The sequence below is a fragment of the Carya illinoinensis genome, chromosome 5, assembly GCF_018687715.1.
Source record: "Carya illinoinensis cultivar Pawnee chromosome 5, C.illinoinensisPawnee_v1, whole genome shotgun sequence".
Taxonomy (NCBI): domain Eukaryota; kingdom Viridiplantae; phylum Streptophyta; class Magnoliopsida; order Fagales; family Juglandaceae; genus Carya; species Carya illinoinensis.
The window spans coordinates 1,456,240-1,528,328 of NC_056756.1; the positions used below are offsets into that span (position 1 = coordinate 1,456,240).

Consider the following 72,089-nt stretch of genomic DNA (forward strand, 5'->3'; position numbering starts at 1 on the left):
GATTGAAAATAGGCAAGTCTTTCTTTTATGTTTTGATCTGTTTTAGTTTTTTGTATAAAAAAATGCTCAACGATCAATAAAACTCTGGCTTCGTTTTGCAAAGGCTGCAGACCTGCAATTCATGATTGTTGCCACAACTGTAGCAGATGAGTCAAACCTAAATGATGATAATTTTCTCATTGGGGAGGGAGAGAGGTTAGTTGGATAGCTTGCATGATGTGCACTACAAAAGAAGTAGATTTTTATAACCAAATTTTTGTGATCAAAATGACTATTTTTTATAAAAACTGTAGAAAATAGTTATTTTGATCATTAAATTTTAGTTACAAAAGTTCGTTTTTCTTGTAGTGACGTTGGTTCATGTTCTAATGCATATGGAGCCCATTTGTAGATTGTAACTGGGTTGGTGTTGTGGGTTTTAGTGGAAGTCCTTGTAACTGAGACAGCATGGAAGAATCTAAGAGATCCAAAAATATCAACAAGGCAAGTGGTGCTCAGCGCGAGGGGAGGGAGTGGGAAGGCAACGGAAGAGTCTGATGAATGCTGATAAATACACAAAATGTATTTTGAAAATATCCTGCAAGATTCGCTTTTCATACTTTTTTTTTTCAAAATAATATTATCTGACATGTCAGGCGGTAAAATGCAGGAGGCACTCACAACAGGCAGCACAACAGCCGCACCCGTTACAATATGGGTGATGCTACAATTACCGCTGTAGCTTCTCATTTTATCTTACCGCTTGAGCTGGCATGCCACGTGTTGTGCCACGTTGATTTTTTTTTTCCTGGTCTTAGAAAGTGTCCAGCCCAACGTCCCCCTCCTTATTTTTTCTTCAGATTTTCAGAAGTAAAAAATCTCTAAACCTCCGAAAAGCCTACCTCCGTTCCTCCAGCTCTTCTGTCAGACGTCCATCGGGATCCAGTCCACGCGGCAAGAGATCCATTTCCGGTGCCAACTTTCATCTCTCCTTTGTCCAAACTCTAATCCGAGAGGTGGGAAAGATTGAGCTCAACATCTCAATACTCATCGAAAAAGCAGTCATTTTTACACAAAATACCTTGACAAATTCCAAGAGAGCAGAACTAAATTAATTAAAAAAAAATACGTTTTTCTTTCCCATGGATTATTCAGAATTGCAGAAAAATAAACCCAACAAAGGAAAGTTTCGGTTCAATCCATGAAGAGGAAAAAAATGGCAAGGCATATAATTTGTTTTATTGTTTACAAGATGGACTAAATAAAAGTAGTTAACTTTACCAAAAGCATCCAGAGCCCTTAAGGGGTTGTGGCCTATACGTTGATTCTCACTTGAAGCTTTGGGTTGTGACCAAATGTTCAAATCCGTCAAGACACTTTTGCCATCGAGGTGGAGTTGGGATGGATGATTCGAAGAAGCCAAGAACAGGGCAGGGGAAGCCTTTTACGATGTGGAGTTGGGATGGGAAGAAGCTAAGAACAGGGCAGGGGAAGATTTTTACGATGTGGAGTTAGGGTTTGTTTTTTGGGAGAGAAGAACAAAAAGAAAGGGAAGCCAACTGATAAAAAAAAGTTTTCGAGTTGGGGTGGAAGATTCGGGGATGGAAGATTCGAAGCTGAGGTTCACCAGGGCAGAGGAATGGGCTACGAAATGAAGAGTGGAGTTAGGAAGGAAGCGGACTGACTCAAAATTTTATTTTTTAATATTTAAAACTGATGCCACGGGGGCATGCCACATCAAGCAGGAGCAGGCAGCGGGAGCACCAAGCGGTGGGCATAGCATTTTCCTTACAATATTAATATCGTTGCCTTTTGTTGTTGCTGACTCGTAGTAGCTGGCGTATTAGATCCTTCTGTCCAGGTTTTAATGTTTTATGCTCTCTATAGCCTTGCATCATTGTACTACCTACGCAGCCTCGTATCTATCTCTGGCCCCCTATTTATTTGTTTATTTTCTTAATTTTTGTTGGCATATTTATTTTCTGGGTCGCCCTGCCCTTCACAACTACCTCTCTATTTTTTTTAAAAAAATTAATCCTTTTGTTTCGATGGGAATATTCAAATGTCCTTGATTAACTTAGTAGTAACAAAAAAGAGAAATTGGTGTACGAGGCAGGCTATCATTCAGTAAGGAAGATAGATTGGGTTCATCACTTCAATTCGGTCCATACTGGCAGGCTTCGGTGCACGCTTGTCCTGGACAAGTTGTCCAGTAAGCTCCATCCACGAAACCAAGCTTCTAGCTGTTTTTTGGGCTTGGGCTTTTTCACTTCTGTTCATCCGCCACCTTAGCAGTAATAAAAATATTTTAAAGAGAGAGACATAAATTATAAATATTTTAGCTTAAAAAATAGGCTATGCAAATTATTAACTAAAATAAGTGTTTGTCATATATTATACTGGAGACGAGTTATAATAATTAGGCCAGGTGAATAATATCTCGCCAAATATGACTAGAGAGGCTGAATTATTGTAGTACAAAAAGTTTACATATCTACTTTTTCACTAATCCAATATGATAGAAAAATAAAGAAATTAAGGTCTCATTTGGTTACTAAATAATAAATTATCTTATCTTATTTTATCTAATTATTAAAATTTTTTAAAAATTTCAAACAAAAAATAATAAATAATTCAATTTTTTAAATTTTAAAATAAAATTAATATTAAAAAATTATATTATAACAATATTTTATTCAAATTTTAACAAAACATCTCATCTAAAATATATAACTAAACGAGAGCTTTAGAATTTGATAAAGCCAACGGCAATGCTTTTTAAGTACTGCCCTCAAATTGTGAAATGACACTTTGGAATCGTAGGTTAAGGGCTCGTTTGGTTGTTAAATTCAACTAAAATCAATCCAGTTCTATTTTATTTTAAGTTGAATCTAATATCTAAACACTCAACTCTCAAATTATTAAATTTATCTCAATTCAAAACTTCTTTACACTAGAACTCATAACCTTTTACAATTTAACACTTTTTTATATATAAGACTTGTAATATTTTTTAACTTTTCATAAATAATTTTAAATTCATCTAAATATTTAAATATATCTAAATCTATCATAGATAAATTTTACATAACTTATTTTACTAATTTAATTTATTATTATTTATAAAAAATTCAATTCAACCCAACTCAACATTTCAAATTGGCTACCGGGGCATCACAACCTCGAGGGTTGCCTTGAACACACGTTCCGGAGAGTCCTATAAACGACCAAGTTCAACGTATCCTTTTCCTTTTTGTTCAATTTTCTCAACAAAGACAAAATTCGTACTCTCCACTCTTATCATCGTGGAAAATCCTACTATTCCCGTCTGGATTTCCTTTTTCATTTTAATCGTTTATATATTTATAAGTTTTTAATTTTTTACTTAATAATTAAAAAGATAATTTTTAATATATTAATATATTTGATCTATAATTTTTTTATATAAATATTTCTAAACTCAATTAATATTTAAATATATTTAAATTTATTTTAAATAAATTTAATATAATTTATTCTATTAACTTAATTTATTACTATTTATAAAAATTTTAACTCATTACTATTTATAAAAATTTTAACATAGCTCAACTCAAGTTATAAAAACAACCTAAAGAAAATTGAAATGGAGAACAGTCAACAGAGTTCTTCCCATCACAACCTTGAGAACCTTGAGGGTTGCCTTGAACACCATTCCGAAGAGTCCTATAAACGACCAAGTTCAATGTATCCTTTTTCTCTTTGTTCTTTTTTCTCAACAAAGGCAAAACTCGTACCATCCACGCTTACGACTGTGGAAAGAAAAATTCTAAGCAACTTCTTATCATTCATACAATCTTCGTGTACCATATTTTTTTTTAATTTTTATTATTTTTTTCTTTTATCAAATATATAATATATGAATAATAAATTAAAAAAATTAATTTAATTTAAAAAGAAAAAACTCAATTTTTTTTTTTTTAAAAAAGTAATGTATTGAGATTGAAAGGTTATATAGTATTGCTCTAGAAAATGCTACTATGATGTTTGAATTTTTCTTTTCATTTTGATAGTTCATATAACTATTTTTTTTTTAATTTTTAATTTAATTTAATGTTTTAATAAATAATTCTAAATATATTAGTATATATATATTTTTTATTTTTTAAAAAATATAAAAATATTAAAAAAAAAAAAAAAAGTTTGTGGTCAGCGGCAGCCTAGCAGGACTGTTAAGTCTGTTATCATTATTTCCTTGCACCGATCCAATTAGCCAGGAATCACACCTCTTCCAAAAACCTCACCCCCTTGCCATTCTTAAACCCCACAGATCCCAGGGTTTCGCCCACCACCTCTCCCAATGCCTTTCTCGAAGTTCAAGCCGCTGGACGAGAAGTCCTTGATAGAATACATAAAATCCGTACCCTCCCTCTCCTCTAAGCTCGGAAGTAACCTCGACGACGTCACTATTAAAGAGGTCGGAGATGGTAACCTCAATTTTGTCTACATCGTCCTCGGCCCCGCCGGTTCTCTAGTCATCAAACAGGTTTTCATTTTTCCGGAATTTGATTTTTTTTGTGATGAAATATTTTGAAATAAAATCATATCTGTCCATTATCATAGCATGCTTAAACTAAACAGAAGAAAAAAAAAAAAAAAAAAAAACATACCTCCTCCATGGTTAGAACATGAGCCGGCCATCACCTTTTCCTTTCCCTTTTGTGTGTGTTGAGGAGACTTTTATCCTCTTCCCTTTGTAACACAAAATAGCACTCAACAATGGCGTCTAATGTGCCAACTCCATATTTATATCTATCTATTATAATAAATGTCTATGACATTGCTACAGTAATGAACAGTGGATTTTAATTCTGTTTTTTCTTTCCGTGTACATAAATCTTTACACTTCTTTACATTCCGTGTTTACACTGCACTTTACATTCCGTGTTTACACTACTTTACATTCCGTACAAGCGATCGCAGCCGTCGACCACACGGCGTACAACCACGCTGTGCACAATCGCAGCCATCGACCACACGGCGTACAACCGCGCCGTGCAGACCAGAGAGAGAGATCTGAGGCGATGGATTTGGCCATCGATTGCGCGAGGCTGAGGATGAACGAGGCGCTGATGGCTCTGTTACTGAGGCTCGACTCGGTGCCCGGTGTTGATCCATCGTTGAGAGGCGCGAGGAGGAAGGTGAGCCGTCGAATCGTGGCACCGGAGGTGGCGTCCGATGGATCGCACCGAAACGCCGTTGATTGGTGGACAAAGATCCGGTTCAACGCCTAGGATCGAACCGCAGAACACGATTCACGGCGAGGAGCGATGAGCGATGCAACACAATCCACGGTGAGGCTGTGCAGGCTTTACACCACAATAAAAAGGAGATAAACAAGAAACAAAGAAGAGAAAATGAGCACACAAGGAACTCGGCCAAACCTGCAACAATGAAGAAGAAAGCATGAAAGAAAAACAGCAGAAAAAGAGCGAGAGAGATCGGTTTGCAGTGGAAAAAAAAAAAAAGAAACAAAATGCAAGAGAATAAATATAACTAACCAACTGAAGGAAAATGGAGGAATGCAGTACACGAAATGGAGATGAACCGGCCAGCAGTAGAAGAAAGCAACGGGAATGAAGAAGAGAAGGGAAACGGCGCAGGAGAGAAGAAGAAAGGGGAAGAAAAAGGAGCCCTAATGCCTTCTAAACGACGCCGTTTTGGAGGGATTCACTGGGCCGGGTTTAAGTGCTACGGGCTGGCCTAGGTTTGAAGGGAATTCGGCCCAAATCACAATAAAAACCCACTGAAATAAAGCCCACTCAGAAAATAAGTTTCTAAGAAAATAAAAAAACACAATAAAAATAATTAAAAACTAAGTAAAAATCGTTTATAGAGACTATTACAGTACAAATTAAAAAAAAAAATAGATGATTCAACTTGCTGCAGATTCAAAAATATTCAATCAACAACAATACAAAAATTTCAATGTTCTCTCTATTGGCTCTGTGTAATATGGATGAGAACTACAATGATCATGAAAAAAAAAACAAAATTTTGTTTGTATTTTTATTTTTTTGTTCAAATTTATTCTGAATAAATTTTTATATAAAACAATCAGAAAAACACAATTAAACAAACGTGCGGAGCACGTTTGGCCTCCACTAGTATATATATATATATATGTGGGGTGAGAATAATGGCTTCCTCAAGTGATCACTAAATAGCCCAACCAATTATGGGCTCATATTATGACTATGCTAGTCCACACATAAAAATACAAAAGTGTAGGAGAACATTTCATTTGTCATGCTGTGTATTTATAATCGGTATAAATTTCGGTAGATTGTTTGGGCCCTTGGGATTCAATAACAAGTACTAGTTTGCTAATACATGTGCGCGTTTTGACAAATGATTTTAGTTTTCGACAAACTGTGGTGTTGGTATATCGGATTTCATTTACTGTAGATACTGAGCAGAAACTTGTATAAAAAAAGAATATTGGAAACGGATTTATTCCTATTTTTAAATTGAGAAGCAGAATAATGAATAAAGCACCCTACTGTTTCTTCTAAGGTAATTTCACTTCCCACTTAATCAAAAACTCTTCCGTCATAATACAGTCCACTTGTTCCCTTCCAGTTTTGTAGACACAGAAACCTTGAATTTGTATGTCCACATTAAGACGTAGAATTATTTTACTCCTATGAAACACATTGAATTACATAATAAAGGTTATAGCATATTGTTCTACTATCAGTTGGTCTGGTTCAACCCTAATGAATTGTAGCAAACTGAAAAATATCTCATACAATCTCAATTCTCTCACATTTTGGCACCTTAGTGTTACAGAATTCATAATTATTAAAAGACTTACCTGCTATGTTTTTGTTGTTTTTTTTAGTCAAAGTGTATAATTAGATCCCTCCATGTGCGATGATCAAATTCTTGGTTGCATGATTGTGCAGGCTCTTCCATATATACGTTGTATAGGGGAATCTTGGCCTATGACGAGGGAACGGGCATACTTTGAGGCACTAGCTCTGAGAGAGCATGGTCAATTTAGTCCAGAGCATGTGCCTGAAGTTTATCATTTTGATCGTACTATGTCACTGATTGGCATGCGCTACTTGGAGCCTCCACATATAATCCTGAGAAAAGGATTGATTGCTGGGATTGAGTACCCCTTTCTGGCAGAACACATGTCAGAATACATGGCAAAGACTCTTTATTTCACATCCCTTCTTTATCGTACCACCATGGATCACAAACATGCTGGTATGTGCTGATTTGAATTGTCTGTTGCCTTTGAGGTTTCACATACGTTTTCTACTACGGGTTCATATTTTCATTTGAGGTGTTATCCTGACAATGCATAGTTAAGAACTTAAATAGGATTTGGAAGGTTTTCTATTAGTCTGTCTTCAAATTTTATGTATTTGTTTACCAATACGACGATATCTTTCAAGGATATATTTAATTGTGTGACTAATTGTGGTTTACACATTGCAAATTAACTTTCATGTGAAGGTTTACTTGATGTTTTCCAAGGTGTTGATGAATTTTTTTTAACATGAGAGCTTTGAACTGTACCGAACTGTACCAATAGGTTGATTTAAGATTGATAAGGTTGAGAATAGTCTTGCTACCTCTGACCCATTTTTTGTCGCATGCCAGGTGTGCAACATTAGGTTGTCTAGAGGTTCGTTTGAACTTTAGTCTGTAAAAGTTGATTAAAGTGGATAGCTTTGTTTTATTTTACCTACGTGCCCCTTCTCTGAATTCTTTTCCCACACCATCTTTAGAGCATGATTTATGTTATGATTAGGTGAGTTTTATTGGTGCTGTGCTCATAATGTTGATTAGTATGTATATGATCCGTCTCATAGTCTTACTCATGCTTTTGCTTGCTTATATGCAGTTGCTAAATTTTGCGGGAATGTGGAGTTATGCAGGCACACTGCGCAGGTGGTTTTTTCTGACCCTTACAAGGTTTCTGAATATAACCATTGGACTTCCCCTTATCTTGATGGTGATGCTGAGGCTGTTCGGGAGGATAATATTTTGAAAATTGAAGTTGCTGAGTTGAAATCCAAGTATTGTACCTCCTTTCATTTACTCTCTTTTCAGAACATGTGGCAGCTCTGTTGTTTCTAGTATTTTATGATATCAAAGAGTTGCTTTCCCTGTAGGTTCTGTGAAAGAGCCCAGGCACTTGTACACGGAGATCTTCACACTGGTTCTATCATGGTTACTCATGAGTCGACTCAAGTTATAGATCCCGAATTTGCATTTTATGGGCCTATGGGTTTTGACATTGGAGCACTTCTGGGAAACTTGATTTTGGCTTTCTTTGCACAAGATGGACATGCTGATCAAGTGAATGACAGAAAAGTACGTCTCCATTTAGTAATTTCCTCTGTCTTTTCTTTATGATGCTTGTTTTATTTCTTAATGCATTTAGTTTCAATATATTTGATGGTTTAGAGGCTAATTTTTAGTAAAGTAATTTACAGGTTTTAGTGAAGTAATTTACATGTCATAGTCTTTGTGTCCTGATTGTTTACATCACTACAGTGTTTGTCTTGATATATTTTCAGGCCATTCTAGATTTATGTATTTTTTTTTTCTCTTTCCTTTTTCTTCAGAAAATAATCATGTACTTGTTTTATATAATTATATTTACGCACACTGTACCTGGGCTTTGCCTCTTTTTGTGAATAAAATTCTTGATTACCTATTAAAACAATATTTGCACACGCGCGCACATTAATAGATGCCTTTTTCTTGTTTTCATTGTATTTTGATTCATTTGAGTTGTAGAGTTCAGATGTTTCTGTTTTTGGATCCACTTGTTCTTTCAAGTACATATATTGCTCCTGGACCTTAGAAAAGTGTTTTTTTTCTTGGTTGCATTAAATGTGAAAACCTTTTAGTTATGTTACTGATGTGTATTATTGTTGTTGGTTCTGCTGTCATTGTAATTGTTTTTTTTATCAAGGAAACTATTGGTTGCAGTTTCCTTACATGAAACTATTCTTCATTTGTTTTTAAATGCTCATATCTTAATTACCTTGTTCTGCAGACATATAAGGAGTGGATTTTGAGGACAATTGAAGAGGTTTGGAATCTCTTCCACAAGAAATTCATTGCACTTTGGGATGAGCACAAGGATGGTTCTGGTGAGGCATATCTTCCTGCAATATATAACAATCCAGAGGTTCAGCAGCTTGTACAAAAGAAATTTATGGAGGATTTGTTCCATGACACCCTTGGATTTGGTGCTGCCAAAATGATAAGGTAACAAAACCGATTACAGATTCTAGATAATGATGCTCGATCAACAAGGAAAAGAAGGCAATTATACTGCACATTTGGGGGTCATATGTTGCTCTTGTGGGATAATTCCCCGAATGTTGACCCTTTTATGATCTCTAATGAGATTCTTATTCTAATATCTGTTGGGATTTTGTTAACTGAAATAATTAATGTTTCATTTGTGGGGCATCTTTCTGATTGACAGGAGAATTGTTGGTGTGGTACATGTTGAGGATTTTGAATCAATCACGGATGCCAGGAAACGAGCGGATTGTGAACACCGGGCTCTTGAAGTAGCAAAGATGCTTCTCAAGGAACGGAGGAACTTCAAGGCCATTACTGGAGTTGTTTCGGCCATTAAGAAACTCTAGTCTGACAAAGCTTTGGGTGAACGATGGTTTGCTCGAGTATGCGGCACGAGACTTTCCAGAAGTTTGTATTGAATGAACTGTTACCATGTCTATTGTAATGTCAACGTCAACGAAGATAAATATAATGTGTTGTTGCCCAAGAAAACTTCTGAGTCTGCCACTGGTCGATTAAAGATATTTATAGATTTTGATTTTCTTTAATTAACAAGTGAAACAAAAACCGAGCTGTATATGTACTAGCAAATCTGTTTACAGAGTGCTGCTGTATGGTGCAATAGAAAACATTCAAAAAAGAAAAAAAGAAAAACTATACTAATCCTTTATCTGGAAAATTGATTTATTATATGAATCGAGATAGTGGATGATAAAGCTTATTAATTTGTTGATCTGGGTGATCAACAAGCCCTTAATCGGCCCCCTTATTTGAAGTCATTTTCCGTAGTTGATGAAAGGTTTGCTCAGCAGGACCACGAAGTAATTAGCACTATATGTGTATATATATATATGATATATCTTATTAGGATCATCCATTATATAATATAGCTATTCTTAATCCACAAACCATTCCTACCCAGAGTCAAAATTCATACGAATATTTCGAAACGTGAGCAACACTTAGAAAAAAATAAATAAATAACAAGACAATACGATATAAACAAGTGGTGAAACAACGTTGAGAAGCATAATCGATCATTTATGACATATATCATACTCTCATTTGATTGAGAAATCATTTTGGGGCTTGTCTTTAATCTTTCTTCTTTTTATCTTAATTAGGGTCAGTCTCTTCATCCTTCATGGATTTAGAGCTTTTTTTGTGTCCGTGAAGTTGGGTCTCTACTGACAAACAGTAATTGATCAGCTCAGGAGCAGAACAAACCTAGCTAGGACGATGAGTTCGGCAAGTTTAGGACGAAAAATAATTTATATATATATATATATTAATTTGACGTAAAAAAACCACATGCAACACATTAAATAAGAAGCTTTTGGGCTACTTTGGCTGTCGTGATTTTTTGACCACGCCGGTGATGGACCGCATGCTCTTCGATTTGGTAAGAGGGTTTGCTTGCTGCCTTGCAGGTCTTGGTCAAAAGAGTTATTAATTAAAGACGTGTCTTTTGACCGATCAAGTCAAGATAATGGATGAGCATTTGAACATTAATAATACTAATAAAAGTAGTTTTTAAATAAAAATTGTTTTATTTCATTTAAAATTCTCATCTTAATTACTCGATCGCTTGAGCCACAAGCATCATGCATGCATGCCTCCATCAGTAAAATTAAGCCAACACCCAAGCACATTTATTAATTTAAACTGTTTATTATATATCTCAAACAGTACGTAAAATAAATCAGGATACAACAATTTTTATTTAAATTATATAAACTCTTAACCATAAATCTTTAATTTCCGTACTTGGCTTTGTAGTCACTCCAGAGCTGATCAACAGACTTGCCGAGTAGATCAACAAAATAATTAACATTATACCCACTAATCATTTTCTTATTCAACTCAGCCACGAATCCATTTTTAAGATCATTGCAATAGTCCAAAAACCGAGCTGTAACATCATAGCCTTGGTCCCACCTATCGCCTTGTCCAGGTTGAACCCAGTGGCCTGGTACGTACCCAGACCTCAACCTCACAAAATCAGCAATTCCTTCAATCAATCCTCCTGGAGTTTCTCCATTACCGTTCCACTGCCATACGTGTGTCATTTCATGGTAAAGCACTCCGGTGATTTCTCCTTTAAGATCTCCTGTGTAATCATTGATGTATCTGGCACTAACGTGTATCTCGTTGTTGCTAGTATATGCAACACCATCCATGTCGTCGATGAACAAACTCACTTTCTGCACGTTCTTTTTATCCGCATCGTTGGTTTGCTGGAAGAGCCTCCATATGAAATCCGTAGCAGATGCCAATGTTTGTAAGCTGTATTCAGATCCAATATCGTTGTCGAAGCGAACCCCACCAGGAGTGTTGCTGGCAGTGTTAGTGACGGTGTAGTCGACCGCACCGATGCCTTGAATGGCTGCTAAAATCAGAAGGAAGCCGGAGAGGAGTGGAATGTGGTGAGAGGCCATGGTTAGCTTTTGCTTTTCTTTTTCTTTTCCTTGTTCTAGTTGGTTTTGCACAACAAATGCATTGGTGCTCTGTGATTTATATAGGGAATGCATGGACCCTTCAACCAGCTTTACAATGTGGTCCTGATCGGATGACCTGTCGATCTTGCGAATTATGATCAGCATGAAAATATTGACACCGACCAGTTAATTCCACAAAGAAAAAAAAAAAGGAACATTGACTTTGATGATCTAGTCAAGTACGCGGATAATTTCTTTTGTTGGCAATATAATTTAAAGTTTTGAGTTAGGCGTTTTGCTTTTGGCTCATTAATTTGTACGCATTAATCGAACAATATTAATGTTAAGAATATAATCGAACCATATAAAATTATTAGTTGTATTAAAATTTGATAGATAAAAATAAATAAATTTAATTATTTATATTATATTTTTAAAAATTACATCCTCTCAAAGAAACGACGAGGCTGAGTCATTTTTAATACCTGCACCATCTTGTTGTCTAAAGAATGCGTGGCCGTGTTTGGTAGGTCTAGGTTTTCGTCTTACCCAAGAATAATAGAAGGAAAAGCCAAGCGAAACAGTCCTAAAACCATGGGTTTTTTAAATATTGTAGTGTAGTAGTAGTTCGGAATAGCATTGAATTATTGAATCAGTACAAGATCACGGCGACAGCTGTCAAACCCATTATTTACACAATACCCATCAATTTAATAGCAAACGTAAACGCGGTTAGCCCAATTCAATGCAGCTTATTAGAATAAAGCAAGAAAAGAGGAGGAATTCTGGAATTCATTTGCATTTCCTCTATATTCATTTACATTGTCATTGTGTAGGTATCCTTTTATAAACAGAAGCTCAGGACCCAGGTACATATACACTCGGGAAGGGAATAAAAAACACACGGAATAAAAGCCATTACACTTGCTGTCAATAACGGAATACCACTTTAGGAAAATATTCTTGAAGCTTCCGTTGCTGAGGTGGAATTTTCCAGGTCAGCAGCTGAGTCTCTGTTCTTGTGGGATGTATTTGTGTAGCTTAGGTTGATACAGCTTCATCCAATTATTATACCTGTAATCCTCTAAATACAAGTACCCCACAGGGTGTGAGATCAATAAGCAGCCACTTGGAGACTTGGAGTGCTTTAATTAGTTTTATTCAAACATTAATTAATTTGATCGTGTAAAAGGAATATAATTAAATACAAACACTTGATTTGGTACGTTTAAGAGAAGAATTATGAGATCCCATTTAAATCTTTTCTGTTCTTAATTCAAAACTCCAAAAAGAAAAATTGAGTTGTCATAATTCTTTATTATTTCATTATTGTGAAAATCATCCATCCAAATTACGAGCTCTTATACCAGTCAGACGCGCATCCAGTGAATTGGGTATTGAAGTTGAAGTAGTCTAGACTCTAGAAAGCCGGCCGTCCACAAACCATAAAATTCAATGTGAAAAATTATTGATCGATTCAAAGATCAGGACAAAGACTCATGTATAGTCTGGTCCATATTATTGAATTACTATAATCTAGATTCTAGAGCGTAATTAGCGGTCGAGAAGCCATTAATGCTGAAATTTTCTTATCGGCGGAAGGACTTCTTGATCTGCAGAAAAAAGAAATTAAGAGTGAACTTGTAACTTACGTGAACTCTTCGTACTAGAATTGCTCACCTCCTGGTCTTCCTTTTGCTGACCATCCGTGCGTGACATGCTAGACTCGGAAGTTGGTGTCCATTTTTCCCTATACGTATAAACCAAGTGAGATCAATGAAGACTACAAACAAAATACTTTGCCGGCCTGCTCTTGTGTATGTTTATAATCTATAGATGCATCGCTAGCTTTGAATGTTTAATTTTATCGTACCTCAATAGCCAGTTGAAATGAACTCCTTACGAGTCATGGGGATCAGTAGTTATCCATAGGATCAAAACTCCACCATCAATAGATCTTTCGCAATAACTATTTATATATATATTTATATTGTAACACCATGCTTCTCACAGTTAATAATAAATTCATTATTAAAAATTATCGGGAGCTGGAATGTTACTACTGAATATTGACTTAAAAATATTTTCTTTTATTTTAAAAGAAGCACTAGGTATAAAGATTCTATAAATGAAATAATTCTTAATTAAAATACTGAGATAATTAAATAGAGTGCGTATAAACATTATTAAAATTTTTCAAAATTTGTCATAAAAATCATAATTTAAAATCTCTATACATGATCTAGGCCACTGTCATGTCTCCCTAGACTAAATCTCATTGTACAGCTTTATCGTCATAATCATTCTGACATGGAGTGATTTAAAATAAATAAATAAATAAAATAAGTTGATGACTCAATAAGCATACTAATAATACTAATGTTGTAGTAACAGAAGCCCGTCATAATGTAAACATAGTTAACATAAGATTTTTCATAAAATATTTCATGTTGAAAACTTAAAATCATGACTGATCATACTAATGTTTATACTATGCATAATTGATTTGTCTGAATTAATTGACTGATCTAATTTATCTGTTATATGACTGGCCAACACACTTAACTCTATGTGCGAGGCTGTGCATTAACTTCCCTTGCTGCAACAACGAAAGTCGACTATACTCTAGCGTATTACGATGAATTAAGCTTGAGTTCATGGCTTATCTGCTCATCCTAAAATTGCATTGGTATTATGCATCTGAATGATCATCTGATTAACTGTTCTAAACTTATCTTACACTTGATCTTATGAAAGCTTACGTGTTTTATGCAACTTGAGATGCATAAGATATATAATGCATATATAACTATAATATACAGAATGAAATATGATGAATGACGTGTTTGCAAATATCATGACATGTGTGGTACATAAACACTGACTTCCAAAAAATTGACTTTAATAATAATGTATATAACTAACTAATGTATGCTAATAATAATTTATAATTTATGATCAAGTTACTTATCTTGTAGTGTTGCTTTCTAAAATTTTTGACACAAAATCAATCATGGTATTGGATTGAGAGGTTTATGGTTTTTTTTTTTTTCAAATAACACATAGATGGAAGATATTTATACAGAGATTTGGGACAAGGTGGTGACCAATTTGAGTTGGACTCAGTTAATATATGTAATGACACTAATCTGCTGAACACACTCAATTGTGATCATCTAAGGAGAGAGTTTGGATCATAATCTAGTAATTCATTTAATATAGGATTGGCACTGACTGAGATTGCACAAGGGACTTCAATCAATGATGATTTTAATTGAAATAAATTTTTAACGGTTGATCTTTAAATTCTAAAATGAGTCTAACTCATTCAATAAATAATAAATAGGATTTAACTTAGTTCTTGAGCTTAATTAAAACTCCTCAACATTCTCAATAATTTATTACTTGTAAGCTTATTCAATATAATCCATTAAATATAATTTAGACTCAGTAAAAATTATTAATATTTCAACATTAAAATTTTTGGGTCAGGTCAGTACAAACTTCTCTCCTTACAAGAATTCCATACTTGAAATTTGCTAGGCCTCCAACGTCCTACATTCTTTCTATGTCTCTTTGACTCAATAGTTTAGTCAAACTTAATACTCCAACAATTATAATCGTCCTTTATTTTGGTCAGATACTTTACTAAACCTTTAAGCCTATACGTTGGCATGCTACGTGTCAACTATTATACACTTTAAATTTAACTCAAACCTAAACAAGTATCTGCCTTAACAATAAGATCAGTGAAAAGTCTAATAATAAATTCACCCAACAATTATCTTAACTCCACATACAATACTAACTAACGATCTCCACATAAATAAAACTCTCCATATGAAATAATATTAAAATCCTCCACCTAAAAAAATAATCTCAATAAATTGTAATCTAAACTCTCAAAAGTCAGTTTCCTAAAATCTTACACCTCGTTTTTTGTGATATAATTGTGTTACCTATAGAACATAAGATATTTTCTACTAATCATCACGAAATACTATACACCATACAGAATCTATCTTATAACTCTAAAATCCACTAAATTCATTCCTAATTTCCTCGGATCAAACTCTACAAAATATAAGAATATTTTCTCATGAGCAAGATACTTCATCAATCTTAAAGCCAAAGGTTTCTAACCTCATATTTAGAAATTTTCTCACCTTATGCGCTAAAACCTTTTCACATAGTAGGTGCACTTTGACATGCATGTATCTAAAAAATTTCGTTCATAATTTTCATTAAAACAATAAAATACTAAAAGTTAAAAATACCTACCACATAGCAGAACATGCCTATAGGAGACCTCAGCCTAGATTTTATTTTATTTTATTTTTTATTATTTTTTTTCAATTTCAACTTTCAAAATTCGTTTTTCCTTGTAAAGTGTATTTTTTAGAAAAGTCTATAGGATCTTCGACCTAGTCTCTGATACCAGCTGTAACACCTCACTTCTTACGGTTAATAATAAAGTCACTTTTAAAAATTCTTAAGAGCCAGAGTATTATTACTAAACATTGACTTCAAAATATTTTCTTTTATTCTAAAAGAAGCATCAAGTACAAAGATTTTATAAATAAAATAATTCTTTATTAAAATACTAAGATCATAAAAGAGAGTGCGGAGAAGTATTCATTAAAATTTTTCAAAATTTGTCATAAAATCATAACTTAAAATCTCTGTATATGATCTAGGCCATTGTCACGACTTCTTGAACTAAGTCTTGTCTTGTAGCTCTATCGTCATAATTATCTTGAGCTGGGGTGGTTTGAAAACATAAAAAAAAAAAAAAAAAAAAAAAAAAAAAAAAAAAAAAAAAAAAAAAACTAAAATAAGTCAATGATACAATAAGAAACCCATCATAACATAAACATACTTAACATAAAATTTTTCATAAAATATTTCATACTGAGAACTTAAAATTATGACTGATCATACTGATGCTTATGCAATGCATGACTGGTTTGTCTAAATTAATTGACTGACCTGATTTATCTGTCATATGACTAGCCAACACACTTAACCCTATGTGTGATGTTGTGCACTAACTTCCCTTGCTGCAGCAAAGGAAGCCGATTGTGCAGTACTCTAGTGTATTACGATGAATTACGCTTGAGTCTGTGGCTTGCACGCCCACCTTGAGATTGTATCGGTACCATGCATCTGAATGATCATCTGATTAACTGTTCTGAACTTATCTTACACTTAATTTTATAAAAACTTATGTGTCTTATGCAATGTAAGATGCATAAGATGCATAATATATACATAATTATAATATGCATAAAGAAATATGATGAATGACATATTTGCAAATATAATGACATGCGCGATACAAAAATAATGGCTTACAAAGAGTTGGCTTTAATAATAATATATATAACTAGCTAACGTATGGTAATCTTAATTTATGATTAAACTACTTACCTTGTAGTATTTCTTTCTAAAATTTTTTACACAAAATCGATCATGGTGCCGAACTGGGAGGTTTATGGTCTTTTCCAAATAACATGCGAAATGAAGATATTTATAGAGAGATTTGGAAGAGGGTGATGACCAATTTGAGTTGAATTCGGTTAATACATGTAGTGACACTAATCTACTAAGCACTCAATTGTGATCATCTAAGAAGAGAGTTTGAATTAAGAAATATGAATTAATAGTTCATTCAATATAAGATTAACAGTGATTGAGACTGCGTGAGGAATTTCAATCAATGATAATTTTAAAATGAAATAAATTTCTAATGGTCGATCTTTAAATTCTAAAAGGAATATAACTCATTCAATAAATAATAAACGAGATTTAACCTAATTATTGAGTCTAATTAAAATTCCTAATCAATCTCAATAATTTATTGATCGTGGGCTTATCAAATATGACCTATTAAATATAATTTAGACCCAATAAAAATTATTAATATTTCAACTTTAGAATTATTCCATCAGGTCGTTACATACACACACACATATATTTTTTTTTGTTTGGCCAAATTATATATGTTATAGTTTCCATTTGAAGATACATATATAGGCGGCCTAACAAGCAAACCTTGTTAGGGTTTGCTAATATATATATAGTTTCCATTTTCAAGATAAGATTCTGTGTTTGGGGTTTTCCTTAGTGGGGATTGAGCGAGCGTGCTAATACGAAATGATGACTTGAATTTGGTGAATGCAATTATATATCTAATGTATACTTTGTTTTAAGTTCATGATCAATTAGTCTGTTAATTTAGTCATGTTATGCCACTTTTGAGTGGATCGAGCAACGTACGTGACAGCTTCTTAATAATGGGGTTTTTTTTGTGCTTCTTGAGTTATCACTGCCATGATTGCAAATTTGCATGGAACTGATCAGTGATTGATGGACTCCAATTGTCGAATGGACAAAGGCACTATTGCTTGCATTTCTGGGTCAAAGAAATGCGCGAAGTTGAACATTGCAGGGCAATAAATCTCGGTGTTTGTGAATATTATAGTACTCTCATATAGACTTGCAGCAGAGGAAAAGAACAATCACTAACATAATGGGTAAGAAAATTGCCACACTCTCAGACTTTGTCCAACGCGCATGACTCATTTTCGAATCAGTCTTGACGGTATTCGCGTGCGACTCCATCCATTATTGTCATCGATAAACAATTAAGCTCAGTTTTTGTACTGTCCGCGCTGATGTTTTGCCAGAAGATGTCCTTACAACCGGATGAGGCCGGACCCGATTAAGCGACCCTTGCCAGTAGTGCTTGCAGCTCGACTACGCATTGAACTGGCCTGATAAGGCCCTTGAATGGAATGGCTAGCTGCTATATATGGTGCTAAAAAAAAGGAGCCAGGCCGAGAAACTCGTCTTTAACCATGGCTATGTCGCCCCATTTCGCTGTTTTGATAGCGAAATGAACGGTTTTGCATAAAGAGATTAATGTGACGGTGCTTTTACAAGCTGCATGCAATTAGCATATTTCAAGTTCAACTTGGATGAGCTGAAAAAAACCAGAAAAAAATGCAAAGAAGTTCTGCAATCCAATAAAGACATGATAATTAATTAAGCAGTAAGCTGCTAAAACACTTTTATTTATCTTATATCGTGCTATAAATTGATGAGCTATGCAGTACACAACATCTTATTCATGTTAAGAAGCTCTAGAAACATTGCCTTATTTTCCATACTTGGCCTTGTAATCACTCCAGAGTATTTCAACAGACTTGCCGAGCAGATCAACAAAATAATTAGCATTATAACCGGTCCTCATTTTCTTATTCAAGTCAGACACAAACCCATTTCTTAGACTGTTGCAATAGTCTAAAAACCTAGCCGTAACATCGTAGCCTTGGTCCCATCTATCACCTCGTCCAGGCTGTACCCAATGGCTTGGCACGTACCCTGCCTTCAACCTCACAAAATCAGCAATTCCTTCAATCAATCCTCCCGGAGCCTGCCCGTTACCATTCCATTGCCATATATGAGTCATTTCGTGATAAAGCACTCCAGTGATTTCATTTTTCACATTGCCCGAATAGCCGTTGATGTACCTCGCACTAACGTGGATCTCGTTGTTGCTAGCATATGCGACTCCACCCATGTCATCAATAAATAAGCTCACTTTTTGCACGTTCTTTCTGTCTGCTGCATTGTTCTGCTGAAAAATTCTTAATATGAAATTTGTAGCAGAAACCAACGTTTGCCTACTGTACGCAGATCCAATATCCTTATTGAAGCGAGACCCGCTAGGAGTGTTCCCGACAGTATTTGTGACAGTGTAGTCAACTGCATAGATGCCTTGAATGGCTGCTAGGATCACTAAGAAAGAGACCATGAAAATGTGCTGAGCCATGGCTATCTTGTGCTTTCCTTTACTTTAATTTGTTTCGGTTGTTTTGTGCCTGATAAACGTAGTGGTGCTCTGATTTATATAGGCCATTAGATTTTTCAGCAGATTGCAAGGTGGTCCTCGAACTACTTGCAAATTAGTAGGGGCATTTAGCAAGCCATGGTGAATATAGACAATAATGTTATTTTTTAGCGAATACAATATGCTGAACTATTATGTGGTAAATTGTTACTGTAAAAAATTGATAGTATTATCCTTATCAGTACTACCAATTTTTTAACTATAGTATTACCAAAAAAGAAATTTTATCTATAGTATTATGTATATATATTAAATTTATTAAATCAGAAATATATATATATATATATATTACACCACTATGATCTGTCATTTTTATCACACTTTTTATATCCTTAAATCGTTTCTTATTTTTAAAAAAACAAGTCATGCAAAAGATAATTCATACACAATATTTAACTTATCAGAGAATTCAAAAAATTAGGAAGTACGTAACTACGTACATACATTTTTATTTTCTTTTAGGATCAGGTTCTTCATTACCCTAAAAAAGTAATCTTTAATCGCTTATTTGGCTTTTTGCCTCTTCTTTTTTTCCCTTAATTTTTATGTGTTATTACGAAAACTTTTCTACCTACCAAAGAAGAGACCAGAAAAACCAAAAACCAACCCAGCATATCCCCTCCCCTGCCAAATTAAAACCATCGACGCCATAGATTGTCCATTACATTTGCAAATCGATGCACAGATCGCGCAATTCACACCGTGATATATCATCATATTTATCAGTATTCTAATTCATTCAAAATTATTTATAAGCTTATAGTTTATAACATCACCACTTATCTTAAAAGTTTAAATTGATATGAAAATTAGAGGTGAGCATCGGCCGGTCCGGACCGGCAAAACCGACCGGACCGGCACTGTTTGGACCGGACCGGACCGGACCGAATTGGGTCCGGTCCGGTCCGGTCCCATTTTTAAGGGACCGAAAAGATTCGGTCCGGTCCCGATCCGGGAGTTTTTCACCCCGGACCGGACTGGACCGGACCGAATAGAAATAAAAATAAATAAATATTATTTATATATATTATTTATATAATAGTATTAGCATATTACTAATATATATAATAGTATACTATATGTATATATATTAAATATATTACAATATAATTATATAAATATTAAAAAAAATGTCATTAAATATTAGCATATTATATAAATATATAGTTATCACTATTACTATTATTACATATAGTTATTAGTTATAGTATAGTTATTATTACATATATTTATTAGTTATAGTATTATTACTAATAGACTAATAGTATTAGCATATTACTAATATATATATAATACTATATGTATATATATTAAATATATTACAATATAATTACATAAATATTAAAAAAAATGTCATTAGATTAAAAAAAAAAAAAAAGTCAACCTTAGACCGAATGGACCGACCGGACCGGACCGAATAGGACCGGACCGGACCGGTCCTGATGGAGTTCGGTCCGGTCCAGGGTGGGAAAACCCTGGACCGAATAGGTCCGGTCCGGTCCACAAAACCTCCCCGGACCGGACCGGACTGGACCGAACTCACCCCTAATGAAGATATAGATTTTAGTATTTATTTTATATTTTAACACTCTCTCTCAAATATGGACCAAACTCTTCCTCAATAGGTAGCCCAACAAGTAAAATATTTAATTAAATATGATAGAGTGTAGAGTAAGTATTTCAACTTAAAATCTCTATTATGATATCATGTGAAATTAATACTTATCCTAAAACTTAAGCTGATAAAAAAAAAAAAAATTTATTATTTATTTTATATTTTAACACATTTTTACAGTGATCAAAAAAATTCATGACAACAAATTTTAACATCGAGTTTAATTTCACTGCAAATGATATTTTTTAGTGTCAATTATTAAGACGGAAAGATTTTGGATGCAAAGAGTCATGTATCTTGTAGTGTGCTCAGGTACTATGTAGGGCGGCTGCTAGGACTAGAAGAGAAGAAAGAATGATGAAGAGTTGACCAGCTATGGTTTCAGTTATTAGAACATTGGAAATGGTTTAATTATTGTCAAGTCTGAAATTTGGTTAAAAGTTTAAATTTTGATTAAAATCAAAGTTATTGAAGATATTAATTTATATTAAATTATTTATTTTAAAGTTAAAATAATAATTTAATATTATTTATTTTAATAATTTTTTTTTATATTTTGCACATACACTCTATATATTTATTAATGATTTAATTTTTACTTAAAACTATTATTTCTTAACTATTTTTTATATCAATCTAATCATCCAACATAATATAGCCTTGTTCACAAAAAATATTTATTAAAAAATTTGGATATAATATAGTCTTATTCAATAATGAAAGTTTTAAAAAGAATTTAATAAATTATTCTTGATTATTTATGAATAAAATATAGATTTGATGGATAAATAATGACTTTCCAACTTAAAAAATTCCTTTAGAATTACCGTAGTTTAAAGTCTAAGTTAAAGATTTTTAATTAGCGTAATGCAAAATTTAATATATTTTAAATTTCACTGATATTTAATTTGCTCCCATGTAAACCGGGCATACGATTGAGGTCATTAATTAATGCTCTAGATCGATATGTCTCTTAATTCACAGTTTGAAACCGGCTGGCTCTGTACGTAGTTTTAGATCGATTGAAGAAATTGTGCATAACTTTAGGTAGATTTGAATATTGAGGTGAAAATTTTTAATTTGAGATAAAAGTTAAAAAATGAATAAAATATTATTTTTTAATATTAATATTATTTTACGATTTAAAAAATATTAAATTATTTATTATATTTTATATAAAAATTTAAAAAATTTTTAATAATGAGATGGGATGATATGATAATTTTTAAATGGTGATACTCTATTGCTCTTTTTTACTGCTAGGTCAAAATCGATTTTTTATTTTTTTAATTTATATCTATATTTTTTAAATATTTAAAAAAATACATCAATTTATTAAAAATTATTTCTTTAGTTATTAAGTAAAAAAAATAAAAAATAAAAAATAAATTTGATAAGTGGTCAACTTGAAGCGGCAAAGTAGTGATTTCCTTAATTTTTTTTCCCGCAAAAAGTTTGTGGATTACAATCCTTGCTGGGAAATTGGTGATATGCCGTACGTCAACTTGATCATAACTATTCTTCTACCTACAAAATCCAAAAGATGAAATAGCAATTGGGTTGTTGCTTGTGGACATTTTGTCCGTGACTAGACCATACGATTCAGTTGTTTGAAATCGTCACACCTCGATGGAGACTTTAGTGGCTAATGTTTTATATTCAATATCAACACGTAGAATATTATAAGAATTAGGCTTCGTTTGAATGCTAAGATGTTCTTATCTAATTTTATTTTATTTTATTTAAATATTTAAACACTATAAATAGACATATTTTTAATTTTAAATTTTAAAATTTTTAATCTAATAATTATTTAATCATTATAATTTTTTTAAACTTTCTAATAAAATATAAAATAATTAAATTTTTTAAAATCTCAAAATAAAAATAATATTAAAATTTTATATTCTAATAATATTTTAAATCTATACTATTTTTATTTAACTTTTTTTCCTTATTTTTTAAAATTTTATAAAACAGATTAATTCAAATAATTTTATTGTTATTTATAGAATAATATTACGTACAATCGTGAAATGTATAAATATCGTACTGTTGTTTTGAAAATAAGTAAGATATATTATTAAAAAATAAATATTTATTTTTTTAAATAATTAAGTAAAAATTATACAATTATTTTTTTAAATATTAAGTAAAAAGATTAAAAATAAATAAAAAAATTGTAAAAGAATGATAAGATTATCGTTACCCTCGTGAAGATGTTGCTACGTTCATATAGAATTTTTATAGAAAATTTTTATCGATTATTTTAAAATTATTCTTTTTTTTAGTTTTTATTTTCTTTCACCATTTTTTAAAATTATTTAGATATTTTTTTAAAAATAAAAAATTATATATTCATTTAAAAATGTTTACTTAACTTCTAAGTAAAAATAAAAAATAAAATAAAATTCGATAGAAATCATCTGTATATACAGTGTTTTCCATTATTATTCTTTAGCAGTCAAATGCGGTGGCATACCAGTCTTTCTCTAATTATTGTATCTGATCTTATCTAATTTTATCGGAAGGAAGGGCTGCTATTAAATAGTCACGTCTTCGGTGTTAGTCAAGCCACCATTAAAGTTGGCCGGCTCGGTCTTTTAGCTGACCCTGACTTGTCATGTCGAATTGTTGCAGCTCGAAGCTTCTAGAATTGCAAGTAATATTGTCTGGTAATAAATTTTAGCCAAGACGGGCGACAAGATTTGATTATGTTTGGTAATATATGGTAATTTGGGGTAAAAAAAAAAAATCATCAAAATTAAACCAGACTGCGCGCCTCTTTGAAGTACTGCAAAGGTTACAGCTTGCGCACCTCTTTAAGGGAAGAACATGATTTTTAAGTGGGGGTGGTGAGGAGTAGACTTTCGCATAATGACGTTAGTTTTTTTTTGAAAAAATTTAGTTGCAAGCACAATTATTTATTAATATATATATTAATTAAATGTAATTGATCAAAAAATTAATTTGATTGAAAATACTATTAATTTAAATTTAATATTTAAATGAATCAGTATTGATACGTAAATTAGTACACGACTTTATTTTTATATAGGAAAACTTTTTTTTTTAATCTTTTTCTTAAGAGTAGCACTAGAGCCACCAAAATACTACGAATGCAGCTTCTTCTTTTTTTTCAATCATTTTTTTTATATTCTTAAATAAAAATTTCACCACATTTCTCTTTTCTTAATTTATTAGTTATTTTATTATTATTATTATATATATATATATATATATATATATAAAAAGGCAATAGTTCCTCAACTATATAACTGGTCATTTAGATACCATTTGTATATTGAGTTAAAATGAAAAGAGTTGAAATAAAAATTGAAAATTAAATAAAATATTATTTTTTAATATTATTATTATTTTAAGATTTAAAAAAATTAAATTATTTAATATATTTTATGTAAAAATTTGAAAAAATTATAATTTTAAGATGAGAAATAAAATTATTTCTAGTATCTGGAGTCTTAATATATGTAACTAAGCACAAAGTGATAATTAGGCTGAAACTTTAAAGAAATGTAGTGTACGCATCATATATGCAGTACGTCATTAATTAATTATTACAATAGCTAACCCATAATTCTTCTTGGCACGGAACATTAATATCTGCGGGCAATGGGCATGGACATTTTGACCATTTTTTTGGGAGTTCAGAATAAAAAACCCATTAATACTTAGAAGGAAGTTGTTGGTCCGAGATTATTAATTTTCGTACAGCTTAAACTAATGGTAAGAAAACTGGCATACATTCACAGACTTTGCCGAACTTGGCTCATTTTCGAGTCTTGAAAGTATACGCGTGCGACTCCATCCATTAAGCTCAGTTTTTATATTGTCCGCGCTGATGTTTTGCTAGAAGATGCTTACAACCGGACTCTATTAAGCGAGCCTTGCCAATAGTGCTTGCAGCTGATCATCGACTACGCATTCAACTGGCTTGATGGGGTCCTTGAATGGGAATGACTAGCTGCTCATGTAGTGATAAGATTAAAAAAACGTTGTCCCATTCCGCTGCTTTGATAGCGAAATGATTGGTTTTGTATTAGAAATTTTTAATGTGACGGTGCTTTTACAAGCTGCATGCAAGCATACAGGTTCAACTTGGATGAGCTGAAAAAAAAAAACCAAAAAGAAATGCAAAGAAGAAGGCAGGATAGTTAAGCAATAAGCTGCTAAAACAGTTTTTTTTATCTTATATCGTACTATATATATGTTGATGAGGCAGTACACAACATTTTATTCATGTTAAGAAACTGATCTTGAAACATTGCCTTCTTTTAATTTCCATACTTGGCTTTGTAGTCACTCCAAAGCATATCAACAGATTTGCCAAGTAGATCGACAAAATAATTAGCACTATAACCGGTCCTCATTTTCTTATTCAATTCAGCCACAAACCCATTTTTAAGGCTGTTGCAATAGTCCAAAAACCTAGCCGTAACATCGTAACCTTGGTCCCATTTATCACCTTGTCCAGGCTGCACCCAATGGCCTGGCACGTACCCTGCCTTCAACCTCACAAAATCAGCAATTCCTTCGATCAATCCTCCCGGAGCCTGCCTGTTACCATTCCATTGCCATACATGAGTCATTTCGTGGTAAAGTACTCCAGTGATTTCATTTTTCACATTGCCTGAATAGCCATTGATGTATCTCGCACTAACGTGGATCTCGTTGTTGCTAGTATATGCGACTCCATCCCTGTCGTCGATAAACAAACTCACTTTTTGGACGTTCTTTCTGTCTGCTATATTGTTCTGCTGGAATATCCCAAATATAAAATTTGTAGCAGAAACCAATGTTTGTCTACTGTATTCAGATCCAATTTCCTTATCGAAACGAATCCCACCAGGAGTATTTCCAGCAGTATTTGTGACGGTATAGTCAACCGCACAAATGGCTTGAATGGATGCTAGAATCACTAGGAAAGAGAGGATGGAAATGTAGGGAGCCATGGCTATCCTATTCTTCGGTTGTTTTGTGAATGAACAACGTAGCGGTGCTCTGATTTATATAGGGAATGAGATTTTTCAGCAGCTTGCAAGGTGGTCCTCGAACTACTTGCAAATTAGTAGGGGCATGTATTGGTGAATACAGATACAATAACTCTTTCTTTAATCACCTCTTATTTCTTTTAAAAACAAATAAATTAAAAAGGTGATTCATATACAATACTTAACTTATCATAATTGTTTTGCCATTACATAGAAAGAGTACCCCTTCCATTTTAAATGAATGATAGGTATTTATTTAATTTCTTTATTTTTGACGTTTTTTCTTTGCCTTAAATATCCAAAAAATTAGGAATTAAGTAACTTCGTACATCCGTTTTTTCCAATAACTTCATTATCCGAAAAAAGAAATTTGTAATCAGTTAAGTTATCCGGGTATATGATTCTTTCAAAAGTACTATTCTTAATTTGCGTGAAGACTGTTTAGGCAATTAATTCGTTTTCTGTTTTCAAATCATGTGTTGTTCGCCTCATTTAGTTATACTATAAGATGTGATATTGTATTCACTACAACAAAACTGCCCTTTATCAGCTACCATAAAATCGATACAAAAGAAATTGACGCAATATGGCATTTATTACATCAGTTTAGAACTCGTTGCAGCCCTCTAAATCCCATACCAACCAACTTGTTAAGGAAATGTGTTGCGTCGCAATATTGTCATTTTTATGACGACTTTGTAAGATGCAAGATAACAAAAATATTTTATATACGCACGTGATTTCCGTTGGGATCTAGCTTAAGGGGGCAAACAAGTACACTGACTGTTATTTTCCCCAATGTTGGACGCGCGAGGACCCATCTGCAGGTAAACCCATTTCACCAACAAACTCCGGCCACTTTCACACGGCCTTCTCTCCGCTTGAAATCTCCACAATTGGGACCCTCCATTTCCAGCTTCTCTTACAAATTGAAGCTCTATCCCTCCATTTCGAAAAATTACAAAGATTTTCCCCATAATAGTATGGCAAACCAAGGCTCTGTTGAGGTAAATCTTGTTAGTGGATTCTTTTATCTTCCCCCACTTCATGAGTTCGTTGCATTACACAATATTTTTGGTGCCTTTTTGTAGGCCGGCAGGTTGTGTCCTCTTCTGTGGAGCTGTAGATTTTGCTCCCTTTGGAACCCTTTGTTGCATACCTCACATATGAACCTGTTTGTTGCCATTAGGGTCTTGGGAGATAGTGCGATTACCTCCACATCTGGATTTGTCATGGAAAAATATATATATCTATATATATACCAAACAATTATAAACTATTAGAAAATTCAAATATTAATGACAAGAATAGTCCCTAAAGACAACGATTATATAGCAAATTCTTGTATACCAGTAGGCTAGTACTTTGTTGATTTCCAGAAATTAAAACTTACAGTTTAGTAATCTGTTTTGCAGTTTAATGTTGTTGTTCTGTCTCTTGTGTTTGAGTTGCTCAATCAGAGTGTATTACATCTATTTTGCTTCTTTTTTTTTTTTTTCTCCCCACAATGTATTAGATAATTTTAATATATATATATATATATATATATTTATATGTTGAATTGAGAAGCCCTTAATTCTAGTACTTACGGCCTTGTTTCTTTACCAGAAGTAAATTGTCATATTTTGTTAATTCACTTGAATTTAGTTATGCTATTTTGAGATGAGTATATGAATTTGTGAAGTCCTTGCACAATTATCTGGAATAATTGTTTTTATGGGGCCCTCCAATATTTGATTTTTAATACCCACCTTGCTGATGTTTTCTAGGTTCTGTGATGCTACTCAAAATAAATCTTCCTAAACACTATGTGTTGAGTTGTGGATTTTCCACAAAGTTCAGTGATGGAAGCCGTTTCTAGTATTAATGAAAACTTTGCCCTGTACGAATGTCTACTGGGTGTCCTCATGAATTACAAAGTGCCTTATACAGATCTACTTATATAAGTTTCTAATGAAAAGGAAAAAAAAAACCCATGTTATTGAGGCTAGAGTCTAAAGGTCCATAGCTCACCTTATATAATGATAGAGGGATTGAGTATCACACCTCAAGTATTAGCAAAACTGGAGCCACTTTTCTGTACCTCCAGATATGGGATAGAAAGTGTTATAAATAAGACTTTTCCATATGTAAAACTCCATTTAATTGAACATTTAAACATGTATATATGTTTACTCGGAAAGCCCATATGGCCATAATGAGAACCAAAAATGGTGACCAATCTGCTGTGTACCGTAATAGTTGATAATTGACATTTTTTGCATCTTTTTTGTGAAATTCTTAATCCATCGTGCGTATGCTACAAAATACCAGAAAACTATTGTCTACCATTTTCAGGTTAAATAGTACGATGGAAAGTAAATTTCCATCGTACACATGTAAGATAAGAATAAATTGTCACATGAGTATATTGTAGCTATAATTATCCAAATATTTGGTTTTTATGTCCTAGGATATTCCCAAAGTGAGATGTTGATACAAAAATAATGACTGTTCAAACCAATTGTCATAAATAATCCAATTTTATTATTTTTGTTGCTTAGTATATATTCCTAGCCACATCCTCATTAGTGCATGCCCATTTGACCAAGCTTCTCATAACTAGTGATTATACAGTCATATAAATATTCGGTTAGTATGATAATGCATCTATATATGCATGTGTCAAATTAAATCTCTTTAATCCACATATTCTTATTGTTAAAGTATTCTATCTCCTTGCCGAAATCATTTAAAAATATTTACTCATATGATTCTTGCTTTGCTTTTGTTAAGATTCTAAAGACCAAAGATTTATTGGCATATTCCTTGTCTCAAATACATGCTAAAAGAAGTGTATCATGTCTTCATGATATAAGTTCACAGGATTGGCCTAAAAAATCTACCAATGTATTGAGGCTTGACCAATAGGTGTGCTATATATTCCACTGTATATATATAGCATGTACTTAAGTATATAAAAAATCTGTTTTTTGAAACACTAGCAATGCCATACTGTCATTTTTGGCATACACTCTGTTTCAGTGGACCCAGCATTAATGACAGTAGGCAACTTACATCTGTAAGTCACCTAGTGGTGCAGAACACAGATTTTATTGACAAAATTTGTGGCAAATAATAAGATACATTGAAACATATGCTTCAAGGCATCCTACCTGGGAGAATTATTTGATCAATGAACATTAATTCTCTCCTCAAAAGTTAAAGTGCCAATTATATGTAGAACTTTCCCAAACCATGAGCTTCACATGCTATATTTTCACCCTGGGATGGAAAACATTTGTATATAATATGCAACTGGTTTATTCATTAAATCCAAGTCCAAACCCACTTTATTGCAGCTTGTGGGCTTCCATATTACCCCTTATAATTATTTGAAGTTAATTAGGTTGGGAATGCAAATTAATGAATGGCATGATCCATACCTTAAAGTTGAGTGCAAAGTTACTTTTTATACCTTTTGCTTTAGAAGCTTATAGCAAAATCCGTATGAAAATGCCCTATCAATTGGAACCCTACTTTGTTCATTCCTTTTTAGCACACTTAATTTTTTAATGACCAATATTCGTGTTCATTTCATGTCCCCAACATTCTCTTCCTTGGCTTACCATTGTAAAACTTCAGTTTGAGGGCACATCCCTATATCTTTATGTGCTTAAAGTTAACTGTGTCATAAAAAACTGAATACCCGTTTGCAGAATATCAGTTTCTGAGCATCTATTCATTTGTAATATAATTTTGAATTACAATAGACAAGACTCACATATTGTCTTGGGGTTTTTAATGTATAGCATTGTCATACATTACTATTTAGCTTTGCGATTCTTCATCCATCATCCTGAGAAAACATGTATTTCTAGTTCTACGTGTATCACATCTTAATGTCAATGAATTGTTCAATACATGAAATGATGGTTCTATGCAATTTTAGTATTATCATTTTCGGGAACTTTAATTATATTTCATAATATGAAAGTTGTTTGATGTGTAATCCAGTTACCTTATTGAAACTTTATCACTTACTCCAGTTTAAAATGAAATGGGAGACTCATCGTGAATATATACTACATCCTGGAAGATAGATTCTTTGTGAAAATATTTCTAATAATTGGAATGAGGTCACTCCTTATTGTCGATATTTCAGTTCAACCGTTATTATTTTCTGTTTTGTTATTTTATTCTTTTCCCATTTCTTCTAGTGGATAATACGTGCATGATCCCGATATGATCGTCACATATGGCAATTATGATCTAATCGTTTATTTTTACAATTTCAGGTTCATCAATCATGATCAATCCTTACCTTATTTTATGACGTCCCTAGCACGATCAAGCTGTCAGTATTGTGGTAAGTCTGTTGTGAATTGTTCACTTAATGTTTACATCTTACCATAATTTGTGATAGTTATTTATAAATATGGCATGTTTCCAACAGTACTACTTGTTTTTGCCACGATGTTTAAATTATATAAGCCATATGTGTTTATTGATAAATGCTTCTAAACACAGTTCATGTTACTGCATGCATGCTTCGTTATGAGATGATTTGTAACTACCTAGCACACTTGTACAGAATATTATTCGCCTTTCATTTTTCAGTCATTTGGTACTCAATGCATGGTCTGATTCCTCTTTCTATTTAGTACGTTCAAATCTTTTGATAAACTAATTGGAGATAAACCCCTTTTAGATGGATAAGAGTTGGATGAACTTGCATGATAGACTTCGAGCACCTGCATATGCCGAAGGGGTTAACCACTTCCTCACACTTGCACGAAGCCATGCTAGGGGAAGTGACCGAATCCGGTGTCCTTGTCGACTATGTTGTAATAATTTATTCTTGCCTTTCAGAGAGGTGGAGACTCACCTGTTCATCAAAGGTTTCAATCCTACTTACACTCAATGGATATTTCATGGGGAGGAGGAAACTCGCCCTTTGATTGACGTCGATTCCGATTTCGATCTCAATGATGAGGATGAATATATCGATGACATGGACCATATGTTAGATGACATATGGGCAGGGACATTCCATAATGTCCCTCAGGGTAGCCAAGGCGACACTATTCCGATGCCTTCATGCCCCTCCGTACCAGAGTCAACTTCATGTAAACCTTCTTTTGATCAGTTACTAGAGGATGCCTGACGTCCACTTTTTACAGGGTGTACAAAATTTAGCAAACTCTCATTCGTTGTCAAGCTGCTACACATTAAAACTCTTGGTGGTTGGTCAATTAAGTCATTTGATATGTTGCTTAAGTTGTTGCGGGCTGCCTTTCCTGATGTTGCATGGCCATCGTCATATGAAGAGGCACGGTCATTGGAGAGAGGGTTGGGGTTCAAGTACCACAAAATTCATGCATGTCCAAACGACTGTATATTATTCTGGAAGGAAAATTCTGATAAGAATGAATGTCTTGTTTGTAAGGCTTCAAGGTGGATGTCAAGTACACATGGGACACGAGTTATACCTTAAAAGGTGTTGCGTCATTTCCCGTTGGTGCCAAGACTGCAACGGTTATATATGTCTACAAAGATATCCACTGATATGCGATGACATAAAGACCATCGAGCCACAACTGATACCATTATGAGGCATCCTGCTGACTCTGAGTCTTGGAAGACATTTGATAAAGACCATAGTTGGTTTGCTAGTGACGCTCGCAATATCAGGCTTGGTTTGGCCAGTGATGGTTTCAATCCCTTCAACAATTTGGCTAAACCTTATAGCATTTGGCCAGTTATTCTCGTGCCGTATAACTTGCCTCCTTGGTCATGCATGAAAGACCAATTCTTCATGACATCCCTAATTATTCCTGGTCCTAAATCACCAGGTAATGACATTGACGTTTACTTGCAGCCATTGGTTGATGAATTGGTTGAACTTTGGGAGAATGGGGTGCGTACATATGATGCCTCCACTAAGGAAACATTTACGTTGCATGCTGCCTTGATGTGGACAATAAATGATTTCCCTGTCTACGGTAATCTCTCTGGCTGGTCAACTAAAGGAAAAATGGCATGTCCTTCTTGTAATGCCAATACAGAGTCAAATTGGTTGAAGTTTGGGAGGAAACAATATTATATGGGACACCGTCGATTCTTACCGCCAGACCACATATGGAAATCGAGGAAAGGGTTGTTCAATGGTAAAGAAGATCACCGTATTCCACCAAGGGTGTTATCTTGATCAGACATTGTCAGTCAACTACATATGCTTGGGGATGTGCAATTTGGTAAATCCCGTAGGAAGAGAAAATGCACTTCGGAAGAGTTGAATTGGACAAAAATTAGCATATTCTTCAAGTTTCCTTATTGGTCAACCCTTTCGATTCGGCATAATTTGGATGTTATGCATATTGAAAAGAACATTTGTGATAACATCTTTGGTACTTTCATGAACATTCCGGGCAAAACCAAAGATAACATCAATGCACGACGTGACTTGGAGATTTTGGGTATGCGAAAGGAATTACATTTGAGGCGTGCAGGTGAATGGTTTACGCTGCCACCTGCAATGTACACATTACACGGACAAGAAAGGAATAAATTTTGTGAATGGTTGGTGGATGTTAAGTTCCCTGATGGGTTTGCTTCCAATATTGCCCGTTGTGTCTCCGTACGTGATTGCAAAATATCAGGGTTTAAAAGCCATGATTGTCATGTTTTCTTGCAACGCCTACTTCCTATCGCAGTTGGGGGGTTTTTACAATCTGACATTGCCTTGGCATTGACAGAACTCAGCAGTTTCTTCAAAAAGTTGTGTTCACGAACAGTCGATATAACTCACCTATCCCAGCTTCAAAGTGATATTGTCATCATCCTATGTAAATTGGAGATGATATTCCCTCCATCATTTTTTGATGTCATGGTCCACCTAGCTATTCATTTACCCCGTGAGGCGATACTTGGGGGTCCAGTACAATATAGATGGATGTATCCATTTGAGAGATATCTCGGCAAATTCAAGCGGTATGTCAAAAATAAAGCACGACCATAAGTTTCAATAGCAGAAGCATATATTCATTACGAATGCTTGACATTTTGCTCAATGTACCTCCAAGATGTTGAGACGAAGTTCAATCGAGTTGATCGCAACATTGATGGCGGAGGAGAGGACACCATAGATGGTTTCTCAATTTTCAATCAACATGTTTGTCCCTTGGGTATACCATCTAATGTGAAATTAGATGATAAACTCCTTATCTCAGCTCGATGGTACATTCTTAACAACTGCGTAGAGATTCAACCCTATATAGAGTATGCATCCACAAATATATTATAACTATTTACTTATTTTTTAGCAATCGAACTGTACCTATTATGTGTTATGTTCCCATGGTTTTTACATACATGGCCTTGGCTTTTGTGTGCAGTGAGCACTACAAGAAGTGTAAGTTGCATACGCCAAATTCAATTGATCGCATGCACAAAAATGAGTTCTCAACTTGGTTCAAGAAATGTGTAAGTCCAAAATTCTTAGTCTAATTAGATAGTTCCCCCACTAATACTGAACTCTTAACACGCTGAGGCGGTTCACCGTATTCTGCCAGGTTCAAGACCAACGTATAGTCAACCCGCAAGATGTTTCCGCAGATCTATATGCATTAGCTTGCGGTCCCGACCATTGGGTTGCAACATATTCTGCTTGCATTATAAATGGGAAAATGTTCCATTCAAAACAACGTGAACCATGGCGATGGACACAAAATTCTGGTGTTGTTGTAACGGGTGAAAATTTGCCTAATAATCTGGACTTCTATGGTGTTATAAATGAAATCCTAGAGTTACGCTACATGGGAGGGCGTCACGTTTACTTGTTCAGTTGTGATTGGTTTGACGTCGGTGATCAAAGACGAGGGGTCCGAGTGGATGTCCATATGACTAGTGTCAACATGTCACGCACTTGGTATAAGGATGAGCCATTTGTATTGGCATGCCAAGCTTCCCAATGTTATTATGTAAAAGATTTACGGTTGAAAGGGAATTGGTATGTTGTTCAGAAGTTCACAAATAGGAATGTTTACGACATTCCACCAAGACCGAGCCCTTCAGATGATATTGATGTCGAATCAAGTGATGATGATGCCAATCAAGAAGAGGTTCCATCATATGAGTATGCTCCTATACATTGTGATGATGATCCAGTCTCAACTCCACTAAGTAGGACTGATATAGAACCTATAAGTATTGATGCAGCAGAAGTTATGCATCTGGGGCAGCACGATGAGAATACCATAGACAACATCAACAATGAGGTGGTTGCTAACGGTTCAGAAGATGGTTATGGCGATGGGGAATATTCAGATGAAGAATATTTCTCCACAGATGAAGATTCAATGTCGAATTAGACCACCTAATGTTAACTTTGGATAAAAGGTAAACACCCATATTATTTTACTACTGGACTTGAATGGCCATAACCTTCATCTATATTTCCTAGCAATTAAGATGTAAATGCTCTACTAATTAGTGATAGGTATTCAATAATGTTAGCAATATCTTGTATCTGTGCGATTTGGCGATGGCTAGAGTGTAATGTAAATATTCTTGTGCAGGGCGTAGTAAGTGGAACTTGGGGTCCCTTGGGTTATAAGTGAAATCTTTGCCTTAAAGTTAATGCTTGCTTGTTGTTAGTGGATTCTTTGTGTTCATTCTAGCCAAACATCCTAATGCATGTACTAACCATGGTTATGGATGTGTGTGTTGTTACTGCAGGTGATATACTATGACTGTCAACTGTAACACGACAGCGTGCTGTTGTAGCTAAATGTTAGTTGAAGAAGTTGATTTATAATATTTATGCTATAGTGCATGTGATGTACTATATTAAACCAACCATGTGCAACTTGAATGAGCTGCGTCTGCAGAGTAACAATACGACTTATTGATGTTACCATAATGTTAACAAAATTTGGGCATGCATGAAGTTATAAGTAGAGAGAAAATGTGGACAGTGTGTAGAGACCGTTAGTAATGTACATGAAATCCTATTTGAGCATGGACAAAATTCAATCATCAACCCCCCTTATATCAGGATATTTGGTGTATTAATATTCTACAAATGCAGTCCATATAGACAACTTGAACAATCTGAATAGAACATATTAATGATACTGCACGTGCCGTACACATAACTGAACTTCATTAACAATTTTGCAGTCCATTTGTGCATTCCAATTGAGTTATCCCAACAAAGCTGGCCTAGGTAATCAACTTATATTGGAAGAATCACTAGATAAAATAACCATAAATGAAATCCATTTTTAATGCATGGTATGGCTATTGTGGAAGTACTTAAGAGTTTTAGCTCCATATAAGGACCAGATTCGAGTTGACAGAGTCCAAGGGTGAACACCTGGGCAATAAAGCTTAGGGACAAAATGCATGTTATAATTATCCAGTTGATTATGCATTGCACTTTCCAATTGGCAGTGACACTAGACAATTGACAAATATATAAATTATTTGTCATAATTACTAAATTCACTGCAAGGGGAGAAAAACATAGTGTTTAAATATTGGAGTCATTTATGCCAATATAAGTGAGTTTTTAAATAATTACAACATGTGCTTCCACTGACGAAAGGCTGTTTTAAGTAAATAGCCGTTTCTCAAAGATAACTGTCAACGTGGCCCCCAGATGGACAACACTACACTTAAGGTTATGTTTCTGTAATATTTCCAAATTACAAGCTTGTGGACCCAGTACTATTAGATTTGCATAATATATCATGGTGTCAGTTGTGGGCAGTATTATAAAACTATAAATAGGTATTCTGATGGGACAAAGATTTTAATGCTACTGCAAATTATAGAATTATTTAATGCTGACTGCAAATAATACATGATGTATTATACCACTATAGAGCAGGATCAGTCGTCGTTTTTATGTGAAAGGTAGATTTAATTAAAATCTTATTTTAAGTTAACTGGTAACTTAAAAAGTAGTGAAACTGGATTATGTGCCTGATGTGCAAACGTACAGTTCAATATCAGTGGGATGGGGGGAAACTTTTGGCGCTGGATTTTAGTGGGCGGGAGTTTAGCTACTGAAAGTTGGAATAATAGGGGTAAATTTGGAAGTTACCACATTTAAACTGTTGTATCTTAGCTGATCAAGCACACGGATTGTGCTCAGTACGTATTCCCAAAGCTGAAGAACTTGCCACTCTGGTTTTGCACTTCAATTCAGCACCTGCTCTTGCCTTCCCTGTTTCTGAGGAAAGTTTCCAACTTTTTGCAGCAAACCTCCCAACAGCCACTTGGTAAGAGGTAACCAGATTTCTACTTTGAAGTTAAAAGGTTCCAGGTAAGTGAGGAAAATCTTTCTTCTTCTGTTTATTCATGAACGCTATAAATGACAATGCTAAGGTTGGTTGGTGCTCCTAGAGCCGTTTTTATCCAATTATTTTCTGAGAGAGTTTTTATACTGTTGTTGAGAATGAGACTTACTAGTTTCCCGTTGGCAATCTTATTTTTCTTGTTTTTTGAGATGCATGCTGAGATTTTCTAATGGGTGGGAAGTAGGAGATTGCAACGTTAGTAATGATTTTGTGTTAGCTGGGAAGTATTCGGGAAGAATATATAATGTGGAAATAATATACGCTACAGAAATCTGTGGGATAAGGAAATAGAGAGTTCTCCATTACATGGAGAATGAAATGCTTGAGTATAGAGTCCAAAAAAAGAAAAAAAGAATGACATAAAGGCATGACTTAACCAAACCTGTTACATTCTAGGTTAGGCTTTGTTTTCAAGACTGTAATGCACTCCAAGACACAACACTTTTGTTCCTCTTCTTACAAACATGTGCTTAGATAAAAAATAGCCTTTGCACTCCATGCTAGAGACCAGGGTTGTGCAATATTACAGAATAAAGTATGCTGACTATTGAGTTGAAATTATGGTAATTAAGGTATTATAATATCTATGCATTATCCCGTTGGTTAATTGATGACTGACTCATATTTGGCAGGTCAAACTATTCCCAGTAACTGGAGATTCAGTCATAGAAGACGCATAATATTCTCTATCCCTTGGATTACCAACATTCGTAAGGTGGGGTGTTACCAACAGCAACATTAGTGCAGGTAAAAAAGAAAGTAGGAGGTAAACTACTTTCCATATGTTAGGTTTGACACACCAACTGCTATGGTAAGTGAGGAAGTGCAGATGTAGGTCCATATATTGCATGCCTAACTTCAAACTTTGAAATAACATGCTGTAAATTAATATAGAGGGAAGCTGTTAAGACATTACGTTTTTTGAAGATAGTCACTTATTCTGCTGCATCGGTTAAGGAAAATTACGGAATACAAAAGATGTAACATTAGAAGCTGTTGGTACAAAACTTGAGTCTTGAGTTGTCAAAAACTAATTATGTTAATGATAGGGTTGTGAATGGTTAGGACTTGTTTCCAATTTTATTCGAAGCTAAAGGGAATTGATATTGTAAGTCACCTATTATTTGCGTAGGTTGATATTAAGCTGCATGGTGATGGTTTGGCAGTGTTCTACTTCGTTAAAAATTTTCATGCCATAAAGATTTGGGACATTTGCTGTACAAATATAGGTGGAAGGATATTCAAGGGGTGACATCTATATGGACTAGTGGTACATGTTCTATGTACAACAATTTAAATGAAATGAGTAGCAAAGTTAGACAGATCTTGAATTATTTTGGTGTTGGGTTTTGCTTTTCTTCCCACATAATATAAATATAGAATAGAAAGCATCAATTTTATGTACGATTGTATAATACAGAAAAGTAAACTTTCTGTATGAGGGAGAAAGTTGACAGGATTTGCACAGTATGAATTTGCAGTAAAAGTTTTATATTTTGATACATGAATTGACTCAGTCATCACAAGGGAGGTAATGTTTCCCAAACCCTTTAGACTGTAATTAATTTACTGATTTGATTGTCACCTAATATGAAGATACACTTGGATAACTAGATGGAATAAAGTGGGAGAGTCAAGAGTAGAGGAGGTCGACAATTTAAAAGACGACATGGACCTTAGTCAAGAGGCAGACCACGACCTCCACTTATTTGCCGATGGAGTCAACAAGAGGGTCAAGGCGAGAGCTCTGATGAGTCAACTAGACCACCCGCCATAGAAAGAATTCATGTCAACGCCAATCCAATTCCAATTGCAAACACTAATAGAGTCGGTATTTCGAGATGGAGTCAGCAAGAGGCTCAACACGAGAGCTCTGATGAGTCAACACAGCCACCCGCCATAGAAAGAATTCACGTCAACGCCAATCCAATACCAATTGCGGACACTAATAGAGACAATATTTTGAGATGGAGTCAGCGAGAGGATCAACACGAGAGATCTCATGATTCAACACAACCACCCTCCATAGAAAGAAATGCTGTCAATGCTGATCCAAACCCAACAACAGACACTAATAGGGACAATATTTGGCGATGGAGTCAGCGAGAGCTATGATGAGTCAACACAGCCACCCATATATTTCAGAAATAATGTCAACACCAATCCAATACCAATAGTGGACACAAATAGAGATCCTATTTGGCAATGGATAATGCGAGAGGTTAATGGGCAAATGCACGATACGACAACACAGCCACCATCGACAGAAAGATATTCTGTCAACGCCAATCCGATACCAACAGCAGACACTAATAGAGCCAATATTTGGCGATGGAGTCAGCGAGAGGGTCAAGGTGAGGGCTTTGATGAATCAACACAGCCACCAATAGTTGAAATAAATACTCCCATTCCCAATCCGATACAACAAGCCATTTCTACTAGAGACAATATTGGTAAGTAGGCACTTTGTGTTATTCATGACATTGAATTTTCCTCTGACTTGCAGTTTCAGTTATTGATATGTTTGTAGTAAATTTAGTTTGTTCTCACTAAATAATTGCTGCATACTTTTCACATCTTAATGCCATAGAGGACGAAGCGTTGGTTCCCATAACAAACGTTGCACAGCAGAAACGTGGACGTGGGCCCGCTAAGTCTACCGAGTTTGATAAATTGAGGAGGCACGGGAAAGTACCTTTGAAAATAAATGATGGGGAAACAGCACCTTGCTGTGAGAATGCCACATTATTTACAACACGAGTAACGTGGATTTTAAAACATCATGCGGACATGAGCTTCGCAAGATGGACGGATGTACCCAAGTTTGTTAAAGATGAGTTGATTGACAGGGTCAGGGTAAGTTCCTATACATAACTGTAATGCAATTGTAAGGAAGGCCACTTAACAATGGGTTTGATGACCATATTTTTTTTTTAAATGTGTAAGGTGATTTTGAATTAGATTGGGAACTTAAGAACCATCGGTGGCAGTTTGGAAGCAGTTGCGTAAGAGATTTAACGCCTTCCACCATGAGCTTCACAAGAAGTATTTGGCATATGCAAGCCATGAGGAGGCATTGGCTGGTGGGACAAGCTTGGTCGAGCCCTTGGTATGGGTTAAGCTATGTGGCCGATGGGGAAGTGACCACTTCAAGGTATGTTAAAGCTTTCATATTTTGGGCTACCATATGGTATATACAAAATAGACAAGTCTTGACAAAGGTCCATAAAGTTGGCAGTTGGAATAACCTGTTTATTTGCATGATGGCAGAAAATCTCAAACATAAATAAGGAGAATCGTAAGAAGCTGAAGATTAATCACACTGCAGGGCGGAAATCGTTTGTGAGGATCCTAGAGGAAAAGGTATAGGGCTTGGGCAAATTTCCTTCAATTCATTTCAAGCCGATTATGGTATTATCTTAAGCTCTATTTAGCAATTTCTCCAGGAATTATTTTTAAAGACACAGCCTTGTGTTAAGAAACATATGATTGGAGGTAGTAATTGTATGATTATGCATTAACTCTCTACTACCATATTTAGCTTCAATATTATGTTTTAAAATATAATTGGACTTATGTGGTTGCTAAACCAGAATTTTTTATCAAGCAGAGACAGAGGCATAAGTGAGATTAGCATATTTGTGTGTTGGGGTTTTGTGAAAAAACAAGTTAGGTTAGGGGTTAAGCCACAGAAAGTTGGAAGAGAGGGGGGGGGGGAGGGAGAGAGAGAGAGAGAGAGAGAGAGAGAGAGAGAGAGAGAGAGAGAGAGAGAGAGAGAGAGAGAGAGAGAGAGAGAGAGAGAGAGAGAGAGAGAGAGAGAGAGAGAAAACATGTATTTAAGTAACTTGCATGTTATGTCTTGAAGACAACCCCTCTCCACAAAATGTGTTGTTGGATGTCTCTATTAGTTGTGCAACCACTTATGGTAAGATAGAATTATTAACTTAAATGGTTGCAGTAGATGGATAAAAACATGAAACTGTTAGACTTGCTGTTAGAATATTAAATTGCCTAAGATTTTGCATATATGATGTATCATTAGAGAAAGCACCCCATTGGGTTATTTAAATAAATCAAAAGGGACATCCTACCTAGGGAAAGGGATTCATTAACTGTGGCTATACACTTTAGACTTCATTGCAGATTTTGTTGTCTCAAATACATCGTCAGTACGAGAGATTTATGGTTGTTGAACCATATAACTAAATTGTCATATTTAATAATTTGTAGCGATCCGAAGGAGCAAACTTAGTGGACTTCTACAAAGCAGTCCGTTGGTCAAAGAAGAATGATAGATTTGTCACAAATGCCACTGAAGATATTTATGTAAGTTTTCTCCAATCTTTCAGCCCTGATAGACAAAAAGGCACACATGAAAAAAAGAGTAACATTAGCAGAAACCAGCAATATCTGTTGTGGGAAGATAAAATAACTGATATTACACTATGTGCAGAAGGAGATGACTGGAAAGATGGATGAATTAGTCCCTGAGAATCGCACTGATGAGGCAGCTAAGGCTGTCTTTAGGGAGGTACTTGGGACGAGGCCAGGATATGCACGAGGCCTCGGAGAGATGGTGATACCAGAGTCTACAAGAGAAAAGGACGTATTACAAGCTAAAGAGTATGCAATGTTAGTGGAAAGACATAAGAAAGATGCGGAGGACTACAAGAGTCAACTAGACCGTGTGAGGGAAGAAATGCGGGTGGTTGTGGAGCGTCAAATTGAAACTGACGCTCTGTTGAGGAGTTTCATGGCTTCATTTCAGTCACGCGAGGCAGATATTTGTCAGGGGAGGCAGTGACCCCCTCGCTGCATGCACATATATTACTGCAATATTTTGATATATTTTGGGGGCAGATTTTGTGGGTTATTGAAGTGAATGCTTACTGCATGATTTTTGGGAAAGGAGGAGAGGGTGTTTGGGGGAAAACATATAGTAATATAAGTATATATATATGTAGCAATTTGCTGACTAAATATGCCTTCTGTACGGGGTACTTCCTGGTCATTTTTTGTGGAAGCCAAAAGGGCAGGTGTGGGATGGTTGGGGGAGGAAGCCTTTTCTACCTTTTTGATATATTTCTTGGTCACTCCAACAAAGTAGCTTCATTTAAGCTAGTAAGTTAGCATATTAGGGGATAAGTTCAGTGGGTTACATATTTGAAGCAGAATTTCCTAAAATTACATATGTAAGTCTGAGATTTTAATATGTTGTATGAGGTCAATACTAGCTCACACGAGTCAATTATTACCCTCAAATTTTTTAACTTGTTGATATGCAGGTACAACCAAGACTGCAGTAATGGGTTGCCTTTGGTGAATCGCAACTGGACAACAGAAACATGGAGGATATGTCCAGCAATATCCCAAAACAAAATGTGATAGTGTAATGAAAATTCAATGGAGATGTCTGGTAAGCAGTTACATTTACTTGACAAGGTAGGACAAAATTACAAAAGTACATGTGTTGTGGGATTTTTCTGTGTTGTAGCGATGCTTTAGAAGCCATATTTGTGGTTTGTTGATTCACGTTTAATGAATGGTTGCTTTCTAAGATTATGATAATTATTTCTAGGTGCTTTTAGATGTGCAAAACTATAAATGTGTACAGAATATTTGTTTAATTTGAAAAAACTGGTGCTGACTAATTATATGCATTGTAGTTTAAAAAAAAGTTATAAATGCCAAAGATAACTAAGTTACAAAACTTAGTCATAACCATGCATTTCCCGTTTATCAATCCCCCGTAGGAATATATGCAATTAAGTCAAGAGTGCCAAGGCTAATGCATGTTGGCTTCTATATATATGGGGCAGCACTTGAATTTAGGACAAATTGTAAAAACTTATGAATATACGAGGTGCGCTGCACAGATTAGAGATAGAGGTTGGAGGTAGTAAACAGAATAGTTAAAAATAAGTGAAGAGAAAATGGTTGAACTCTTGTGTGAGGGCATGATTGATGTCCTGTAGCATTAAACTGACTGGTTGGCATGTATATGATAAAACATTAAAGTTGGATTATTTTAAGGGTACTAAAGATAATAAAGACGCCAGATTTCTCGCAACTGTTCAAGTATACATAATCCATGTGTGAGTATTTTCTATTCAGAAAGGTGTTAAAGTTAAGATAGCACAGAAAATATTGGCAAGATGCCAATAGAGGCACATTTGTATCATACCTTAGCTTAGTGATATATTGGAATGACTGCCAAAATATTGGGGTTTATTTTTTATATTAACTAGTTCAGTGATCGAATTGCTGGGAATATATTCAGAAAATCACCAGAATATTTATATAGAAACTAGGACCAACCAAAGTAACATGTAAACTATACAATTAACTATGTTAAACAGATTTGATGATGACCTCTATATTTGATATAGAGGGAACTTACATAGCTATTAATTGACTGTGCTAGAGTATGAAATCTAGCACACTTTGAACTGAGGAATTTATTTAATACGTAAGTTGTTCGTAATGGGAGACGAATAAGGGCAATAGTTTGCTCCTTGGATAGTGAGTGACAATTGCAATTGCAACTAGGCACGTACATGAATATGTAAGAATTCATGTTAAAGTCCAAAGTCAAAGTGATAGAAGATTTTTGCATACCATTAATAATTTACCTTAACGATATATTGCAATAATCATGTATACCTCAATTGATGTTCAAAAGGGTTATTGGAATACAGGTGGTTGGAGTTGAGTTCTTCATGTTGGGCATATATTGTTGGGCGGCATGCTAGCAACTACTTTGTTGGAGGGCTATATATGTTTAAAGTTAAGAAGTTCCACCCACTCCATCCAGAAATGTGTAGGGCTATGCTACAATGTAAGATGACAGTTCAGAGGGCATCTCACAGAAGGTTCATTGAGTACCATGCAATTACATATATATATATATATATATATATATCAGTTAGGGGATATATAACGTGTAAGAAATCAGTCTCTCCTCTCTTTCTATGTGTGAATTACATGAATGCACCAGTGTATATATATGGAATTGTTAAAGCTGTAATACATGTGGCATGCTGTGGGGATTGGACTAGTTAGTAGGGGCTGGGCAGTTGTAAGGAAGATTGAAAAATGTACTGGAAACATATATATTTTTGTTTGTACTGCTGGAACTGGTTTTAGCACACTTGATGATCAATGAAGTTGTGATTTTGTATTTTTATGATGTTTGGGTTGCAAGAGTTATGAATTGAGATGGTTGATATGACAATGCAATTGCTCATTCTATCAATTCCAGTTTTTAGTCTATTAATTTGATGAGGATGAGACCCACATAGCAGTTTCATAGTTAATGCATTAACAGGGGTGTTTAGGTGGTCTATATATGCAATTACCTAGGAATCTATATATGTGCTTGTTTATTAATGAAAAAAACTGTTTAGAAATTATATATATATATTTATAAAATAGGGAACATTGTTGTGTTCATTTTCCATGTAATTTTTCCACAAACAGTTATTGACATATTATCTTGTAATATGATCTACTGGTAATATTATGATCTACTTATTAATTAAAGTAGCAGCACAAAAAAGTGTAGCCAAATTATGTTCCAGTAATATTGTATAGTTTGTGGGGAGAAAGGTATAGCAATCAAACTTCCAATAGTGATGAGATCGATGGCAGAAAATGCCCAACTATATATTGACGATGATTGTAAAATAAATCGATGCAACAAAAAGAATTAATGCTGGAAAAGCATTAATATCTTCTAATATTTATCGATGCAGCATCTGGGGCTTAAAAAGGTCTTTAAGTAGGATGCTATTTCACTTTGTAAACTATTCGCTGGGACAGTATCGCTACATGCAGCGGCAATAAATGGACGGTAGCAGGTTAAATGCTAGATAATCTAGAAATGGACCTTGATGCGTCCAACAGTATCTCCGTTGAGAAGGAAAGCATGGCAGCGATTTTCCAAAGCTGCAAACCAAACATTCTGCCGAAATTACACAATAAACCCGTTAGTTTTAGTTGTCGTTGAGAATCGATAGCATCAGCGAAGTGCAAACGTATTTGTGGTGGATGGGCTGCCGACGTAAAGGTAGAAGTTCCAGCGATTTAAATATCAGTCGAGGATGCACCAGAAAAATTGCAACGGCCTATTTGCAGTTTCAGCAACGATATAAATCGACCCGATAAAGTTGCTGCAGCGATTACAAGTTCTATACCTTACGGCAATTGCAGCAGACATGCTCTGGACATGCTCTGTTTTTCACATCAGTAGAAAACGATGGAAAACAAGGTGTTTTCCCAACGAAGAACGTCCATAGCTGAGTTCCCTTAGTTGCAACGAAACTAAGGCGTCCAACGTGCGACCAACCCAGAATAGTTGGTACAGTCCAACTGCTGCGTTTTATAGGATTTATTCCGAAGGAAGCTATTGCTGAAACAGGGCAGTTTTGTTGTAGTGATTAAAAGTTGAATAAAATTTTATTATAATATAATTTTTTAATATTAATTTTATTTTAAAATTAAAAAAAATAAATTATTTATTATATATTTTATGTGATAATTTTAAAAAATTATAATAATTATACAAAATAAAATGAGATGAGAAAGTTTAATTATATGTATGCATTGTGCATTTCTTTAATTTTTCTGTATAAAAGTTTTATATGAGATTTTAATTTCTCGTATTAATGAAATATCCAGGTTATTTTATCGCAAAAAATTTGTGAATTACAATTGTATATTGATGCTGGTGAATTATTGGTGATATGCCGTATATACTACGTCAAGTTCATGACCATAAATTCTTCTATGGCCTACATATATAGATCCAAAAGATGAAATAGCAATTAGGTTGTAGACAATTAATATTCATGACTTTATATTTTTCTACCTATAAATCCAAAAGATGGAACGGCAATTGGGTTGTCCATATCATGACTAGACGCCGGTCCAGTTGTAATCTTATCTCAATGGAGACTTTAGTGGCTCTATCGATTGAATATATTCAATATGAGCATGTAGATTAATATTATAAGAATTAAGTTATTATATATATATATATATATATAATTTTATATACAGTTAATTCTATATATTCATTTTACACTTCATTAAAATAATTGATTACGTTTTATTTTTTTTTAATATAAAATAAATACTGAGTTATATATATATTTGAAACTCTTCGATCTTAGTCTAGCCATGATCGTTCAAGTTGACTGGCTCCGGCTTTTAGCTGATCACTAAGAACTTGCAGTTGCAGTGTCGAATTGTTGTTTGCAACTTCTAGAATTAATGCAAGTAATGTTGTCCGGTAAATTTTAACCAGGCCGACACGATTTGCTGGTATATATAAATATATATATGATAATTTACCGGACAATATAAATATTACTTATACTACTTCAAATCTATTCTAATATATTTTTGTTGGAACCTAAGATATATATTTTTGTTAAAATTGGATCTAAAATAACATTGTAAAATTGTATGACCACCTTGAGCTAGCCGTCAAATGCACAGTGTATAGTGCCAGCATAGTACTGTATAGTAACTGGCATAGTAAATGGCCGACATCGCACAGTGTGCATAGTGCCAGCATAGTACTGCATAGTAACTGGCATAGTAAATGGCCGACATCGCACAGTGTGCATAGTGCCAGCATAGTACTGCATAGTAACTGGTATAGTAAATGGCCGACATCGCACAGTGCATAGTACCAGCATAGTACTGCATAGTAACTGGCATAGTACATATGCACAGTAACAGCATAGTACTGCATAGTAACTGGCATAGTTCCCTTTGTACGCCTATATATATCGTTGAATTCTTTAAGAAATTCATAAGTTTCATAACTTCTCTGAGTTCTATCTCTCTCTCTCTCTCTCTCTCTCTCTCTCTCTCTCTCTCTCTCTCTCTCTCTCTCTCTCTCTCCTTTCGATAGTTTTATAACACGTTATCAGCACGAGAGTTCTGATGATCTTGAAGCTAATAGTCCTCTACTTCAAGTAAGTCTTTCAATATATTTTTTTGTAGTTTTCAAAATGAATATGAAATATTAAACATACTTATGTTCCTGATTTATATATGTAGAAAATGTCAAATCTTACAAAATTGGAATTCGTTGCTCTTGACATTTCTGGAAAAAATTATTTATCTTGGATCCTTGATGCTGAGATCCATCTGGATGCAATGAACCTGGGAGATACAATTAAAGAAGGAAATCAAGGGTCCCTGCAGGACCGTGCTAAGGCAATGATTTTCCTTCGGCACCATCTTCATGAAGAATTAAAAACTGAGTATCTAACGGTGAAAGATCCACTTATTTTGTGGAATGATTTAAGGGAGAGATATGAACACCAGAAAACTGTAATCCTCCCAAAAGCTCGTCATGATTGGATGCACCTGAGGTTGCAAGACTTCAAGAGTGTTAGTGAGTATAACTCTGCACTCTTTAAAATTAGCTCGCTATTGAAATTATGTGGTGAAAAAGTCACTGATGATGACTTGTTAGAGAAGACATATACTACTTTTCATGCCTCGAATGTGCTCCTGCAACAGCAGTATCGAGAGCGAAAGTTCAAGAAATATTCTGAACTTATATCTTGTCTTCTATTAGCTGAGCAAAATAATGAGCTTTTATTAAGAAATCACCAGTCACGTCCTACTGGTTCTATATCATTCCCTGAAGTGAATGGTACTAGATTTACATCATTCCCAGAAGCGAATAGTGCATCTTTTCAAAGAAAAAGAGGGCGTGGACGTGGTAAGAAAAACTATAGAAGTGGAGGTCCTAGAAGTGACCACACTAAAAGGAAAAATAATAGATATACACCGTACCACCAGAAGTGGTTCAACTCAGAAAAGGGCAAAGGTCCTCAAAATAAATTTGTAAAGAAATATGAAGATGAATGCCATAGATGTGGTATGACTGGACATTGGTCTCGTACCTGTCGTACAGCTAAACACTTGGTTGACTTATACCAATCTTCCATAAAAGAAAAAACAAAGAAATTTGAAACAAATTTTGCTGAACCATCATATGCTTTAAATTCTATAGATGGAGAAGATATTACAAGTCTTGATGTTTCTGATTTCTTTGAGGATTCTAGTGGTAGAGTTGATCATGGAAGTATTCCTTTTTAATTAATGTATTTCCTTTATATTATTGTAAAATATTTTTATTCTGTAATGTTTTTTTTTAGTAATGAAAGTTTTATATATTTTGTAGAATCATGAGTCTTATTGATGAACTTTCTATCTCCGAGATGAATAATAAAGATGTATGTCTGGCTGACAGTGCTACAACTCACACAATTCTTAAGGATAAAAAATATTTTCAAAATCTAACATTGAGTAAAGCCTATGTTCATACCATCTCCGGTTCATCGAATCTAATTGAAGGCTCCGGAAGAGCTTATATTGTGTTGCCTAATGGCACCAAATTTTGCATTAATGATGCTCTATTTTCTTCACAATCCAGAAGAAATTTATTAAGTTTTAAAGATATACGTCGTAATGGTTGTCATATTGAAACCATTAACGAAGACGATAAAGAGCATCTTCTCATTACTAAAATAATTTCGAGCCAGAAGCTCGTATTAGAAAAAATGTCTGCCCTCTCATCTAGATTGTATTATACAAAAATGAGAACAATTGAATCACATGTTGTAATGCACCAGAAGTGCATTGATCCCAAAATATTTATGACTTGGCATGATCGCCTTGGACATCCTGGATCAATAATGATGAGACGAATAATTGATAATTCGTATGGGCATCCCCTAAAGAATCAGAAGATTATCTTACCCAATGAATATCCATGCTCTGCATGTTCTCAAGGTAAATTGATTATCAAACCATCTATCTCAAAGGTTGGTTTTGAATCTCCATCTTTTTTACAAAGGATTCATGGAGATATATGTGGGCCTATTCAACCATCAAGTGGACCGTTCAGATATTTTATGGTTTTAATTGATGCATCAAGTCGATGGTCACATGTTTATTTACTTTCCACTAGAAATGCTGCATTTGCTAAACTTCTTGCACAAATAATTAAGCTACGAGCACAATTCCCTGACTATCCAATTAAAACTATTCGATTGGATAATGCAGGAGAATTTACATCTCAAGCTTTTGATAATTATTGCATGTCAATAGGAATAGATGTTGAACATCCAGTTGCCCACACACATACTCAAAATGGTTTAGCTGAATCATTGATTAAAAGGCTTCAGCTAATCGCTAGACCTTTACTCATGAAATCAAATCTTCCTATTTCTGCTTGGGGACATGTTATAATTCATGCAGCATCATTAATTCGAGTTAGACCATCAGCATATCACAAATATTCACCATTACAGTTTGCATTTGGTCAACAACCAAATATTTCTCATTTTCGTACTTTTGGATGTACTGTATATGTTCCAATTGCACCTCCACAACGTACAAAGATGGGCCCTCAACGTAGACTTGGAATATATGTTGGGTTTGATTCTCCATCTATTATCAGATACCTTGAGCCTCTTACAGGGGATATGTTTAAGGCACGTTTTGAGGATTGTCATTTTGACGAATCCATTTTTCCAACAATGGGTAATAAGAAGTCGGTGCCTGAAGCACGACAAACATTGTGTAATGAGAAGTCGGTGCCTGAAGCACGACAAGAAATTACTTGGGAAAATAAAGCTCTTTCCCAATTTGATCCTCGTACAAAAGAATGTAATCTAGAGGTTCAAAAGATTATTCATTTGCAAAGTGTTGCAAACCAATTACCGAATGCATTTACTGACACTAAAGGTGTGGTAAAATCATATATTCCTGCTGTTAATGTTCCAGCAAGGATTGCAGTCCCTGAAGGACAAATTGCTAAAATAGCAATAGGCGAGTCTAAGATACGCATGAAGCGTGGACGGCCTATTGGTGCTAAGGACAAAATTCCTCGGAAGAGGAAAATACAAAATGAATTTGGTACTCCTGAAGAGTCCATACCAACACAGGCCATAAGAGTAATTGATGCTCATGAAGAGAGTAAATCTCCTGAGAAAGAACCTCCTGAAGAGGTATTTCATGAAATGTCTTCCCTTGAAGAGGGACAGGTACCTGAAAATAACGAGATCTCGATACATTTCATGAATACAGGAGAAATTTTGAATAGAAATAAAACTGTTGTCGACAACATATTTTCATATAAAATGGCTCTTGACATTACCAGAAGTAATGAAGAAATTGAGCCAAGAACTGTCGAAGAATGTCGACGTAGAGATGACTGGCCAAAATGGAAATCAGCTATTGAAGCTGAATTAAACTCGCTAGCAAAGCGAGAGGTCTTTGGACCAATTATACAAACACCAAAGGGTGTAATGCCCGTTGGATATAAATGGGTATTTATACGGAAACGTAATGAAAGTAATGAAATTGTGCGATATAAAGCACGACTTGTTGCACAAGGTTTCCTGCAGAAACCGGGGATTGATTATGAGGAAACATACTCTCCTGTTATGGATGCAATCACATTCAGATATTTGATTAGTTTGGCAGTTATAAAAAGATTGGATATGCAGTTGATGGATGTGGTCACCGCATATTTATATGGATCATTAGATCATGACATATATATGAAAATTCCTGAAGGATATAAAATGCCTGAAGCTTCTAATCTGAGTACATCCAGAAGTATGTATTCTATTAAGCTTCAAAGATCTTTATATGGGTTAAAACAATCCGGACGCATGTGGTATAAACGCCTTAGCGAATATCTATTGAAAGAAGGATTTGAGAATAATCCAATATGCCCATGTGTTTTTATTAAGAAATCAGACTCCGGATTTGTTATTATTGCGGTTTATGTTGATGATCTAAATCTTGTTGGAACTCCTGAAGAGATCAGAAGAACCGCTACATATTTAAAGAATGAATTTGAAATGAAAGATCTTGGCAAAACGAAATTTTGTCTCGGCCTGCAGCTCGAACATTTGCCAAATGGAATTCTCATTCATCAGTCAAATTATACAGAGAAAGTCTTGAAACACTTTTAGATGGACAAAGCTCATCCCCTGAGTACTCCAATGGTTGTTCGATCACTTGATGTGCAGAAGGATCCATTTCGTCCTTGTGAAGACAATGAAGAAATTCTTGGTTCTAAAATACCTTATCTCAGTGCAATTGGAGCCCTGATGTATCTTGCAAATTGCACTCGGCCTGATATTGCATTTTCAGTTAATTTACTTGCAAGATATAGTTATGCACCAACTCGAAGACATTGGAATGGCATTAAACATATCCTTCGATACCTTCGAGGTACGGTTGATATGTGATTATTTTATCAATATGGTTCAAGTCCACAATTAGTTGGATATGCAGATGCAGGTTATCTTTCAGATCCACACAGAGGTAGATCTCAGACTGGATATGTATTTACTTATGGAAATTCTGCTATATCATGGAGATCTGTCAAACAAACACTATCTGCTACATCTTCAAATCACTCAGAGATCATTGCAATTCATGAAACAAGTCGAGAATGCATTTGGCTAAGATCAATGATCCAACATATTCAAGAAAAGTGTGGTCTTCCAGTGATTAATGATAGTCCAACAACTTTATACGAAGATAATGCTGCTTGTATTGCTCAAATTAGAGGAGGATATATCAAAGGTGATAGAACCAAACATATTTCACCTAAATTCTTTTATACTCATGAACTTCAAGAAAAATGTGAAATTAAAGTCAAGCAGATACGATCAAGTGATAATCTGGCAGATTTATTCACAAAAGCATTACCAACTGCAACATTTAAGAAGATTGTGCAGAACATTGGAATGCGGAGACTTGAAGACCTTTTATCATGCACTTTTCAGGGGGAGTAACGTCTTGAAAACTTATGCTGATTGTACTCTTTTTCCTTCGCTAAGGTTTTATCCCACTGGGTTTTCCTTCGCAAGGTTTTAATAAGGCAATCTTAAAGCATTTTACGGTACACATGAATATTGTACTCTTTTTCCTTCGCCATTGGTTTTTTTCCCACAGGGTTTTTCCTTGGCAAGGTTTTAACGAGGCATATTCATTATATGTGGTCATCCAAAGGGGGAGTGTTGTAAAATAACATTGTAAAATTGTATGACCACCTTGAGCTAGCCGTCAAATGCACAGTGCATAGTGCCAGCATAGTACTGCATAGTAACTGGCATAGTAAATGACCGACATCGCACAGTGTGCATAGTGCCAGCATAGTACTGCATAGTAACTGGCATAGTAAATGGCCGACATCGCACAGTGCATAGTACCAGCATAGTACTGCATAGTAACTGGCATAGTACATATGCACAGTAACAGCATAGTACTGCATAGTAACTGGCATAGTTCCCTTTGTACGCCTATATATATCGTTGAATTCTTTAAGAAATTCATAAGTTTCATAACTTCTCTGAGTTCTATCTCTCTCTCTCTCTCTCTCTCCTTTCGATAGTTTTATAACAATCCTAAGATATTTTTGTTGTTGTTGCTGACTGCTATTGTTTTTTTGCAGAGGGACCAAAAATTAATTAGAAAATGTCATCCACGTTTCGGTTTCAGTTTTTATGTTTTGGATTAACGAGACAAGTCTTCAAGACTTCAACAGTCTACTGCGTACGTATAATTTAATGGTAGTCATGTGGAGATAATTGGAAATAGTCCATAGTCAATAATGATGTCTGTGTTATAAACTATCTTGAATTGTATTATCACATTTATCTAGTCGTTAGTGCATAGTGTCAGCATAGTATTGCATAGTAACTGACATAGTGAATGGTCGACATATGCACAGTGCATAGTACTAGCATAGTACTGCATAGTAATTGGCATAGTGAATGGTCGACATATGCACAGTGCATAGTACCAGTATAGTACTGCATAGTAAGCTAGCATAGTCCCCTTTGTACGCCTATATATATCGTTGAATTCTTTAAGAAATTCATAAGTTTCATAACCTTTCTAAACTCTATCTCTTTCTCTCTCATTTTAAAAGTTTTATAATATGTTATGGCTCTCTCTTTTTTATAATTTCATAACACGTTATCAGGACGAAAGTTATGACGATTTTGAAGCTAGTAGTCCTCAACTTCAAGTAAGTTTTTCAATATATTTTTATATTCCTGATTTATATATGTAAAAAATGTCAAATCTTACAAAATTAGAATTCGTTGCTCTTGATATTTCTGGAAAAAATTATTTATCTTGGATCCTTGATGCTGAGATCCATCTGGATGCGATGAACCTGGGAGATACAATTAAAGAAGGAAATCAAGGGTCCCTGCAGGACCGTGCTAAGGCAATGATTTTCCTTCGGCACCATCTTCATGAAGAATTAAAAACTGAGTATCTAACGGTGAAAGATCCACTTATTTTGTGGAATGATTTAAGGGAGAGATATGAACACCAGAAAACTGTAATCCTCCCAAAAGCTCGTCATGATTGGATGCACCTGAGGTTGCAAGACTTCAAGAGTGTTAGTGAGTATAATTCTGCACTCTTTAAAATTAGCTCGATATTGAAATTATGTGGTGAAAAAGTCACTGATGATGACTTGTTAGAGAAGACATATACTACTTTTCATGCCTCGAATGTGCTCCTGCAGCAGCAGTATCGAGAGCGAAAGTTCAAAAAATATTCTGAACTTATATCTTGTCTTATATTAGCTGAGCAAAATAATGAGCTTTTGTTAAGAAATCACCAGTCACGTCCTACTGGTTCTATATCATTCCCTGAAGTGAATGGTACTAGATTTACATCATTCCCAAAAGCGAATGGTGCATATTTTCAAAGAAAACGAGGGCGTGGACGTGGTAGGAAAAACTATGGAAGTAGAGGTCCTAGAAGTGACCACACTAAAAGGGACAATAATAGATATACACCGTACCACCAGAAGTGGTTCAACTCAGAGAAGGGCAAAGGTCCCCAAAACAAATTTTTAAAGAAAGATGAAGATGGATGCCATAGATATGGTATAACTGGACATTGGGCTCGTATCTGTCGTACAGATAAGCACTTGGTTGACTTATATCAATCTTCTATAAAAGAAAAAATAAAGAAATTTGAAACAAATTTTACTGAACCATCATATGCTTTAGATTCTATAGATGGAGAAGATATTACAAGTCTTGATGTTTCTGATTTCTTTGAGGATTCTAGTGGTAGAGTTGATCATGAAAGTGTTCCTTTTTAATTAATGTATTTCCTTTATCTTATTATAAAATATTTTTATATTCTGCAATATTTTGTAGTAATGAAAGTTTTATTTATTCTTTTATACTTGTTATAAATTATTGATGATATGATTTATCTGAGAATGGAAATGGAGCATCCCTGAAGGATCGCCCTAAATCAATAATTTTATTGAGTATCTCATATGAGTGATACTTGTACCAAAAACTCATTATGATTTATGCACCTGAAGTTGCATAATTGAAATTGTGGAAAGAATATATATTTGAATGAACGTCTCGAATGTGCTCCTGAAGTAGCAATATGAAATGCAAACGTTCACAATATATTCTAAATCTGTATCAGTGACTGAGCAAAATAATGAGTTTTTAATAAGAATCATTACTCACATCTTACTAGATCTACATCATTCCCTGAATTGAATGATAATGAATTTATATCATTCTATTCTCTGAAGTGAAAAGAATGATGCGTTTCATTCAAAGAAACTAAGAGATTGGACGTGATAATGAATATCTTTTTGGGCCAGAAGCTCGTATTGGAAAAGCTGTAAGCTTTCTCTTTGAGATGATATTATACAAATTATTGAATCAAATATTATGATGCATCAAAAGGTGATACGATTCAAAATATTTGTATCTTTTCATGGTTATCTTGATCATCCAAAATCAATTACGATAAGTCGAATGATTTTCATATGGACGTCCATAAAAGAACCAGAAGATTCTTCTACTATAAAGTTTTACCACCAGAAATGAAAAGAAAAATTTGCTTGAAGCAAATAAGATGAAATTATTCGGCGTTATCTTGATTATCATATGTGAACCAGAAGTTCAGATGATAATTAAATTTTGGATACAATAAGATAAAAATGTCTCATATTTTAGCTGCTAAAATCCCAGCGAGGATTGAAGCCCCTGTAGGACAATTACGAAATTCAGCAGTCTAAAGACATGTATAAAGGTATGTGAAACTTATCGATACAAAAGATAGAGTATCTCAAAAGAGAAAGGCACAAATAATTTGGTGGTCCTGAAGAGGCCATACCCACAAAACAAGCAATAAAGTCCATTCAAATTCTCTGTATAAAATTCTCCTATATAAACTCTTGAAGAGTACCTCCTGAAGAGGTTTTTCATGAAAATGTCTTCCCTTGAAGAGGGACAGGTACCTGAAAATAACGAGATCTCGTTACATTTCATGAATAATGGAGAAATTATGGATAGAAATAAAATTATTGTCGACAATGTATTTTCATATGAGATGGCAATTGACATTACCAGAAGTAATGATGAAAGTGAATCAAGAATCGTCGAAGAATACGACGTAAAATATTGGCCAAATTTGAAAGAAACAGTTCCTGCAGAATTGATTCACTAGTAAAATATGATATATCGGGACTTATAGTCCAAACACCTAAAGAGGTGATGCTTGTTGAATGTCAGTGGGTATTTATGGAAAGGAAATAAAAATGTGATATATAAATCACGAGTCAGTTTCTCAATTCCTGCAAAATTGATATCACTAAGTAAAATGTAATAAATATGGACTTGAAGTCCAAACACCTAAAGAGGTAATTTTTGTTAAATATCAGTGGATATTTATATATATGATATAAAAAGCCTGAAACTTTTAATATGAAAATTAAATATAGAAATCACAAGTTAGTTTCTCGAAGAAATAATATTGATATGATTTTAAAGTGGTTGAAATCATATTGCGATTTTTATTAGCTTGAAAGTTACCGAGAGTTTGGATATGCATAATTAACTGCATATTTATATGGATCATTGGATCATGATATATATATGAAAATCCCTGAAAGATAGAAAATGTCTGAAGCTTCTAATATGAATACATCTGGAAATATGTATTCTATCAAGTTTCAAAGATCCTTATATGATCTAAAGCAATCCAAACGTAAATGAAAACAAGCTATTATTGCAGTTTATATATATGATTTAAATATCATTGAGGCTCCATAAGAGCTCATAAAAACTGCACATATTTGAAATATAAATCTGAAACCCTTGCGACTTCAAGGGGAAGATAGATGATGTTATTAGTCATGAAATACCATCTTTTAATACAATTAGCATTTCAGATTCATATTATGGGTTTGATATGAAGTGTGCATTATTAAAGAAGAAATAAAATGGAGCACACAGAACATCTACCAAAAGATAGAAACACAAACATGAATATTTGTGAAATATTATTTTATTATCTTGAAGCAAGAATTACAAAAATTTGAGACACTTTGCCTCATTCTTCAAACGCTCTTGTTCTTTAAGAATCTGCATAGCATCCCTATCTAAAGGGGTGGGCAATCGAAAAGAAGATTTAAGTAAGGATTTTAAATTCCTATTCTCTTTCTTTATTGATTCTATCTTCATGTTGGACTCCAGAAGAAGTCGCTGAAGTATAGCAATATTCTCGTGGAGATTGTCAACTCCACAAGTTCTGGATTGCAGTCGTTGAGAAAATGTGACAATGGATGATGAGTCTCGGGTACCGAGACTCACAAGCTCATAGATAGCTTCATTATCTGACCTACGAGTTAAATCATTATATTGCATGATAGCACCTGTGGTAGAAGCAAGAACAGCTGATGAACGAGGTGCAGAATACCTCATATATTGATCCTGAGAAGATTGCTGAGTCATTGCAGAGAGAGATTGCAGGATAAGAATGCAAAAAGAGATTGTAGAGTAAAAATGCAGTATGATTACAGAAAAGTAAAGAAGATGATATGCGAATGAAGATGAACTGAATATCTCTTTTATAAAGAAAATTATGATACAGCATCTCTCGTGAAGCAAGAGAAAAGAGATGGAATATATCTTCATAACTCTGTGGGGCCTGACAGCACGCCTAACAGCTGCGGTGCCTGACAGCACGCCTGACACCTATAGAGGAGTTGAAAATCCGCGGTGCTTGTCTGATCTTAAAAGGCTGGCCACTGTTTTTATTAAAAAATAAGGTTAGCGGTTTAATGTTGATGAATTCTCCACTAACTGTGTTATTTACAAGAACTCCAGAAGAGTACAACTCCAGAAGAGTAGTGATGAGCAGAAAGATCCAGTTGTGATTATTTTATCAACATGGATCAAGTCCACAGTTAGTTGGATGTACAGATGCGAGTTATCTTTCAGATACACACAAGAAGATCATTGCAATTAATGAGAAGAAAGTTGAAATTGATATCAAGAAGGTACGGTCAAGTAAAAATCTGGCAGATTTATTCATTAAAGCATTACCAACTGCAACATTTAAGAAGATTATGCAGAACATTGGAATGCGGAGGTTTGAAGACCTGTTATCATGCACTTTTCAGGGGAAGTAATGTCTTGAAAACTTGTGCTGATTGTACTCTTTTTCCTTCGCTAAGATTTTATTCCACTGGGTTTTCCTTTGCAAGGTTTTAATGAGGCAATCCTAAAGAACTCGGCGATACACATGAATACTGTACTCTTTTTCCTTCGCCATTGATTTTTTTTCCCACAGGGTTTTTCCTTGGCAAGGTTTTAACGAGGCATATTCTTTAAATATGGTCATCCAAAGGGGAACTGTTATAAACTATCTTGAATTATATGACCACATTTATCTAGTCGTCAGTGCATAGTGCCAACATAGTACTGCATAGTAACTGGCATAGTGAATGGTCGACATATGCACAGTGCATAGTACCAGCATAGTACTGCATAGTAAACTAGCATAGTCCCCTTTGTACGCCTATATATATCGTTGAATTTTTTAAGAAATTCATAAGTTTCATAACCTTTCTGAACTCTATCTCTTTCTCTCTCCTTTTAAAAGTTTTATAATATGTTATGGCTCTCTCTTTTCTATAATTTCATAACAGTCTGTGATTTTTTATTCCTCTTATATATGTGTGAGCTGTTTTGCAAGTTGGTTTTCTTAAGGTTGTCCTTTCCCTTTTGATTTGTCTTTTTTTTTTGATATTTTGTTTTAATCTTAGGTTTTTTTTATTCCAGAGTTTTGGTCTTTATGCTTATTTGTAACCCCCAAAGTGGGATTGTAACTAAAATTTTTCTCCGCCTTAAGTGAGGGTTATCAATAAAATTAAGAAATGTCACTCATGGACAAGTGACCTTCATCTCTTAAAAAAAAAAAGATGTGTGTGGTTGGCCATAAACTTTTTTGAGACATAGCGTACTAAGAGGTTCTCTAGTATTTAATCATATACATTTATATGAGTAATGTTACATACAGTCATTTTTATGTACTTTCGATGCCTGCCAGTTACCATTCTATTGCATGCCACGTATGAGTCATTTAATGGTAAAGCACTCCTGTGATTTTATTTTTCATATTGTCTGAATAGTTATTGATGTATCTCGCACTAACGTAGATCTCTTTGTTGCTAGTAGATGCGACTCCACCTATATTGTCGATAAACAAGTTCACTTTTTGCATGTTCTTTCTATCTGCTGCATTACTTTGCTAGAAAATTTTCAATATAAAATTTGTAGCAGAAACCAATACTTGCCTATTGTACACAGATCCAATATCCTTATTGAAACAAGGCCCGCCAGGAGTGTTCCCAATAATATTTGCGACAGTATAGTCAACCGCATGGGATGCCTTGAATGGCTGCTAGGATCACTAGGAAATAGACAAGGAAAATGTGGGGAGCCAGGACTATCTTGTGCTTTGCTTTTCTTTAATTTGTTTTGTTGTTTTGTGCATGATAAACGTAGTGGTGCTCAGATTTATAGAGGGTTTTAGATTTCTCAGCAGGTTGCAAGGTGGTCCTCGAACTACTTACAAATTAGTAGGGGCATTTAGCAAGCCATGGTGAATACAGATACAATAATGTTATTTTTTAGCAAATACAATATGCTGAACTATTATGTGGTAAATTGTTATGGTAAATAATTGATAGTTTTAATAAAAATCAGTATTAAAATATGCACTACCAATTTACAATTTTTTACAAGTTTTAATAAAAATTTCAGTATTACCAATTTTTTAACTATAGTATTACCAAAAAAGAAATTTTATCTATAGTATTATGTGTATATATATATTACACCACTATAATCTCATTTTTATCACACTTTTTATATCCTTAAATCGTTTCTTATTTTTTAAAAAACAAGTCATGCAAAAGATAATTCATAGATGATATTTAACTTAGAGAAATTCTATTTGTGGGGACTGCATGTGTAAACTTTTTATTAAAAGAGAAAAAATTTCATTTTAAAATAGATATTTTAATAATTTAAAAAATTTTAAAAATAAAATTATTTATACTTGCATTGCAATTTCTAAATAAAAACTGTACGTAGCATTAATCTTTAACTTATCAGAGAATTCAAAAAATTAGGAAGTACGTAACTACGTACATGCATTTCTATTTTCTTTTAGGATCAGGATCTTCATTACCCTAAAAAAGTAATCTTTAATCAGTTAATTTATCCTGATTATACTTTCAAAAGTATCCTTAATTTGCGTGAAGACTGTTTAGTTTATATATATATATATATATATATATTTGTCTGATCAAGCTGTTTTCGCTTATTTGGCTTTTTGCTTCTTCTTTTTTACTTAATTTTTATGTGTTATTACGAAAACTTTTCTACCTACCAAAGAAGAGACCAGAAAAACCAAAAACGGACCCAGCAATATCCCCTCCCCTGCCAAATTAAAACCATCGACTCCAAAGGTTGTCCATTACATATGCAAACCGATGCACGGATCACGTAATTCACACCGTGATATATCATTGTCACACGTCTGTGACTCTGACAATAGGGGACCAAATTCCTAGTGGGCTCGGGTTGGATAATAGGAAGTTAAGTAGTTGGGCTCAGTCTATGGGCCGAAGTAACCATCTCTTTTATTTGTAGGTTTCTGTTGAAGTAGGGCCATGGCCCATTTACTTGCTGTCTGTTAGGCCTTTCGGTCTTTTGTTTTGGGAGTTGGCTGCGTGTTTAGGCCTTTGTTATATTTGTTGCCTTATTTGCTGGGCATTGGCCCGTTGGTTAGAAAAGGAGTTGTACTTAGTGGAATGATGGAATTGTATGATCATCCAAAACCTTCATGAAAATATTTCTGTTCTGCTTTCTCACTCTTTTCTCTTGAAGGCTAGTTCAATCTCGAATGTGACCAATTTTCTTGTATTTTCTCTAATATTTTCTAGTCACCCAATCAACTTCAGGTGTGTTACAATCATCATATTTAGCAGTATTTTAATTCATCCAAAGCTATATATGGGCTTATAGCTCATGGAATATTTGCTGTCACGCATACATGCACACATATATAACAGATGATCATCAATTTTGTTAATACGACCATGATAAATGATGATGATCAAATAAACATTAATACATATCGGATCATCTTATTCCCATTAATTAATATTATTATATCTTGATCGGCTAGCTAGCTGTGTATGTATATATATATATTTATACATATAAAACTAGCTTTATATATAGCTTACGTACGCACTATGGATCGATGTCTAATTTCCTGCATACTTGGCCTTGTACTCGCTCCAAAGCTCATCAGCTGACTTCCCCAGCAGATCTACGAAGTATCTGTCATTATAACCAGCTTTCATCATTTTGTTGAGTTCTGCCACAAATCCATTCCTAAGATCATTGCAGTAGTCTAGAAACCGTGCTGTCACCGAGTAGCCCTGGTCCCAATGGTCGCCGCCTCCTGGCTGTACCCAGCCAGTAGGCACGTAATTAGCCTTCAACCTCACAAAATCCGCTATCCCTTCACTTACGTTGCCAGACCGATATGTACTAAGATCAAGCCATTGCCATACGTGCACCATTTCATGATAAAGCACCCCATTGAAGTCGGTCTTGATCATATCCCCCCCTATGCGTTGGATATAGTCATCACCAACGTGAATTTCATAATTTCCGTTGCTGGGGAAAGTGTAAGCAATTGTCTCCGGTTCCTTGTCATCGACGAACAGGGACACACGCTGGACGCTCTTCCTGTCAGCCTCGTTGCTTTGTTGCAAGATGTTCCATATGAAGTTGGAGGCGGACTCCATTGTTTGTCTCGTGTACTCGACGCCAAGCTGATTATTGAAAGTGACGCCGCCTGAGGTTGTTTCGGCCCGGTTACTGACAATGTACTCCACCGCTTGGGTACTATGCAGGGCGGCTGCCAGGAGTAGAAGAGAGGAAAGAGAGATGAGAGAGAGTTGAGCCGCCATGGTTTCAGCTATTATGTAAGTCAGGCATACGATTGAGGTGCCTTTCAATTTATGTTCTTGGTCTAGTATTGCTTATATATTATAGGGTTGGCCGATCGATGATCATTTAGTTCCGTAAGCGAGTTTTTGCCACACGGTATAGGGCGTGTACGTACTTTACTAGTTATAAATTTCAACAACAATGTTCATTTTTCTCCGGCATAGACTGACTGGCTAACTTGAACAAGAAAATGAGGTGATAGATGGACCAATAGTCTGACTTGTACTCGTTATGTCGTAATTCATTTACCCTTTTTATTTTATGTATTTTTTTTTTTAATTTTTAAGTAGTTAGTAATTTATCACAATCAACAGTTAAATTAAAAGAATAAATATTGTTACAGATATCAATTTTTATTAAAGATATTTGCACCTTTAATTAAAACTAAACTAAAATCGGTTCTCAAGATATTTTTCAAACCATTGAGGTCATTAATTCACGGTTTGGAACAGGCTGGCTCTGTACGTAGTTTTAGATTGATTGAAGGCATTGTGCATAGCTTTAATTTTTTTTTTTTTTTTTTTTTTTTTCCCGCAATAAGTTTGTGGATTACAATCCTTGCTGGTGAATTGGTGATATGCCGTATGTGAAATTGATCATGACTTGACTATTCTTCTATCTATAAATCCAAAAGATGAAATAGCAATTGGGTTGTTGGGTTGTGGACAATTTGTCCATGACGACTAGACTATACGACTGATCAGTTGTTGAAATCTTCACATCTCGATGGAGACTTTAGTGGCTATTGTTTTGTATTCAATATGAACACGTAGAATGTTATAACAATTAGGCTCAGTTTGATTGTAAGATTCTCTTTTCTTATCCTATGGATAATATTCAAGTATTATAAATATAAATTTTTTTATTTTTTATTTTTTAAATTTAATTTTTTAATCTAATTATTATAATTTTTTCAACAAAATATAAAAAAAAAATTAAAAATTTTCAAACCTCAGACTAAAAATGATATTAAAAATATATATTATAATAATATTTTAACTCTATAATATTTTTATTTAATTTTTTTCTCTCTCATTTTTCAAAATCACATTAATTATATTAATTCAAACTATTTTACTATTAAAAAATTAAATTTTTTTTATATAAATCTCATATTTATTCATAATTTTTTAAAAAATTATACAATACGTATTACTTTATAAATATAATTTCTCTTTTTACAATTATTCACGCGTCATCTTATTTCATCTTATAAGCCTGCCCTTAAATAGTCATGTCTTCGGTCTTAGTCAAGCCATCGTTAAAGTTGACCGGCTCCGTCTTTTAGCTGACCCAGACTTGCCGCGTCGAACCGTTGCAGCTCGCAGCTTCTAGAATTGCAGGTAATATTGTCTGGTAATAAATTTTAACCAAGGCGGACGACACGATTTGGTAACATATGATAATTTGGTAAAAGAAAAAAAAAGAAAAAAAAGAAAAAAAAAAAAGCTCATCAAAATTAAACCAGACTGCGCTCCTCTTAGAAGTACTTCAAGGTTACAGCTTGTACATGACCTCTTCAGAGAACAAGATAATTAAGATTGGACCCTAAAATATTTTTATTGTGGTTGCAGACTGCTGTTCATGTACCATTAAATTTTTCAGAAATATTTTTTACAGTCGGCAGATACAGTCGGCGTGCAGTCGGCTGTAAAAAAAAATTAATACGGGACCTACATGAAAAAAAAAATTATTTTTATAACTTTTTATAATTCATGTAGGTCTCCTTGAATATAAAAAAAAATTTTATAATTTTTTTATTCATTCCGTACAGCCGACTGCACGCCGACTGCATGTGATGACTGTATATAGCAAAGTCCTAAATTTTTTAGGTGGAGGTGGTGGTAAGAGTAAGCTTTGGCATAATGACATGGAGTTTTTTTTTTTTAATCTTCTTCTTAATTTCTTTGTTGTCTTTTTATTTTTATTTTTTCTTTTTTCTTTTTTTTTTTTAAGACAAGATTGGCAATATATAGCTCCTCAACTACATAGCTAGTTAGGGTGTCATGTACGTAAGTACAAAGAGATAATTAGGCTGAAACTTTTTAAGGGCAGGTAAGGTTTGGGGCTATAAATTTCTCATCTCAAATTTAAAATTTTCATTTCATTATTACATTTATCCCAAATCTCTATACAAAATATAATAAATAATTCAATTTTTTTAAATCCAATACAACTTTTTCAAATTTCAAAACAATAATATTACTAAAAATAATATTTTAAACTCTCATTTCAAATTCAAAATTCTCATATCTACTCTCAAATCTCTCCGTTGGCCCATTTCGAACTGTATACTTTTAGGACTGACGTTTTGGTTTCTCAATTGAGTAGTGTTATTTAAAATTTTTTACATTATATAATATTTATATGACATAATTTAATTAATAAAATTTAAATTTTAAAATTTATCTTTTAAATCAAATTATACCTCATGACTAGTGTGAGGTGTAAAAACCTTCAAGTAGAATTATTCTGGCTTGAAACAAAATGAAGTTAATAATTCATCATGTACAAGTAGTCTAAGTACGTTACTTATTTTGGTTGCTTTCTTAGCTAGAGTGAGTGGTGGAGATTCCAAAATCAGTTGATGCTTTATTAGTGAAGATTAATGTAATTATTTCAAGGTGGATATTAATTGAACGTCACTGAATCATGATCATATATATATATATATACCTTGACTTTGAGATGCCGGCCAAATCAATGCACTATGCCCAGTGGCTAGGACTCATGGTATTTGGAGCTAACGAATTACACTAAAATCATAATTAGATACCCTACATGAGGTTAATATAAATGCAATTTCCATGAATATTGCTCGATCGACAGGTTGTTGTAAGTAGTGTTTCTGAACGTCGCTGCATATATACTTGAAATTATTAAAGTGGACTGATCTTTAGATCAAACGAAATCATGTACGTTAGTGTTGGGCTGACTGGCCGTACTAAACGCTTCATGCATATATTAATAGCAAGGGGTCGACCATTTTTGCCCCGTTTGCAATCCTTTTTCGTTTTACATTTTGGAAACCATGCAGGGGCCAGGGCAAATCTTAATAACTAACTTTGAGAATTATATATTAAGTGTTGGTAAAATTACACAATAATATAATAAAAATTACAATAAAGCTAAAATTGAAACGAAGTCAGTTTGGATTGAGGCATGCACGGAAATCTCGTTTTTGTTTTTTAAAGAGATTCAAGCCCTCAGCGGTGTATAATGTCTCAGATCAATCAGTACAACAAAACTCTTCTTAACTTGACTTATCCAGGATACATCAGTCCAACTGATTATTATATAGTTTAAACCAACTCTACACAAGTGAATGAGCCTAAAACTCCACTCAAAGAACACATTTATATTATCTGAAAAATTTCTTCAAAATATATATATGCATGTAACTTTTTCTATCCTTTTGTCTATCAAACTCTTATATATTATATATATATATATATATATATATATATATCCAATAATAAGTCATTAGACCCTTTTAAAAGCACCATACGTGATAACCACTACAAGAAATTTAATTTTTAGGCACGAAATTCGTCCCTAAAAATACTTTTCAGAGATGAAATTTAAATTTCGTCTCAAAACATGGAAAACCTTATAAATCTGTTCGAACTAATACATGTTAGTTCGAACCGGAGATTCTGAGATGAATTAGATTGTCTTCAAAAATATAAACTATTCGAACTAATAAAATTTAATTCGAACAGATAATTAATCTATTCGAATGCAAAATAATTGGTTCGAATGAGTATTACATTGTTCGAACGGTATTATTTAATTGAAAAGATATATTGTTAAAATTGTAATAATACATATTTTTTATATTAATTTTTTATCATTTTCAAAGTAAATAAAAATATCTATGTATTATATATTTTAATTTACAATGAATTAAAATATTTACGAATTCATAAATTAATTTTATGTAATTAATTTAAAAATATTTTAGTTAAATAAATATTACTTTAAAGATAGTGTCATTTTTTCAATTATCGTGAATATTAAGTATAACAAGAAGAAAATATAATTAATAATAAAGAGGCTAGCAAACACTAAAAATAAAAACTATACATTAATTACATCCCAAAAAGAGTTAGACGTTCTATACAATATAAAAAAGTAAAATAATAACTAACAATATCTATTTATTAAGTAAATCAAAATCCTCCTGTAAAGTATGTAAGCATCCTTCAAAGTCCTTAAACTTTTCCATGATGGGCTGAATGAAGTCCCTCAATATAAATAACAACAAGGGCTGCCAAATATCATCTTTTAGTTCAAATGATTAAAATTCAATTCGAATGACCGAAAATTTCATTCGAATGACGTTAAAGTCCATTCGAATGGAATTTCAAGTCATTTGAATGAACTTCTATTCTATTCGAATGACAATAAATTCCATTCGAATGACAATAAATTCCATTTGAATGGCCTTGAATTTCATTCGAATGGAATTTAGGCTCATTCGAATGGAATTGAGTCAAACAGACATGGTTGAGTCGATTCAGTTCCAAATCTACAAACTAGTTTTTCACCATAATCCAAGATTTTAATCGGTAGAAATGATTTAGGAATAAAACCTCATCATTTTTACCGATTACTTTTGTGTTATTTGGCCCCAAAACAACAAAATGGAATCGGAGAAGAAATTGTATCGCGGCATATATAACATAATTTCGTTCGAACGGAAATGGTATAAGTTCGAATGAATTATATAATAATTCAAAAATTTTATATATATATATATATATATATAAGTACAAGAGGTAAAGCAATACATTTTATATTACTAATACTAGTATATAATACTAATATTAGTACTAATAAAAAAATGTTGGACTAGTATATATAATATAGTGTATATATAATATATATTAGATATCTATATTATATAGTATAGAGTATTTAATTAGTTACTTATTTATATTGTAAGTAACTAGTATATATATAATAGTATATATATTATGCATTAGATGAGTATAAAATAGTATTGTGTAAAGCATTGCATTATAAAGTAATATACTAATATATAGTAAAACATTGCATTAAATATAAGTATAAAATACATATATCTAATATATTTAGTTTGTATATTAGTAATAAACCAAGTACTTAGAAAAAGTATTATAGTACTATTAGTTTTCATATATTTATGCTATATATACTATAATATCACTTAGTATTATACTATTAGTGATACTTAGTATTATACTTATAGTGATACTAATTATAAGTATAACACTACTAGTGATACTAAATAAAATATTATACTATTAGTAATACTTAATATTATAGATTGGTAAAACTTAGTATTATGCTATTAGTGACACTCACTACAAGAAATAAGGGATTTTACCACGAATTTATTATCCCATGACAACCGCTGGTGGGCAATATGAAGCTTATGGCACAAAAAGTCACCGTCAGTTAAAATTTTCCTAAATGTCACCAGATTGTGTGCAGCGAGCCACAAGCCGTGGGTAAATGTGGCCTTCAACGACGACATATATGTCGTGTTAAAAGCTTTGGCAATTGGCAATTAAGTCTTTTGCCTCTTCCAGACGTACCAATATTGGAAATCACCCATTTACTCCCCGACCCCCAACCTGCAAAATCCCCCACGTCCTTCGAATACTCTCATCCCCCACTTCCTTCGAATACTCTCATCTGGTGGAATCAACGCCGATGGGTTGCTTGCGTCGGCCTCCTTCAACGTACGTCCAGTCGCTGCCGACAGTTGCCGCCCTGTTCCTCTCTTCTGCCGCCAGTTGACGCCACGCACGAAGGGGCGTATTCTCTTCTCAAATTTGGCTCGCCGTATCCCTCTCCGCCTGGTAAATCGTTGGACTTTTCTGTGTTTGTCTATCTCTGGTTCATGAGTCCGGTTTATTCTTCACAGTTTTGGAGCTGTATTATGTTTAGCCATAACTATACATAAGTAGGTTTGGGGTTTAATGCCAAATCCAATTTTTAATTTCCTTTCTTTGGGCGAATTCAAGAACGTTCTTTTGGGATGTTGGATAGAATCTAATAGAAATTCTGCTTAGGTAATATGATTTCCTTAAGTTGTGTTTGATGGATACTACCGTATTAATTAAATGATAACCAGACAAGGTTGAACCTATTTGAAGTTGTATGCTTCTTTGGAAAAGAGATGGATTTGATAAAAATCCATCTCATTTCATCGATCCCAGCTATTATTTAGAGAGAAATGAACACCCTTTTGAAGATTTTGTAAGAGATTGTCCCTATTATTTTGTTATGTCCTGTCATTTCCATCAAGAGATCAATGAAGCATCACATCATATTGCACAATGAATGGATATTTTCCAATAATAATTTGGTTGGAAGAGAGGGATGTTGGAAAACTTCTTGATCATCATCACTTCAAATTAATGAAAATTTAAGTGATCTGAACTAAAGATAGGTTAATTAAAGTAAAGAACCGAACAAAGAAAATGCTACTCTGTATGAATCTGAGGCTTTTAGATCGAGCACTTTTATATTATTATATCATCGTCTCAAGTGGTTATGTGCTGGTAATTAGTCTCACTCTGGAGACATGCTCAAGTGCAAGAGCAGACTCTATAACTAAGTTCTTATAGAGTTTGGGTGAGTCCTGTAAATAAAAAAAGAGTCCAAATATAATTAAAATACAGCCCAAGTGACTAGTCTGATTAAAGAAGGAAGAACATATTTCATCTTGTGTTAAATCAATATATAAGATATATTGACTTTGTTAAAATGATTTACATTGAATCCTATATTAGAAGCTACACAGTAGAGTTTATCAAATACCATTTCATCTTCCCAAAACAAGTGTAGAAAGTGAATTCCCGCCAAATAAGTTGGATTTTCTTTCAAAAATTGTAATAGTAAGTGTTGAGACAACTTTCAGTGGTGCCTGCAGTGCCCTCCACGTTCATGATTGCTGCATGCGAAATGGAGAAACAACTTCAAGTGATCCCAGTGGAGAATATATATCTTTGATGGTTAAGTTAGTGAACAAACCATCAGTCTATGAATATTGCTAGGTTTGGGATTACGAAAGAAAATATAACTTATATCTTTAGGAATTATGGCTTATAACTTAAGTGTATAAGTTTTCTGGTATTAAAAAATTATTTATTGTTTGGTAACCCTATGTTTAAAATACTTTTAAACAAGTTAAATACATTTGTTTGGAAACAAATTGTGTAGAATGATTTATGAGGTAGAAATTATGATTATTTGAATTTTCAAAAATTATGTCCATATCTTTGAAGCATGTACAGTTTATGAACAATGACCTGACTTTCAACCCAATAACCTTGCTTTAGAAACACCATTGTCTTTGTGATATGGATTCTATGCTAGCATAGATGTCCTTTGTGATGGTTGGGATGATGGTTTAGTGTTAGCAACTGCTTATTCAACTGCCATATGTAGAATTTTTTGATGATAAGCAGAAATTTATAAAGACTTAAACTGCTCCAAGAACAGCCTCTAATTTTTCTGCTTCTGGCAGTTGATATTAGCAGAAAATTAAAGACCGGATGCATAAATTCAACACATTCCCTTCTTGTTCTACTAGGATTACGATAGAGGGGTTGAGTGAATGTACAGTTTTCAATGTGTCAGAATAAATTCGTATAATTATTCAATGGTAAATGGTATAGAAAACTAAATTTACTGCAACTGTTTCGTGAGAATTTTTCCTTATGTTAATGAGGCTAGAGCCTCTTAACAATCATGGAATTCCAAGTATTACATGTTCCGAAACCCCGTTACTATATTCCCTACCAATCTGCTTTCTGTTTCTTCCTGTTCTTCCAAACTGCTTCCAAATCCTGTTATCCGGAGGGATACTTGATTTCCATTGGAGGCCTTCTCAGAAAGAGACTAAATCAGAGAAGGCCATTGACATCCATATAAAAGTCATAAAAATCAATTACATGTAATGCTCTGTGGTTGGTTTCCTCCTGCTCCTCAAAGGCCTCTATAATGGATTGGTTTGCAGTGAAATGAGCAAACTGGTAATACTGGGCTATAACCAGTTGGGTTCATGAGGAGATCAATCCAACCCCAGTTATGAATGGGCTGATAAAACTAAAGAGTTCCCCGAAATAAGCAGGGGAAAAAAAGAACAGAGACATGAAAAAGAAACCAAAATCAGTACCGATAAAATCTCAGGTGAGGTAAAGGATACCATATCAACATGAGCAGAACATCTTTCCAGGTTCCAAGTAAGTGCTACTGAAGCTTATATTTATATCTGCATTCTACAACATTAGGGCCAGTTCTCAAGCTAGTATATGGCATTTAAAACACCCAATAATTGACAGTAGAGATCATTTCCCAACCATACACTGCACTATGCAGTAGAGTCCAGCTGGAAGATACTTCTGTTCAAAGCACTCTGGCTATAGGCGTTTTTATCAAGAAAAAGATAGCAATATAATTTGAACTGGATAACACTTCACTATTTTGACTCTAGTGATAAAAAAGGCATGGTGAAATGCCTTTATTTGTAAAGATTTTTTAGCCTCCTTGAAGCTTCCAATATACGTTCTCTCTGGCCAAATGCACTGACTCTAATGTATTCTTCACCACCAGGACCAAATCCTCTGCCTGGCACTGTCACTATGTGTGTTTTCTCAAGAATCTCGCTGAAAATGTCCCAAGAACTCATTCCCGGAAAATGTACCCACAAATAAGGTGCATTTTTTCCTCCATACACCTTTCGCCCTAGTGATGCAAATGCATCAGCAATTATGCCTGCATTGCCCATGTAGTAATCAACCACAGCAATTAAGGCCTGAAACAAAAATAAAAATAAAAAATAAAAAAAGGAAACTATGTAAGTTTTTATCCCAAAAATCAACTTCTTTGTAGTAATGTTCCTGGTTGGACAACCGACTTCCTAAAGACTTTCATTTTAGTCAAGTGAAGCAGCTTTAATTACCAGAGTTGGTAAAAATGCTAAAACAAATCCCATATGTCAAACTGAACCTGACTTCTAGTACTCTTATCATGATCTGAAATCATATAAGTTCAGAACTAGGGAAAATAACTTACCAGCTAGATGTAAAAGTTTAGAGAAACGTTGTCACGCTTGTTTTTTGAAGACAACTACATAAAATGTGTTACATCGACATGTGTGACTGAATATGACAAAATATAGGATGGAGAACAACATTTCTCCAAAGTTTAAACCCAAAACAAAAATGGATTGTCTAGATTCAACATTTCTCCAAAGTTAATCATTATTTTAACACTTCCCTTGTTATAGATTCAACTCTGTTTAATCAGTGAGATTTGACATTTATTACTATTGATTTTTTCCAAAGTCCTTGTCTTGATATTTTATCTGACTGTGTTTTCCAAGCTTCCGGAGTTGAATTTTTAAACCAGTATATGAATAGAAACTGCCCCCTTTTGTCAATGTCTTGAATTGATTTAGACCATATTTTAGTGCTGATTCTATGTATCTACAAGGATATAAACTTAATTCAGGCAACTTGGTTATGAATATCCACGGCCTAGGGCGCAGCCTACCTAGCTAGCTATTTATTATACTTTGTTTTTTTCTTACAAAGAATTTATAGCATCTTCATAATCTCCCCTTTTGCCTGAATTTTTTCTGGTCTTGTTGGTGTTCATTTGGAAACAAACACACATACCAAGACCACATCGGCAGAATCATACATGCATGTTTCCTTCGATGGTTTCGCACTTTGTTTCAATATGGTATTGTCTTTTTCTCAACGCATTTTTTCAACTTTTGGCACGACATTATTATTCCTTCAGATCAATTGCACTGCAATTTACAACTCACATTAAGAATAATATAAGTTGAAGAACCAGTAGCTAGCTTGAGCATTAGATTAATTAAATATTTGATGGTCAAGCTGTTATACATGATATCATGTTGTAACACACACACACACACACATATATATATATATACTGTCTGACCTAGTCAATATATATATAAATATATATAGCTAGCTGCATCTGAACTTCTTTAATCACATGAAACATTGAGGCCATGGAAACTCTTTTGTTTGCCTTGTTTACGTAGGACAAGTAGCAAAAAGACATCATGAGCTGAATGTGTTTTAGGAATATATTAAATGGCTGTCCCCATGCAAGCAGTACCACAAATTCAGATATTACTCTATATATCTATATATATATGGAATTAAAGTACTGCTCCTATGTAGATAGATATCTACATAGGAACATCATCAAACCGTGTCTCATTGATCGAATGATCCGTTTGTAGGGCCTTATACATAAATATCGCTTTTGTTCAGAGAGTAGAGAAATTAATTAATATATTGTCTACTACTTCTATATGCATTATACCATGTAGAATATATACATGATGCCGGCCATGATCTTCTTTTTCTTTCTGACTTCTTTCTTAATTAATTTCCTGTTTTTATAATGAATCATTGCGTACATACGTACATACCTTCATTAGGTACGTTGTGTGTAGGAATTACTACAATATATTTGCAAAGATCTTACTACACAGGCAGACAAAAACTATAAAAGAGAGGCATTAATTTGTGGCTTCAGGCTCCAGTCTGCCAGCACTTAATTTGTAAATGTAAACATGGAGTTTGACACTTAACATGTACTATATATACACTACATAAAATAAGGGATTTTACCACGAATAATGTAAAATCCCATGACAAATTCGTGGGATGCATATGGAGCTAGTAGAGACTAAAAGGAGCCAACGCATAAAGTTTTCCCAAATGTAAATAGAAATCCAGAAAGGAATTTTCTGTAGCCAGTCCCCCTTCATTGACATTACAGTTTCTAGATTTTATGGATTGTCCCAATTTTGTAGTTTATATGTCTTTCCATGCATATTGGACTGCTGACTTCAATGGAGCTATTTTGAAGTCATAGAGTACATTGGATTAGGTAAACCCTCTTGAAAGCCAAGTATGTTCTACAAATCCACACCCCATATAAGCATGAATATAAGGCTACATTATGATGCAGCCCCAAAACAGTG

General features: G+C 34.1%; 5 protein-coding genes and 1 long non-coding RNA gene across 6 annotated transcripts; 2 read left to right on the forward strand and 4 right to left on the reverse strand.

The window, feature by feature from the left end:
• The first annotated feature begins 4,217 nt into the window (after nucleotides 1-4,217).
• On the forward strand, nucleotides 4,218-9,848 carry LOC122309784 (methylthioribose kinase-like). Its single transcript, XM_043123439.1, has 6 exons — nucleotides 4,218-4,504; nucleotides 6,927-7,236; nucleotides 7,880-8,054; nucleotides 8,151-8,352; nucleotides 9,044-9,258; nucleotides 9,482-9,848. Exons 1-6 carry the CDS (start codon nucleotides 4,319-4,321, stop codon nucleotides 9,645-9,647), a joined length of 1,254 nt encoding a protein of 417 aa, XP_042979373.1. The 5' UTR covers nucleotides 4,218-4,318; the 3' UTR covers nucleotides 9,648-9,848.
• Nucleotides 9,849-10,930: 1,082 nt separating this feature from the next.
• LOC122309785 lies at nucleotides 10,931-11,800 on the reverse strand. Its single transcript, XM_043123440.1, has one exon. The coding sequence runs from the start codon at nucleotides 11,736-11,738 to the stop codon at nucleotides 11,055-11,057; it is 684 nt and encodes a 227-aa protein (XP_042979374.1). The 5' UTR covers nucleotides 11,739-11,800; the 3' UTR covers nucleotides 10,931-11,054.
• Nucleotides 11,801-18,781: 6,981 nt separating this feature from the next.
• Nucleotides 18,782-19,614, reverse strand: LOC122311282. Its single transcript, XM_043125771.1, has one exon. The coding sequence runs from the start codon at nucleotides 19,573-19,575 to the stop codon at nucleotides 18,898-18,900; it is 678 nt and encodes a 225-aa protein (XP_042981705.1). The 5' UTR covers nucleotides 19,576-19,614; the 3' UTR covers nucleotides 18,782-18,897.
• Nucleotides 19,615-25,443: 5,829 nt separating this feature from the next.
• LOC122309166 lies at nucleotides 25,444-26,280 on the reverse strand. The gene has a single exon (XM_043122542.1). The coding sequence runs from the start codon at nucleotides 26,239-26,241 to the stop codon at nucleotides 25,564-25,566; it is 678 nt and encodes a 225-aa protein (XP_042978476.1). The 5' UTR covers nucleotides 26,242-26,280; the 3' UTR covers nucleotides 25,444-25,563.
• Nucleotides 26,281-39,634: 13,354 nt separating this feature from the next.
• On the forward strand, nucleotides 39,635-40,905 carry LOC122309614. The gene is made up of 3 exons (XR_006242465.1): nucleotides 39,635-39,780; nucleotides 39,897-39,989; nucleotides 40,857-40,905. It is a non-coding gene; the product is annotated as an uncharacterized LOC122309614 (long non-coding RNA).
• A 19,194-nt stretch (nucleotides 40,906-60,099) lies between these two features.
• Nucleotides 60,100-61,133, reverse strand: LOC122309172. Its single transcript, XM_043122544.1, has one exon. The coding sequence runs from the start codon at nucleotides 61,015-61,017 to the stop codon at nucleotides 60,304-60,306; it is 714 nt and encodes a 237-aa protein (XP_042978478.1). The 5' UTR covers nucleotides 61,018-61,133; the 3' UTR covers nucleotides 60,100-60,303.
• Between the last annotated feature and the right edge of the window lie 10,956 nt (nucleotides 61,134-72,089).

Bases quoted from the DNA above. Each gene is read 5' to 3' on its own strand.
- LOC122309784 (XM_043123439.1), top strand. From the start codon at position 4,319: ATGCCTTTCTCGAAGTTCAAGCCGCTGGACGAGAAGTCCTTGATAGAA. The intron at 7,237-7,879 runs GTATGTGCTGAT...GCTTATATGCAG, and splicing joins CATGGATCACAAACATGCTG to TTGCTAAATTTTGCGGGAAT. The intron at 8,353-9,043 runs GTACGTCTCCAT...CTTGTTCTGCAG, and splicing joins ATCAAGTGAATGACAGAAAA to ACATATAAGGAGTGGATTTT.
- LOC122309785 (XM_043123440.1), bottom strand. From the start codon at position 11,738: ATGGCCTCTCACCACATTCCACTCCTCTCCGGCTTCCTTCTGATTTTA.
- LOC122311282 (XM_043125771.1), bottom strand. From the start codon at position 19,575: ATGGCTCAGCACATTTTCATGGTCTCTTTCTTAGTGATCCTAGCAGCC.
- LOC122309166 (XM_043122542.1), bottom strand. From the start codon at position 26,241: ATGGCTCCCTACATTTCCATCCTCTCTTTCCTAGTGATTCTAGCATCC.
- LOC122309172 (XM_043122544.1), bottom strand. From the start codon at position 61,017: ATGGCGGCTCAACTCTCTCTCATCTCTCTTTCCTCTCTTCTACTCCTG.